General features: G+C 42.4%; 1 long non-coding RNA gene across 1 annotated transcript, besides 2 other annotated features; it reads right to left on the bottom strand.

Moving 5' to 3' along the window:
- Positions 20,705-21,239: an enhancer, noted in NCBI's record as "OCT4-NANOG hESC enhancer chr6:164202059-164202593 (GRCh37/hg19 assembly coordinates)". NCBI's record gives its function as "activates a minimal SCP1, AML or CMV promoter by ChIP-STARR-seq in naive H9 embryonic stem cells {active_cell/tissue: H9 hESC(naive)}" and the evidence as "EXISTENCE:reporter gene assay evidence [ECO:0000049][PMID:30033119]".
- LOC124901499 (uncharacterized) lies at positions 41,890-53,083 on the bottom strand. The gene is made up of 2 exons (XR_007059932.1): positions 52,992-53,083; positions 41,890-43,041 (listed from the first exon to the last, which is right to left on the bottom strand). It is a non-coding gene; the product is annotated as an uncharacterized LOC124901499 (long non-coding RNA).
- Positions 51,263-51,865: an enhancer, noted in NCBI's record as "H3K4me1 hESC enhancer chr6:164171433-164172035 (GRCh37/hg19 assembly coordinates)". NCBI's record gives its function as "activates a minimal SCP1, AML or CMV promoter by ChIP-STARR-seq in naive H9 embryonic stem cells {active_cell/tissue: H9 hESC(naive)}" and the evidence as "EXISTENCE:reporter gene assay evidence [ECO:0000049][PMID:30033119]".
- Positions 53,084-72,089: the final 19,006 nt, after the last annotated feature.

Here is a 72,089-nt window from a genome sequence, read left to right as displayed (position 1 = left end):
TCTTGGCTCACTGCACCCTCCACCTCCTGGGTTCAAGTGATTCTCCTGCCTCAGCCTCCTGAGTAGCTGGGATTACAGGTGCACACCACCATGCCTGGCTAATTTTTGTATTTTTTAGTAGAGATGGGATTTCACCGTGTTGGCCAGGCTGGTATCAAACTCCTGACCTCAGGATCTGCCCACCTCGGCCTCCCAAATGCTAGGATTGCAGGTGTGAGCCACCTCCCCTGGCCCCAGTTCATATATTTTTAAAGCTCCATTTTCAAAGCCATAAACACTTATAATTTTAAGTCCTTTTGACTAATTATTCCCTTTATCATTATAAAATTACCTTCTTTATCCTGGACAATTTTTTAAAATATTCTTGATATTAATACAGACATTGAAGCTTTCTTTTGAACAGTCTTAGCATGGGATATCTTTTTGCATACTTATGTATTTAACCTATTTGTACCTTTAAGTTTAAAGTGTGTTTCTTGTAGACAACATATAATTGGACCTTGCTTTTTTAGCCAATTTGACAATCTCTGCCTTTTAATTGAGGTATTTCAACTATTTGTAGTTAATGTGATTATTGATATGATTAGGCCTTAATTGATAATTTTTCATTTATTTCTTATTTGTTACATCTGTTCTTTATTGTCCTTTCCCTCGTTTTCTGCCTTCTTTTGAATTGAGTCTTTTTTATGATTACATTTTGTCTTCTTTCGTTGGCTCTTCAGCTATAACTCTTTGTGGTATTATTTTAGTGGTTGCTTTAGGATTTATAGTAAATATCTTTATCACCATCTACTTTCAAGTGGTATTGTACCATTTCATGTATAATATAAAAACTTACAAGTTATATATTTCTATTTCTCCCCTCCCCGACCTTTTTTTTTTTTTTTTTTTTTTTTTTTTTTTTTGAGATGGAGTCTCACTCTGTTGCCAGGCTGGAGAGTGCAGTGGCGCGATCTCAGCTCACTGCAACCTCCGCCTCCCTGGTTCAGGCGATTCCCCTGGTTCAGGCGATTCTCCTGCCTCAGCCTTCTGAGTAGCTGGGACTACAGGTGCGTGACACCACGCTCAGCTAATTTTTTTGTATTTTCAGTAGAGACAGGGGCAGGGGTTGTTTCACCATGTTGGCCAGGATGGTTTCAATCTCCTGACCTCATGATCCACCCACCTCAGCCTCCCAAAGGGCTGGGATTACAGACGTGAGCTACCACGCCCAGCCCTCTCCCTGACTTTATGCTATCGTTTTAATACATTTTACTTTTTTATGTGGTAAACCCACAATGCATTATTTGTGTTTAAACTGTTAAATATATTTTAAAGAGATACTACTAATAAAAATTCTTACACAACTATCCATGTTTTTACCATTTTCTGTGCTCTTCATGGATCCAGATTCCCATCTAGTATCATTTTCCTTCTACCTTGAAGCTCTTCGTTTAAATTTCTTGTAGTATGGGTTGGCTGGTGGTAAATTCTTTCAGGTGCTGTATGTCTGAAAATATCTGTATCTCACCTTTGTTTTTGAAAGCTCTTTCTGCTGGCTTCAGGTTTTTTTTTTCTTTTAGTACTTTAAAGTTGCTGCTCCACTGTTTTGTCACTTGCATTGTTTCCAATGAGAAATCTGCTCCCACCCTATCTTTGTTCTTCTGTAAATATCATGTCTTTTTTTTCTGGCTGCTTCTAAGGTTTTATTTTTATCATTGGATTTAAGCCATTTTTATTTATTTATTATTTTGATAGGTTTTGGGGAAGCATGGTGTTTGGTTACGTGGATAAGTTATTTAGTGGTGATTTCTGAGATTTTGGTGCACCTGTCACCCAAGCAGTGCACACTCCACCTGATGTGTAGTCTTTTATCCCTTACCCCTCCCACTCTTTCCCCCAAGTCCCCAAAGTCCACTGTATCATTCTAATGCCTTTGTCTTCATAGCTTATCCCCCACTTTTAAGTGAGAAGACATGATGTTTGCTTTCTCATTCCTGAGTTACTTCACTTAGATTAATGGTCTCCAATTCCATTCAGTTCGCTGCAACAGCCATATTTTGTTCCTTTTTATGGCTGAGTAGTATTCCATGGCTTGCGTGTGTGTGTGTGTGTGTGTGTGTGTGTGTGTACCACATTTTCTTTATCAACTCATTGACTGATGGACATTTGGGCTGGTTCCATATTTTTGTAATTGCAACTTGTGTTGCTATTAATATGCATGTGTAAGTATCTTTTTCATATAATGACTTATTTTCTTCTGGGTATATACCCAGTAGTGGGATTACTGGATCAAATGGTAGATCTATTTTTAGTTCTTAAGGAATCTCCACACTGTTTTCCATACTGGTTGTACTAGTTTACAATCCACCAACAGTGTAAAAGTGTTCCCTTTTCACCACATCCCTTTTCGGCCATTCCCTTTTCACCACAAAAAAAATAGCATCTATTATTTTATTTTTTTAATTATGGCCATTCTTGCAGGGGTAAGGTGGTATCGCATTGTGGTTTGGATTTTCATTTCCCTAGTAATTATGTTGAGCATTTTTTCATATGTTTCTTGGCCATTTGTATATCTTCTTTTGAGAACTGTGTATTCATGTCCTTAGCCCACTTTTTTGATGGGATTGCTGCTTTTTTCTTGCTGACTTGTTTGACTTCCTTGTAGATTCTGGATGGCCTTGGTGTAGTTTTCTTCATTTTTTGCTTGGGGTTGATGATTTTTGCATCTGCATGTTTATAGTTTTCATCATGATTGACTATTATTCCTTTAAATATTTTTTTCTGTTCTCCTACTCCTTTAAGGGCTACAATTAAATATCTATTATGTCACTTGAAGTTTACTCACAGCTCACTGATGCTGTTTTCATTTTAATATTTTCCTTGTGTTTTATTTTCTATAGTTGTTGTTATGTCTTCAAGCACATTAAAATGTACTTCTGCAGTATCTAAACCATTGTTATCTCAGCCAGTGTGCTTTCCTTGCAAACATTGTTTCCATCTTTATAAAAATTCAATTTGGGTTTTTTTCTATATCTTCCATGTTTCCACTTAACTTTTTGAAAATATGGAATAATGTTATAATAACTTTTTAATGTATTTTTTCTGCTAATTCTAACATCTGGGTCAGTTTTAATTATATGTGCATTCTCCCATAAGGATCATGGTTTCCTGCTTCTTTTTATGTCTGGTAATCTTTGCTTAGATGCCTGACATTGAAAAGTTTCTCCTTTTCAGTGTGGGACTTTTTTGTATTCCTCTAAACATTCTTGAATTTTGTTCTGTAATCAGTTAAATTTTTTATGAACAACTTGATTTTTTTCAGTCTTGCATTTATGATTTGTTAGGCATGTCTAGAGCAGTGCTCTGTCTAGGGCCAGTCATTCCTTGCAACAGAGATAAGACCTTCCTAAGTACTCTATCCAATACCCAGTGGGTTGAGTTCTCTAGCATGGTTTATTGAAACAGTCAAAGTCCCCAGTCCTGTATGAGCATTCAGTACCATTTCCTCTAATCTTTTCAAATGGCTCTTTTCCTAGCTCCAAGTAGTTTCCTCATACATCTGTGTTGATCTGTATATATTTTGTTGAATAATTAAGGGGACCCTTCTATAAATCTTCAGGGTTCTCTCATGTCATATCTTTATATACTCTGGTACTCTGTACTCCAGATGCTTTAGTCCTCCTTGATTCTTTGTTCAATCTCCTTAACTCAGAGAGTCTTCTGAGCTTCTCCTCCCTGTGCTACACCTGAAAATGTCCTCAAAACAATAAGCTGAGCTGTTACAGGACTCATCTTGTTTTTTCGTCATCTCTCAAGGATCTCTGTGCTTGGCTGCCTAAAAAAAAAAAAAATTGCTTTGTTCATTTGTTTTTGTTAGTTTTTTTCTTGTTTCAAGCAGAAAAGCCAATCTAGTTCTGTTATTCCTAAAGAAGAATGATCTGTTCGTATATAATTTAAGATTGATTTACACAGAAGGCAAAAATTTTGAAGCAAGATGTTTACTGAGTAAATGGTAGTTTCATGCTATTAAGTAATTTTTTTAGTCTTTCAGAAAGTTATTTGCAACTTTTATCTCCCTGGGCAAAAGTTTCCTGAAACAATAAAGCTATGTTAATGAAGACAATTTAGTAGTAAAGTTGTGTTAAGGTAGATAGTAAGCTGTGGTGTGGGTATAGAGAAGCTTCTGTTTCTCTGTGTCCCACTTGTTGTCATCCTAAACTGAAGGATAGACTATTAACAATGTCTAAGAGTATAATTGATCCATATCTTCACCACTATTTGAGGTGTTTAATTGCATATCAAGTCCTGGGCATGGTTGTATAAACTTCCATGAAATGGAAGGGATAACGTTATAATCACTTTTTTAACATATTTTTCCTGCTAATTCTAACATCTGGTTTTCCTGATCTTTTTGCTGGATGATTATTTGTTGGATTATTTTAAGGGCAGTGGCTACACAACAACATTTAAGTCTCTGGAGATCACACATCTGCACTCCGCAGGACAGACCAACACTAAGAGAAGGGTTGTGATGAGATTTGTAGTCTGCTTCTCAGCAAGGAGCTAAGAGTGACTTAAGTAAAGGAAGAGAGGAGATCCCATTCTCCATCTGAAGAGCTGGCAAAACCAAATACAGGGTTATTAACAAAATTAAGTAATGTTATGATTGATGTGTTTATTTTCCACACATGTTCTTAATATTAAAGATTCCAGCAAGGTCTTCACCATATAAGTACAACATTCTTATTCTCTGACCTATTTCATTAACTTCCTCATAAAGCCTTTCTAGATCCTCGAGGGACTATGACCAATATCTTAAGTAACAGGGAATTCCATTTTACTGGGAATGGTTGCTAGTCTCTAAACCATGGCATGAAAGACTTTCCTTAATTTCTGGGTCTCTTGTAAAACATAAAGTTAAGACGAAAAGAGAAAATTTATTAGTTTTTATTCTTAAATCAAGGTCCAGTTTTTCTCCTTATCAAATGATCTACTCTCCCAGAAGAGAAATGAATGGATCAAAATGAATATTCAGTTCTCATCAACTATTCTGATGACAAGCACCAGTTTACCAAAGTAGCAAGTTCCAATCCAGTTTCTGTTTAATAGTCAGCATGTTTTGTGCCATAAATCCAATACCAGTCAATGGGGGGAATGATATATTTTTGGCAAAAACATTCTACAGGATTGTTAAATAGTGTTGGGATGTTTTAGTGCCGCTTAATAACAGTTCACTGCTAGGCAATAAATTTTTTAGTATCTAAATGAGTAGGTAATTCTAAAGCAAACTAAAAGTGATGTGTCTTACTTGTAAGATTCGTAAAAGGGATACCCACCTTGTACTCCTTAATTCTCTTCTGTATTATATTTCTGTGAGAATTCGGTTACCAAAGCTAGCTCCCATGAAAGATCCCCAAGTATTGTTCTGGTGGTGACATGAACTTCCTTTTCCAGTACGAGAAGATAAGGTTTGTTTAGATTTCTAGTTTTTGTTGTGTTTGACAACTAAAATAAAATCTCCTAATGGTTGAGTCCAGTTATTTCATTAATTAGTGAGACCCATAAGATCAACTGATTAATTACAAGAAGCTGGAACTAAGGGAAACTGAATAGCTCCAAAGAAAAATGCATAAAAATCCAACAGTCAGTTTAGTTGTACGCTTTAGCCAGCTCACAAGTAAATTGTAGCCAGATGTGGTACCCATACAAAGGAGTAAATAAGAATGCAAGGAACAATGTTAAGAACTGGGTCTTATGTGTAACATAGGTTACACATAACTAACAAAAGAAGACCATAGCTACAAGAATAAAGAATGAAAGAATGCAAATTGAAGCATGAATATCTGTAGTCCCATTCTGTGGACCTCAGGTACAAGCTGTCCACATCTCATGTAGTCATTAACTTAGTTCAAAGTTCTTAGGTAGAAGCTGTCTCTTTCTGAAGATTATCTGCTTCTGGGGGGTTCTAAGAAGCTTCGACTTGAGATCTTTAATAAAGAAAGTCTTCTAGTGAGTTGAAGACAGTTTTTTGCTCTATAATTGAAAAACATGAATCCAATAATTGACCTCTTGGAATTTTACTACTGTGATAGTTGTTAATAGCCTTTGATAATATCCTTTCCATTGGGACTTGGAAGCTGTCTTTCTCTGGTGTCTCTTTCAGAAGAGCAGGTATTTAAGTTCTAAGTAACATAAAGATTGTTTAGAAGGACGTTGAGAAAATGCTGTTTGCACTTATTGATACAATGGGACATACTGCAAAAGTTCCAGCAATATTTGACCATGTCTATCTGCAATTGTGTGGTGTCTAGGATTGGAAGTGGTATCACAGATATATGAGCCTACCTGTCACGAATCCATGTAGAATCAATGAGTCCTAGAAACAGTTGACCTTGTCACTAAAGCCAATGGTAATACCTTGGGTCCTACAATTTCTAGAATCCCTGAAAATTTTGTACTTTGAGTTTTAGAATTTTTCTTGTTCTTTCTTCCTTTCCTGGAGATTGGAAATGATGTAGACAGTAAAGTTTCTGAGTAAGGGCCTTGGCTTTGAGAAGCTCTTTGGTACCAGTCCCAATAAAGTGGAGTCCCTTGTTACTTAAGAGATTGGTCATAATCTCCAAGATTAGGAACACAAAATCAAGTAATTTTTTGCTATTATGAGAGTTGTAGCATTTCAGCAAAGAAAGGCATCAGTCCATCTTAAAAATATGCAGACAATTTTCAAGACATATCCAAAACCCAATGAAGAGGGTAGTTAAATGAAATCCACTTGGAGATAAGCAAACGGGTGCTGAGGGTTGGGCTCTTGCCCATGTTCCACCTTCACCCACTTTTACCATTTTAACAGTGTTCTGCTGGTCAGATGGAGACATGCAGCACAGACCCCCATGCACACACAACCTTAACAATTTTAGCAAAATTTCCCCATTGATGTTGACTGTGTTGGCCATTTTTCCTTCCTGCAGTGAGTAATTTTTTGCAAAAAATTTTCTAAGCATCCATTTGAGGTTTTTTGTTTTTTGTTTGTACTTTGGAGCTAATCTCTTGCATTCTATAATAATGTCTTTGAACCTTTCCAAAGATTTAGTCTCTTGGTGTACTATGAAGGTTAGGATCTCAATGGGGGGCTGCTTGTCTGCCATAATATAGTCAGCCCTTTGTATCCATGGGTTCTTTCTCTGGAGATTCAGCCAACTGGGGATGAATATATCAAGGAAAAGACACAAATGGTTGCATCTGTACTGAACATGTACAGACTTTTTTTCCTGTGATTATTCCCTAAACAATACAGCATAACACCTATTTATATGGCATTGACATTATATTAGGGTATTATAAGTAATCTAAAGATGACTTAAAGGATATGACAGGGTGAGCAGAGGTTATATTCATGTTACACCATTTTATTTAAGGGACTTGAGTAGCTATGGATGTGGGTACTCATGGGGGTTCTGGAACCAATCCCCCACCATCAGCCTTGAGCCTCCAGACTATTCCATTTTGTATGAACTTGATCTTCGTTTATAGTAGCCTTAGAGCACTCAAACATTCTGTTTGTTTGTTTTAGACAAAGTCTCGCTCTGTCCCAGGCTGCAGTGCAGTGGCAGGATCTCGGCTCACTGCAACCTTGGCCTCCCGGATTCAAGCTATTCTCCTACCTCAGCCTCCTGAGTAGCTGGGATTACAGGCGGGCGCCACCAAGCCTGGCTAATTTTTGTATTTTTAGTAGAGACCGGGTTTCACCATGTTGGCCAGGCTGGTCTCGAACTGCTGACCTCGTGATCTGCCCACCTCAGCCTCCCAAAGTGCTGGGATTATAGGCGTGAGCCACCAGGCCCAGCCTCAAACATTCTTTAATTTGCTGAACATTCTTAATTGGGGCTCCTACTGAAGTCAAAAGCTCTCTTTGTTTCCAAAGCATTCCAAGACCAAGGACTTCCCTAAAAGCATAACTACTACTAGTGTACATATTAACTGTTTTTTATCTCTTCCTCCAGTCTGGGTAGATTTTGGCTCTGGTAAGGCATTTTTTTGCCCGGGATGAAATGAGATTTGTTTCAGTTTAACTTACCTAATATTGTCCTGTTTCAGTCTTAATCCATGACCCATCAACAATCAGTTTGCATTTTTTAAAGGGGCTTCTAGTAAATTTATTAGGAATATGGATAGTTCACAAGCAGAGGTTGGGGTTTCCCCTTTTTCGAGGAAATGGAAGAAGAGTAGTAGAATTTAACAGATTCGTGAATATTAAGTATATGAGGGGTAAAGTCATAGGATGTCATGGGAGGTAAGCCTACTTGCTAAGAAATGTTGTGAGTTTTTAATGAGCAACAAAGATTCTGCAACATGATTGACCAAAAAAATCACAGGACACCCCAACATCAAGTCAGCAAAGCCTCCACTAGCTTAGCTACTGCGGCTGTTGCTCATTGACTATATGCACAGGTTTTTGCCACTGAGTCATAACAGCTCTTGGTCTTGATGATTTCCCAGGCTGAGTCAGAGCACAAAGGGCTTGTCTCTTACATAAAAAATATGCAGAGAGGATTAGGTGAGCAGGGTGGGAGTTGTTAAACGGCTAACTTGAACTCACAGAAAGAAAACTTGTTCATGTCTAGGCTTCTGGGAAGGATGTCTGGTCACCAAGAATTTGGTTAAGTCATAGAGTGGTGTGACAATTGCAGAAAAGTTAGGAACCCACTGTCTGCAGTAACAAGTGAGACCCAGAAACTTCTTCATTGTCTCTTAGTTACTAGCCTGGGCAAATTTTGAAGGCTCTGTAGTCTGTGCTAAGTAAGAGATTTATCTGCTTCGGATAAAGCATGCCCTAGATAATGAAGTTTGCTGTGACAAAATTGTAGCTTCTCTTTGGAAACCTGCTGCTCCTTCTGAACTAAAACAGTAAGTAGAGATGCAATCTGTCTTAAAGCTTACCTCATCTTTTGAACACAACAAAAGGTCACCTACATATTGGATAACAATAGAATCACAGGGAAATTTAGAGTCCTTGAGGTCACAGTGAAGGAAAAGTAAGCAATGCCTTAGTAATCCTTGGAGCATAACAAACTAAAGATTCCACTAATTTTCCCAGGAGAAAGCAAATATTTGCTATGTTGATATAAAGGAACATGAAAGAAAGCAAAACATAATACACAAATATAAAATATGCATTCTCAGGAGGCACCAAAGACAGAATTAGCATTTGAGTTTTGTTCTACAGGGAAGGAGGGACCGACTATTCTATTTATGGTCCTGAGGTCCTAAACAAATCTGCATCCCTGCCCAGTATTGTTATGTCTTGGTTTGTTTGTATTTGGTTTTGTTTCTGTTTGTTGTTGCTTGTATTGTTTTACTAGGAAGATAGGGGTGTTATGAGAATTGGTACAAGGTATAATGAGTTTTTTTTCTATTAGACCTTGACGATTAGCCTTGATCCTTCTTCAACTTCTGGTTTAAATGGGAATTGTACACGTTTGAGTAGAGAATCATTTCGCTTTTTTCCTTTAGTTTCTTAGCTCTTACACGGCACTTTTTCTTTCAGTGCTCTGTTTACAGCACCCACAAGTGTCTTTAACAAGAGTCTTATCAACTCAACCTTTTTTAAAAATTGAGATATAATTCATATAACTATTTAAGTGTACAAATTGTCATTTTTAATATATTCACTATGCTGTGTGACCACACTACTATCTAATTCTACATTTCCATCACTCCAGAAAGAAACCCCTGACTTATTTGCAGTTCGTTCCAATTCCCGTTTTCACCCCCATCCCCTGGCAACCATTAATCTATTTCTGTCTCTATGGATTTCCATGTTCTGGATATATCCTATACAGTCACGCATTGCTTAACAATGGGAATATGTTATGAGGAACATGTTGTTAGGCAGTTTTGTTGCTGTGCAAACATCATAGAGTGCACTTACACAACCCAGATAGTGCAGCCTACTATACACCTAGGCTACATGGTACAGCCTATTGCTCCTAGGCTACAAACCTGTGCAGCATGTTACTGTACTGAATACTGTAAACCATTGTAACACAGTGGTATCTATATATCTAACCACAGTAAATGTAAAGAAAAATACAGTGTCATAATCTTATGGGACCACCGTTATACACTCAGCCTGTTGTTGACCAAAATGTCGTTATGCAGCGCATGACTGTAAATGGATTCATAAAATACGTGGTCATTTGTGCCTGGCTTTGTTCATGCACCTTAATGTTTTCAGGGTTCAAGCACGTCTCAGCATGCATCAGAACTCCATTTCTTTTTATGGCTGGATAATATTCCATTGTAGGGATAAATGGATAAACCACATTTTGTTTATCCATTCATCAGCTGATGGGCCTTCGGGCTGTTACTGCATTTTTGCTATTTTGAATAATGCTGCTATAAACATTTGTGTACAAGTTTTTGTGTGGACATGTTTTTAAATCTCTTGGATATATCTAGGAGTGAAATTTCTGGGTCATATGGTAATTCTGTTTAACTTTTTGAGGAACTGACAAACTTTTCCACAATGGCTGAACTGTTTTACGTTCCCACATAAATGGAAGAAGGTTTCCATTTCTCTACATGCTTACCAGCACTTGTTATTATCTGATTATTATTATTATTACTATTGTTATTGGCAACTAAGTAGGTGTGACATGGTGTGTCACTGCAATTTTCATGAGCTCTTTTCATGAGCTTTTTGGCCATTTATATATCATGTTTGGAGAAATATCTACTCAAATCTTTTGCCCACTTTTAATTGGGTTATGTCTTTTTATACTTTAAATGTAAGGATTCTTTGTAAGTTCTGTATACTAGATCCTGAATACTGAATAATATAACTACAATAATTTTCTTAGTCTGTGAGTTGTCTTTTCACCTTCTTTTTCATCAAATTCACCAAAAAAAGACACCCATGATCTATAAGTCTTTTCCCCATGATGCAAGTTTGCTTCAGTCTTCAGAAATTCTAGAAGCTAAGTTCTTTTAAAAAGTAGTATTATAATATTTATTAGTCAAAGCAACAATAAGTTTTCATGTGAAATGTCTATTGTCTCCTAAGCACTGGAGTTAAATGGAGGGTGAAAAGCGGTGAGGACTTATAATAAATAATAATTTTGCATACTGAACAAATAGAAGGCATATTATTAGCCAATATAACTATAACAAACATAACAGACTCTTATAGTTCAGTTCATTAAATAGCCCTATGAGAGACTGAAGGAGTCTATTAACTTCCCCTAATGCTAAATGAAAATTTCAAGATACATTTATTTTTGTGTCTAATGAACAACAACATGAAACCAGCCAAGCCCTACATGAGGCACTAAATTTTGTCCCATAGTTGGTCTGAAATAAGGACAACCAAAGCCTACAAATTAGGTTTAAAGGCCCAACTCAGAGATCAGAAATGTAGGGCCCTTGGGCATTGGCAGAATGATGTGGACATTTGCCCCTGACAGAGTAAGTGCACCTCATTTTACATAGTAGCTTTGTTCCCCAAAAGTCATATGTAAATCATGCTGTTCTCAATCAAACCTGCTTCACATGTGCCAGAAATTTTGCTATTTAAAGATATATTACAGTAAATCTTTTTAAAGACAAAGAACCCTTTGTGAATAATAATTGCTCTCCAGTTAATCTGTATTGTAAATGTGGATTTTTCAAGTAACCCATTTTCTTAAAATAGGGCGCAGCCTGCAATGAAATGACAGCTGAACAATACAGATTATTCTGCAAAGATGAAAAACAAGGGATCAGCATGTACTAGGGTGTAGCTTCGGTTTCTTCATTTTGAGGAATGTGTTGTGTCTGGAAAGGATCCAGAGATGCGCAGCTACAACGGCTAAGTGAGTGGAAACTAAGACCCTTGAGAAAATGCTGGAGGATTTAAGCTTATTTAACTTGGAACAGAGAAAGCTAAGACCCAAGCTGCTCGCTGTCTTCAGAAATACACAATGAAGGGAGAATATCTTACAGTGAAATAGGAAGTAAACAAAGAGAATATAAATCATGATTATGGCTACATAAGAACAAGCATAAATATGAGCAAAGAATGCAAAGAAAATGCAATGATGAAAACAGTAGATACATTGGTGAAATTGTGGATAAAATTGTTTCTGCTTAAAACTTTCTTTAACGTTATTATAATACTATAATGGCAGCTATAAATTATAATGATATGTTATCATATAATAAGATTTTTATATATATATATAATGTTACATATAATGTATAAAATTTAGAGGGAAGTCAGCTTAAGTAAATACTCATAGGCAGCCATGGACAAGGTAATTAGCAGGAAAGGAGAAAGACCTTCTCCACTCCTTCCCAAATCATCTCCCTTCCCGACCCTTCTACTCCACCGCTTCCACCAATGTTGGCGTCAAGGATCCCAACATTTTCATTACTTCCCTGGTCTAGCTGGGGACATTTTGCACTTTCATTTACTGATTAATTCAGCAAAGATCAGTGGACCCCCTGCTCTATGCCAGACTCTGCTAACAACTAGAAATGCAATCAGACCAAAACGCACATTGTATCACCCCTGCCCTCACTGAACCTATGATATTTAAAGAGATGATTACAACAAAGGATGACAAGTGTGGAGACAGCAGCAGAAGAGGATGCAGACAGAGAAATGAGAAGGGGAACTGAGCCCATGTATGTGGGATTCAGCAAGGCCTTCTAAGGGAAACAACATGAAGGCCGGGTAAGAGGACGTGCTGAGAGCCCCCAGGACCTGTGGGAGAACTGTAGGAATCTTCAAGGAACTGAGACTGAAATAGTGACAACCAGTGATGAGCTTGGGCAGGTGAGAAACTGCCAGACTGTGCAGGAAACGCAAAGTCATCCTAATGAGTCTGACATTTATCCTAATCCTCTTGGAGGGTTTTAACCAGGAGAATGACATGCTGAGGGTCACCTTTCAGAAAGATGAATCCAGACGCCAAGTGGAGAATAGACTGGAGGACAGAAGTGCAGGGTGAGGAGGTAACTCCAGCCAATGCAGCAAAGATGATCTCAGCAGTGGGACTGGACAGAAAACTGGACAGAAACAGGCAGATTTCAGAGTAACCAGGAGGTAGGCAACTGCATTTGGAGCATGGTTGACTGGGGAGAAGAGGGCAGGGACTCTGGAATGCCATATATTTTTATGAAATAAGCAAAGAGAATCGGAGAGGATGGTATCGGTGGTCCTGAAGTTCAGGAAAAGCCCACAACAACAAGTTTCTGGGTGGCAGGTGAGCGCAGGAAGGAAGTACACTTTGAGATCCTGGGCCACCAAGTGTGAGTTTAGTAAGGGATAGGTATGGATGGGGCATTGTGGGAGCAAGCAGAAGAAACTGAATTCAAGCATCACCTCCACAAGGAACTCCAGACCCATACTCGGGACTACTCCAAGGGAACTCTTGCTTTTTCAGGCCGCACCAACCTCGAGAAGGAAAAACAAGGGACCCAAGAGCAAGAGCCATCGCCGTTCTGGGTTCACAGCCACCAAGGATGGACTTATAGGTAGAGTGGCTCTTCCTCTATCAAAGCCCACACATTCCCTCCAGTGATAATCAAAATGTCCCCACTGCATCCTGCAGAGCCACTTGTCATTTTATGAGCACCTGTGTAGCCAATGCCTACTCTGTGCAAGGGCCTGCAGATACAAAGATAAGTACGGCATAGTCCCTGTCCTTAAGGAGTCCCCCGTCTAGAGAGAGTCCAGGCAAGGAGAGCAACAACCATGACAATGTGCAGAGTCCTGAGGTCAACACAGCACAAAGGCCATGGGCGCATGGGGCACAGGATCAGAAGGTCCCAGGCACTAAAATGCCCAAGCTAGGTCTTCAAGGTCAGTTTTGACAGTAGCTACATAAAGAAAAGGGAGGAAGAGTTCCTGGGCAAAAGATGCAGACTGTGCATGAAAGAGAGACTGGAATGACCACGGAGCTGGGAAGTCGTCCCCTCGGCTAGAAGTTGGAGCATGAAGGAGCAGGGAGAGTTAGCAGATGAGATTGGAGACTGGAGCCAAGGGCAGGGTGTGCAGTCCTGGGATTGCACACTCCGTTGTTAGAACTCTCTTCTATGTTAAGGAGAAACTGAAGGAGTTTTCCAGAAAGAAATAATCGGTTCAGGTGTGCATCGTTCAGGTGTGCTGACACTTCGTCTACAGAGGGTCAGACACAAAGACACTGGTCACCATTATGGCATGTTTTTTAAATATGATAGAGGCTTTTTTAAATCTGGGAATGGTCAAGAGATATTATGAAATAGCTATTCCTAGACTTTTATTTTGTAACTACGGTCAGTGGGTAATGTGCGCACCTGCTTCAGAATTCTAAAAGTACAAGGTTGGAGTCAATGGAAAATAATCCTCCCTTCCCTGCCTAGACCACCCCCACCCCACAGTTTCTTCAAGTTTCTTATGAAGCACTTCAAATAGATATTCTCTCTGTCTCTGTCTCTCTCTCTCTTTCTCTCCCTCTTTCCCTACCCCCACCCCTCCAGAAACAAATATTTTCTTACACAGATGGTAACACACTAATCATACTGCTTTGTTGCCTTTTTCATATAATATTTCTTGGAGATCATTCGCCATCAGTACATACAGAGCTGCTTCATTCTTTTTAGCAGATGCTTAATTTTCTCTTCTGTGGATATATCATAATTTATTTAACCAGTTTCCTATTTTCCTATTGATGGACTTCTAGTCTAATGACACTCTTTTGCTACCATAAAAAAGTGCTGCAATAAATATCTTTGCACGTGTGTTGTTTTGCATAAGTATGAGAATGTGTGTGGGTAAATTCTTGGAACATGCAATTGTTGAACTCTCAGTTCCTAGAAAGGTATGCATAGTTTGTAATTTTGACAAAATGTTACCTACTTGTTCTCTATAAAGATTGAAAAATGTGTATTCACCAAAGCAATTAGTGCCTGTCTCTCTCTACATCATTGCAAAACTCTTGCAATACCGAACTTTTTGGGCATTGCAGTTTGTAGGTAAAAAATGTTATCTTAGATTTAATTTGACTATGTCTTACTATGAGGGAGGTTGGACATCTTTTCCTGTGGTGAAGAGCCACATGATCTTTTTCTCACTGTGATAGATCATACCTTTGGCCCATTTCCCAGTGCATCATTGGCAACTTTCTTACAGATTTATAGAAGCTCTTTATATGTTAAAGAAATTAAGCTGTTTGTGAAATAAGTTGCAATAATTTTTTCTTTTTCATTTTCCTTTAACTCCATTTGCTATACTTTTGCCATGCACCATTTTCTTTAGTTTTATGTAATTAAACTCATCAGTCCATTTTTTTCATTTCCCTGTCCCAATAATATTTTGTAAGGATTATCCTATATTTTCTTCCAATAATTCTTATAATTTTATTATTACACATTTAGTTTTTTAATTAGGAACTTGTTTGATATAAAACGGGAAATCTAATTTCTTCCAGATATTGGGACACAATTCCTTCAACATTTCCCCCTGATTTTACTGGATATCAACATTTTCCTCCTCATTTGAAATCCCACCTTTATAATGTACAAAATGTATCTGGGCTTATTTTTGTTTCATTTATCTGTTTATAATGTGGATCACATTATTTTAAATTTATGGAACATTCCAGCTCTTTATTTTCCTATTTCAAAATGTCATGGCTAAAATTTGTGCGTTTATTTTTCCACAGAAACCTTAAAATCAGCTTATCTGGCTCCAAAAGAAAATACTCATCAGTAATTTTATTGAAATCTCATTAAGTTTATAGATTGACCTAGAGAGAATTAGAGCTTTATGATAATAAGTCTTCCTATCTAAAACAGAGTAAACTTTAATTTGTACAAAACTGATTTTGTGTCTTTTCGTACAGTTTAAGGGATCCTTCACATAGGTATGCAAGTCTTTTAAAATTATACCTTTGCATTTCATCTTTGTGTTCACTATTGTGAGGCCTCTTCTTCCACTCTATCTCTATCTCTAGCTGGTTTTGTTTATAAACATAGAGACTGCTGATCCCTGCATATTTTTAGTTTTGTATTCAGCACCTCACCTGTACTTTTCCTGTTGGTTCTTGTGGATGTTTAGTAAACAATCATATCATCTGCAAATAAAAATTTTATCTCTCTTTTCCAACTTCTACATCTCTTAGCATGCTCTCTCTCTTTCTCTCTCTCCCCCTCCCTCTCTCCCTCATCATATAATCTTGGCTAGACCTTTGATACAACGCTAAATAATGGTGATGATAGGTGGATGGATATACTTTTCTATTGTGCCTTACTTTAATAGAAATATATCCGGTATTTTCCTTACAAGCATTGGGATAAGATAGATGAGTTGAGACATACGTTTATCCCTTTATTCCTCCTATAATTAGGAATGTACATGGAATATTGGCACTTTTGGAAATCATCTTACCATTTTTCTCTTTTAATCTATTAAAGTCATAAATTATATTAGTTTTCCTAATTAAACCATCCCTGAATTTCTGAAATAAACTCCATTTTATGTATCTTATTCTTTAATGGTGCCACTGAATTTTGTTGCTAATATTTTATATAAGATTATTGTATTTGTACTTTTCTGCTGGTATACTATTTTGGTCAAGGTTAGCAAAATAATGGTAAATTCATAAAAAATATTTTAGAAACCATGCCCTTTCCCCTTCTATATGTCCTAGAGAGATATATCTATATCCAGATATACATACATATCAAACACTATCAAACACTACATATATATCAAACACTGGATACATACATATATAGCGAGATATACATATATATATATATATCTCTGGAGGGAAAGAGCACGGTTTCTAAAATATTTTTTATGAATTTACCATTATTTTGCTAACCTTGACTAAAATAGCATATCAGCAGAAAACTACAGATACAATAATACATACATACACACAGACACACATATATATATATACACACACACACATATATATTATATATATTTTTCAGAGTCTCGCTCTGTCGCCCAGGCTGGAGTGCAATGGCGTGATCTCGGCACACTTATATGTTCCAGAATATTTTAATCATGTTGGAATCATGTATTCCTTAAGTGTTTGATAGAATTTCCCTATGAAATAATCAGGGCCTGATTCTTTTTCTGAAAGGTAGCTTTTGATAGCTTTCCATATTTCACCTACAATAACTCAACTCATTAAAAGTTTCCTTTTTATTTGGGGTGAATATTAGTAAATTGTTCTGTTTTAGGGTTTCGAAATATTTGTACAGAACCAAAACGAGTAATTTGTTACAATTCTTTCATTTCTTCCAACCTGTAATTATTACCTATTTATGCATTTGTATTCTCAATGTTTATCTTAACTTTGTCAACAGTTCATCTTTTTTATTTCCTTTTTTATATCAAGATCTAGCTTTTAAATGTATTACTGCTATCAGATTTTGCTTTTAATGCAGTATCTGTTCTTATCTTTACTAATTTGTCTCCTCCTTTCTTTATTTTAATAGTTTTTTTACTTCGAGTTGGATTCATCATTGACCTCTTTTCATCTCCCTTTGACATTAACGCATGTATTTAAAACTATTACTATTACTCAAGTCTGCAATCTTTTGTTCCCAAGTTTCTCTGAAGAATTTCTTATTCTTATTTTTCAGATATCCACCAGTTTCAGTTTTTATTTTCTCTTTCACTCAATAGTACCTTACAAGAGATATACTTTGTTATTATCATTATTGGTTTTATTACTGTTTTATTCTTCCTTTATGAGAGTTAGGGATTTCTTGTTTTTAATTTCTAGTTTCAGTGTGATCAAAGAATACTGCATACTATTTCTACTCTGGAAATTAGTATGATTTCTTTGGTGAATTTTTGTGACTATTTTATTGATACTTGAAAATAAATATATATTCTGTTTTAAGGGTACAGTATTGACATCTCAATTAGATATGCCTTATTAAATATGGGGTTTTCTAGTCTAGTGGATCTGTGATGCATTAAGAAAAATAATCAAAGTTTTCCTTTACTCATTAATGTGTCTATTTCTCCTTGTATTTCTGTTTACATGTATATATAAAACATTTGTTTTTGCTTTTAATATTGATGCTGTGTTACTTGGTAGACAGACCTTTTGTGATATCTTCATTGCTGATTGTATTCTTTGCTATTTTAAGTGCCCATATTTGTCTAAGTGTTCCATACTCTCTGCCTTAAAGCCTGATATAAAATGAGGACCTTTGGATTTACTTTTGTTTGCATTTGCTAGGAATTTACTTATTCTTTTGTTTTAAACCTTTCTGATTTTCCTCACGTTTGCCCTGCTCTTGAAGGCCTCCTTCTGTCTATGCAGTTACTGAGAAGCCGCCTGGAGCCATTGGGAATGTTTTATTCTTAGATCATTTTGCTTGGGTTCCCAAGGAATTATGCCTTTTTTTTAAGTCCACGGCCTCCTAAGGTATCTCCAGTATGTCAATTTGCATCAGTTTCTCCTGGAATTCCATTTGGCCCTAATTTAATTATTTCTTGAAATGTTTGTTCTATTCTAATTTTTGGTTTCCTCCTTCAGGGACATGAATCACTCATGTGTTGAAGATCATCTGTCTTCCAAGTATGTTATTCTTTTTTTTTTTTTTTTTTGAGACTGAGTCTCACTCTGTCTCCAGGCTGGAGTGCAGTGGCACAATCTCTGCTCACTGCAACTTCTGCCTCCCGGGTTCAAGCGATTCTCCTGCCTCAGCCTCCTGAGTAGCTGGGACTATAGGCGTGCACCACCACGCCCAGCTAATTTTTGTATTTTTAGTACAGACAGGATTTCACCATGTTGGCCAGGATGGTCTCGATCTCTTGACCTCCAGATCCGCCCACCTCGGCCTCCCAAAGTGCTGGGATTACAGGCCTGAGCCACCTCGCCCAGACCCAGGTATGTTATTCTTTATCTGATCTTTAGTTGAACTCTTTATTCATATCTATTTTGTTTTGCTGTCGTTTCTGATCCTACCCTTCTCTCCGATTCTGTTTCCAACACGGCAGATGGTCCTTTGTGCTGCCTCCCATTGAACACTCAACCACTGCGGCAGAGTTTCCTTTCTCTCTTCACCTCCTTCCTGAAGCCCACCCAGGCCAGGCTCCCCTCCCTTCCCACCCTGCGTCTCGCCTCACTGCTCAGGTCTCTGCTTCCTGCTCCAGTGTTGTAAAAGTTATTGCTTAGATTATTTCATTCCTGTCTTTGTTTTTATTTTTAAATCCACTTGCATTTTTTGGTCATAACTTTAATCTGCTTCATAATAATACTGTATTTTTTATCTGCCATTCATTTTGCCATTTCCTCTGATCCTTTCTTCTTACAATAGCTTTTTGTGTAGGAATGTGTCTTGTTGGAATTCATTGATTTCACCCACCTGCTGCTGCCCTGGTTCCTTGTGGAGCGTCACCAGGCAGTGTCTGTGCAGGCCTCTGAATGGTGCATCATGAGTTATTTTAGCTTAGGGTTCCCGCCACACCACTGAGATCTACTGCAAACCACTTCCTGAAAATACAGCCAGCCTCTGACTGCTCCTTCATCCCCATCCGCCTTGACTTCCCTTTAAGCAAAGGACTTTGGAGAAGCTCCCTTTTCCCTGAGACAGGACTGTTGGATTCTCCTCTCCCACTGGCACTTACCCCGCCCTGGAGCACCGTGCTGTGGGCATTCAGCACTCACAATGTCCCCGCCCACACATTCCTGAATGCAGGTTTGACTTCCCATGCACTCCTTTACTTACTGAGCTTACTTACTTACAGGTTACTCTTATCTCAGTTTCTCCAAAGCTGGGGTGCGTGGGGGGTGTTTTCCTTGATCTCCTTCTTGCTTGTATATGATTTCTTTTTATTTTTTTTCTTTTTTTGAGACAGAGTCTCGCTCTGTTGCCCAGGCTGGAGTGCAGTGGTGCTATCTTGGCTCACTGTAACCTCTGCCTCCCGGGTTCAAGTGATTCTCCTTCCTCAGCCTCCCGAGTAGCTCGGATTTCAGGCGTGCACCACCACACCCAGCTAATTTTTGTATTTTCAGTAGAGACGGGGTTTCTCCATGTTGGTCAGGCTGGTCTCAAACTCCTGACCTCAGGTGATCCACCTGCCTCAGCCTCCCAAAGTGCTGGGATTACAGGCATGAGCCACTGTGCCCGGCCACTTGTACACGATTTCTCAAAGAAGAGGAGGCAACACCTTCTTTACACCATCCCCTGAATTGGGGAAGTCACCTTATCCTCCTCATAGGTCTTTTGGAAAATCATTATCTAACATAGATAACTATTCTTTCATTCGACCAATACATGGTTAGAGCTTGCTGAATATTCACTGCTGTACTAAGTGCTATGGATATTGCCTGACGAAGTGGGAGGCTAGAAGATTTGACATTATGGATTTGTTTATTTATTTATTTATGTTTTTTTTTTTTTTTTTTTTTGAGACGGAGTCTCACTCTGTTGCCCAGACTGGAGTGCAGTGGCACGATCCCTGCTCACTGCAATTTCTGCCTCCTGGACTCAAGCAATTCTCCTGCCTCAGCCTCCTGAGTAGCTGGGACTACAGGAGTGCGCCACCACTCCTGGCTAATTTTTGTATTTTTAGTAGAGACAGGGTTTCACCATGTTGGCCAGGCTGGTCTCGAACTCCTGATCTCAGATGATCCACCTGCCTCAGCCTCCCAAAGTGCTAGGATTACAGGTGTGAGCCACCGTGCCCAACCTGGATTTATTTTAAAAGAAACAATATGAAAGCTATGCTTGTGGCACCTCAGATGGGAGTAGAGGACTATTTAGGGGGGCTGCTTTTAGCTGGTAAAGGCCCAAATGCCAAGAGACATTTAGATTGGGGTCCAGAGTTATGACCCCATAGACATCGGCAGCTGAATTTTAACAAATCCACAGATGATCAAAATTCTGTCCTGGAGCCAGCAATTTACTCTGGTTGGAAATGTAAGCCCCAGGCAGCAGCTGTTTTTGACCCTCACCCTGGCATGGAGTCTTTCTCACAAATGGCCCTCACAGCTGGGAGTTTCAAACAGTCTATTCTTTCAAAGCAGTTGTTCCCTAAAGCATTTGTCCTGTCTGCCCAGGATTTTCCAGAGCCCGGGACCAACGTTACTGGAGTCAGCCTGTTGTTCCACACCGAAGCACAGGCCAGCTGCCCACCCAGGGCTGGCAGTGAATCTGAGGCCGAGCCCAAATGGTATCAACTTACTTGCAGCTGTCCTTACCAGAAGCCCAATAGGCCCTCAGCATAATTCCCCTACGTGTTTAAAAAAAAAAAATCTTTCTATGCTGTGGTGAGAAGACTCATAGACTCTGCTTTCTTCTGCACAGCTCTGACAGCAGGGAGGTAAACTCGATGTCCAAAGAGATGATGCAAAATTGATTTCTCATTAAAGTAGAAATTTTAAACTTAAACAGGGAAATATCATCCTTTTACAAAATACTGCTTATTTAGGGATCTGGATAACTTGCATGTATCAAGAATTCTCCTACATTGGTATTTCCACAGTGGGGACAGTGGTTGAATCGCTAGAAGTTACAAATATTCCTCTTTCAAAAGCAAAGAAACAGGGTGATTGATTACCTCAGGTGGGAAAAGAGCAACACAAGGCTATTATGCAAGTGTTTTTGGTCAATCAGCTGTTTCAACACAAAGGGAGAGAGAAGTTCTTGATTAGGTGAGCCCTGATAATTAAGGGTGACCTTCACTGAGGGAAATTTATTCAATTTATCAATAGTTAATAATGAAAAGTCATCTCACCTGAAAAGGATGCATCATAAGCAAAATGGGGCTCTTCAAGGAACTTGTCTAAATAGGAAATACTATTTTCACTTAAGTTTAATTTGATGACAACCATATAATAATATACTTTTTTTGTTTAATATTCATGCATGTGGGTTTTTTGCAGACTCTTAGAAGATTATTTTCTGAGTATTAGCTTCTCAATCTCAAACTTCTTAAAGGTTAAACCAATGGTGATGAAGACTCTCTCTGTCAAATCTCTTTCTCAGTTAAAAAGAAAAAAAAAAACATCCAAGGTGTTTAAGAGAGTCACTGAACTTCATGAATGCATTTAAAGCCAAAAAAAAAAAATCCATGCATGCAACAGAAAAGATTAGAGATTCTGAAGGCACTTAAAATTGTTTATAAAATTTACAGATAATCTGAGGAAAAGTATTCTTATCGAAGTCAACTCAGCTTAGGGTCCTAGTTTCCAAGACACATAAAGCACAAGCATAGATAAATGCAATGTGTCATTCTGAATGATTTGTTTTCTCTTTTCTTTTCAAGTAAACTGAAAACTTGCTGATACCTGCAGCCCAGCTTTCTTTTATTCCCACTGCATGCCCTAACACAAAACTACACATGCTCGTCTAGCGAGTGGATAACAGAAGAAAAATATTATCTACCTGGGCACTCATTATGATGATTAACAAGTGTAACTTCTTTACTCCTCACAACAATCCTCTAAGATGCATAACTGTGTCTGCATTTAACAAAGGGGAGTCATTTTTCCGAATTTGCCCTTCTGGTAGGTGAGCAAGCAGAAACGGCAGCAAACGGCTGAGGGGCTGCCACGTCTGTGCTCTTTTCACTTGCCACACCAACCCTGCCACAAATGTGAGGATGCAATTACAGTCACGTCAGCATGTGCCCCCATGATGAAATGACAGAGGCAGCGTGGTGCAGTGGTTAGGAGCAGCACTGTGGGGGCTGCCTGCCTGGGTCCAGATCTCACCACACTTCTTCCTCAGGCAATTTCATCAACTTCCCTGGGAATGCACTCTCCTCCTAACACGGGGATGGCAGTAGTATCATACCTGGCTCTGGAGTTGTTACGGGAATTAGAGCTGACGGAGAGACAGTGCTCAGCACTTAAGAAGGGGCAGCCTTTCTTTGTTTGACTTGGTTCTACTATCCCATCTTTTCTAGCGGCAACTTTGCTGAAACACATAAATTCTGTGACTTTCCAAGGTAAATTAAAAAAAAATAGCCCAATGTTTTATTGTTTTTTATTTGTGACTTGCTAGAATGTATTTTTTCCTGCTTGATATACTCAATCTCTACAATGAAGTCAAAAGAGAACTCATACAATCTGAATTTTCCCATCCACCAAGCTGTGTGGAATGATGAACTCTTAAAAGCAAAAGGCATTTTCAAATCACAGAAAAAAAAATAGCATTTTATTCCTGTTAAGGCAAAACAAACAATGGCAGCATTTTTCAAGACAGATTATGGAGAGATGATAGATGGTAGGTAAGTGAGATAGATGATAGACAGACAGGTAGATAGATAGATAGATCCAAGGTGTTTAAGAGAGTCACTGAACTTCATGAATGTATTTAAAGCCAAAACAAAAATACCCATGCATGCAACAGAAAAGATGAGAGATTCTGAAGGCACTTAAAATTGTTTATAAAATGTACAGATAATCTGAGGAATAGATAGACAGATATGTGATAGACAATAGATTTGAGTCACCAACATTTAAATGCAGATATGATACAGAAATAAAGCAATAGCATCTTTGAATCTAGAAGCATCACTAGATGTCATCGCACCTCTTTCCCATCCCACTTACCCCAATTTTACAGAAAGCGGAGCCTGTGGGAGGTTGAGTGACTGTCCCATTCACATGAATTGTTAGCAGCGACAAATGGGACCTGAAATCTATTCCCCTCACCAGCAATGCATTTGGCCACCACAAAACATCATTCTCTCTCTCCAATAAACCAAGGTCGTAAGGTAGCTGTCTTTATACCCTCTTCATTGCAATGCTTGAGACCCTACTTACTCCTAGATCCTCTTACTTTACAAAATCATCTCATTCTTCCCTATCATCTACCCTTCCGCCCACAGAACTAACTTTTAAAAATGTATCCCCCAGATGCCTCTCAGTAGCTGGTGACCCTTTGCTGGCCACACATTACTGTCACTCCAAATGGGGGACCCAGCTCACAGGGCAGGGTTTCCAGCTCCAGCTGATGGATGTTCCACTCCCGAAGTTTCTTGGAACAGAAGAGGACTAGATACCAGTGCTGGCGAGGCCCCCTCTCCTCATGCAACGTCCTGCCCTCCCTGCCTGGCCACGAATCTTCCCTGAACCATTTCTCACTCATCCTTGCCTTCAGAGTCCCAGTATTATTCTCCACACTCGTTTGCTTCCCAATATTTTACAGCAACTAGGGGACACCATAACATCATTCTGTGAAAGACTTTGAGAATTCTTGTCATGTTTCCACAGCGTCCTCTTTCAGCTTAACATGTTCTCCTTTGCTCCTCCTTTTTCTTTCCCTATATCATCTATAGGGGGATCTGCTAATCTCCCTTTCTTGGCAGGTTATCATTCCTACCCCCCTATCTAGCTTTATTTCTGATCTGTCACCAGCATGCAGCTGTAGCATTTAGTTCCAGGGACAGCTGACAGAGTAGCCAGTGACATGATCTTTACAGTAGCTTCTATTAACTCACCCTAATGGCTTAGTGGATTTAGCCAAACTACTTGAAAACTGGGTGTCACAAAAGCTTCTAAAAATATACTGATATAAACCTTCTGATAAAATACTATGCTGAGCATGTTTAAGCTTCCACATTTCAACATGGGGAGAAAATGGTCAGTATTTCTACCATTTGACTTGAAAGTTAATGAAAGAAACTTTTTAAATTCCCAAATAAGACCTCTCCCATATGACATGTTGAATTACAGAAACACAAAGTCCTTAGGCTGTGCTACAGGATCTACAGCCTTCTGCTTTCCAAACCGAAGGTTGGTCAGCTTTATCTGTGAAGGCCCAGACAGTAAACCTTGTGGGCTTTGGGGCCCTATGGTCTCTCATGCAGCCACCCCCCTGTACTGTTATGGGAGCGGCAGCCATAGATAATGTGCAAAGTGGGCCTGCCTGGTTTCAGATAAACTTTATTTACAAAAACAGGCAGTGGGCCTGACAGATTCCAGACCCCGGCTCTAAACCAATAGGATATTTCATCAGTGGGAGCCACAGCCTGAGTAGAGAGCTACAGTTATCTGCAAAACACTTTTCAGTAGGTACAAAGAACCTCTTTACCCACATATTCGGATGGAGTTTCAGTCTCAGGGATGAGCCCCTATTCAAGCTATCAGGGATCAAATTTTAAGAAAATATCAAAAGAGCGCAGTGGAGGGAAAGCGCCGCACAAACAACGGTGTCAACATCCTGCTGACCTTGGATTAGAGAAGAGCTCATGCGGAGGCTGCTGCTAACCTCCTGAAGGGGCAATTGATAAAGAGATGAAGATGTGGACACCAGCCCTCAACAGATAAAGATCCAAATAACTGAGGAACAAGGAAGAGGTAGCTAGAGGCCTGGGAACATTTACCTTACCTCTGTGGGGCTGCGTCTCCAGGTCACAGGACTTGGGAGAACTCTCCTCCCTCCTCCTCCTCCTCATCCTCATCATCAATATTCTTTAAAGTTACTCTTTGTTAAAACATTATGCTGTACACCTTACCAGCAGTACTTAATGAATCTTGACAACACCCGTGGGAGCTGGGGATGTCTAATGCTATTCTCGTCCTGCAGATGAGAAAGCTGAGACTCAGCCAGCTCAAAAACCTGACAGCAGTCACTTAATTAGAAAGTGGCAAAGCCCAGATTCAAATCCAGACCTCCACCAAAGTCCATTCTTCTCATTTAAAAAACTAAAACGTTGCTCCTTTACTTTGCAATTAGGCATATGAATGCTGTTCAAGGATGCTCATGAGCAAACCCTATCACCATCTGGGCCCATTATGAGCATTTTATTGGTACTACAAATAGCTGTAGATGCAAAAGGACACCAGCAACTTCACCCTTGCCAATTCCCTCAGCAGAGGTGGAAGGTTAACAAGCTCACCCATTGTGCCCGGAGCTGATGCATTTAGTTAACAGCTGGGAGGACCTGCTGGCCTTACACTTTAATGCATATGTATAGCATCACCCTCACTAGCCTTGTACATTTTTTGTGTGTGGGATTTTTTTTCTCTCCACAAGGAGACTCTGGAAGAAACCAGCGGGAAGGCACACAGGCTCCAGCCTGGAACTGTCTTCTTGGAAATAGCCCTGGTACAAACCAGAATCTGTTCCTAAGGAGATCACAAAGGCTGCATTCTTCATAGACACCCAGAAATAAAATTCAATTTAAACAAAAAATGCAGAGAAGACTATCCCATCCATTACCTGGAGTTTACAATGAGCTAGGTTTCCTCAATCAAGCAAAATCAACTTAGGTGCCACTGATCTTCCTAGCAGCCATCAGCAGTTACAAATAGATAATGGTGGGAAGCAAACAAAAACACACCTTTGTTTGTCAGAAGACGCTTTTAGGCTGGGCGCGGTGGCTCAAGCCTGTAATCCCAGCACTTTGGGAGGCCAAAGCAGGCAGATTTCTTGAGGCCAGGAGTTCGAGACCAGCCTGGCCAACACGGCGAAACCCTATCTCTACAAAACAAAAAAAAATACAAAAATTAGCCGGGCGTGGTGGCATGCACCTGTAGTCCCAGCTACTTGGGAGGCTGAGGCACGAGAATCACTTGAGCCTGGGAGGCAGAGGTTGCAGTGAGCTGGGATAACGCCACTGCACTTCAGCCTGGGTGACAGAGGGAAACTCTGTCTCAAAAAAAAAAAAAAAAAAAAAAAGGAAGAAGGGGCTTTTATTCCAATGTGATGCCTCTTGGAGTTAGCAGGAGCCTGGCTACATTTCCCAGACAAATGAAGTCTCCTCCCACTTACCTGAGCACACTGGGTGTGGCTGTTTCAAACCTTGTTCTCTCAGTTTTCTCAGAGTCCAGAGTGACCCCTTCAGGACACGAGTAAGTCTGGCAGTGAGTTAAGAGAGTAAAGCTAACTAGAGATGGGAGTGTTACTTCTGGCATAAACCGTCTCTTCTCTACCTGACAGCTCAACATGCCCAAGGCACCACACCAAAAAGAGAGAAGTGCCACAAATAAGATGCTGTGGACGAGACAAGTAGAATATGTAAAACCAATTCAGTGAAACTGCAATAATGAAGCAATACAGTTGATCATTTTCATGTTCTCTCAGAAAAATGAACAGAACACACCTCACCTGTGTTGGTTATTGAGTGTAACCAACCTCACTGTATGCAAATTGGTCAACATGACCCAAATATACAATTTGCAGAGATTTGGCTATAAAAATTATTTTCAGAAAAAATTTAGATTTATAACTTGGAATATAAAGATCTGAAGGTAAAGAATTATTGAAGGTTTGGATTTACAGGCGGTAGTTTTGTAGTTTCTTAGTTTTAGAAGACTTTGCACTGAATTTCTGTTGTTAAATATCATAAAAAGAGTGTCCTGGTGGACCTAAGCTGTCATAGAGTTTTTGCATGCATTATGAATTTCAGCTTGAAATAACAAGTTCTAGACTCAATTAGATCTGTTTTTCAGTTTACCCTTTTATCGCGAGTACCTAGCACAGAGCCTGCCTCTAAGAGAAGTTTCATACATATTTCTAAAATAAGTGCATGAAAGGAAGGAAGGAAAGAAAGAGAGAGAGGAGAAGGAAAGCCTCAAGCTTGTCAGGTTGAAATTGTCATATGCTCAAACAAACATGTGTTAGTGTCTAACCGTATAGTATGTGACACATAAGGAAAACAATTCTTCTGTCAAAGCGTCACAAGAAAAGACAGGCAGGCATGTGTAGAAAGAATTCTTATATTGAAACTTCGTAACTGACGGCAGAAGTGCTCTGAGATGTCTTTCTCAGAGTATGCACCAATACCAGTACGTTTGGGAATCTGCTGCTCTTCTCCCAGGCCCAGCCTCCACCCGGCCTTCTCCACCCAATCCTCACCAACGTCCAGCTCTCCATGTAGAAGCCTCATGGCATTACAATCTGGTTCAGCCTCATTAGAAAAAGAAAAGAACATTGCAAAACAGGGTATCCACTAAAAATTCTCAAGAAAACCTACTTGAGCTTTCCTGAGTGGAGGCACTGGAGCCTTATTTTTGATCTGCCTTTCTATTATAGAAAATGTCAAACACATAAATCCCAACATACTGTGGTCAGGTTTCCGCCATGATCCATTCACAGATGAGCTTGCTTTGTCTAGAACGCCGCTCACTTTCTGTAACTTAGCATGCTGCTGTCATGAAGATGGCGCCCATTCTTCCAGTACCCACAGCGCTGCAGGGAACTTCCTGGTGCCCTTTCACTTGGACACTGGGCTCAGCCATGGGATGCACCTTGGCCAACAGGATGTTAGTAAATGTGACATTCAAGCAGAGACTTGCTTGAAAATTGCTCCCATGACCAGGCTGGCTCCTATTCAGCCATGAAAGCATGTCTGGGCTGGCCTGCTAAAGAAGAGACATGGGGTTGCCCTCGTTGTCCCTCCAAGACCATCCTAGATCAGTTGACAGCCAGCTGACACCTGTGTAAGCAATTCAGGCAGAAAGGAGAATTGCTCAGCCACATATAGCCAAGATCAATAGAGCCACCTAGCCAGACGGCCCAGAGTTGTGAACAATCAAGTCTTCCTGTCGTATGCCACTGACGTTTTATGGTTTTTATTATAGACAACCAGTGCAAGTCTGAATTTCAAAGACACTTTATCTTTTCTGATATAGCTGCAATGCCATTATCACATACTTAATAATTCCTTATTAGTGTTATATTGAAATTTGTCTTACTCATTATTTATCAAATAGTAATACATACTCAGTGTTCAAATTTCTAATTGCCTCCCAGGTGCTACAGAGTTTTTAGTAGTTCATTTGAATCAGGATGCAATGTGACCCACACATTGTGTTTGGTCAATATGTCTGTCTCCTGAGTGTCTGTGATGATAGACTCCCCTTCATGCACACACTCTTGCCCTCTATTCAACGCCTTTCTTCTGGAGACCTTTCACATGCTGGATTTTGTCTTTTGTGCTCTAATGGTAACTGCGACTTAGATAATTCTGCCCTCAGATTTTCCTATGCATGGAAGTTGGATCTAGAGGCTTAATCAAATTCCGGTTTGATTTTCTCAGGGGATGAGGGGGAAAGACTACTTCATGACTGGTGGCATTTTTCCCATCAGGAGGCATACCGTACCTGGTCGTCTCTCTTTACGCGATGCAGCAGCCATTGTTGATCAATTCCCAGGTCCGTTTATTCATTCATTCACTCAGGTTTGAAAACTGGCAAATAAACATCATTCCATGTTTATTTGTTAGATAGAATTAAAACTTCAATTAAAAAATTTTCTCCTCAACTGTAATTTGAGTACCCAGGGTTCAATTTTTTATAAAGAAGACAGAATTAAAGCTGGATTTTTTTATTTACTATTTCTTAAAATTAAATTTTAGTTTATAGCCAGTCATGGTGGCATGCCCCTGTAGTCCCAGTGACTTGGGAGGCTGAGACAGGAGGATCACTTGAGCCCAGGAGTTTGAGGCCAGCCTGGGCAACACAGTGAGATCCCATCTCAAAAAAAAAAAAATTAGGTTACTAGTTTCTTTCAGTGGTGAACAATTAATCGGTTTTTCTTTTTCTTATTTTTTTTTTTGCATCATTAGAAACTCATGGATATAAATATATTTAATGTGCAGTCTGCTGCAGATATTATTAGTACTGATACTCAAAATATCTAATCTTTAAATATAGTAGAAAGCTCCTCAAGGGAGTTCCTCAGTCCTACTGACAGCATTATAGTAGATTTTTATGATGATGGCTCATCTTGTATATTTCCTCCCCCAGACCCGGGATGAGCCTTTTTACCAAGGATCTCTGGTTCCTTTCAGAGGGAAATGGTATGTAGAGAATACAATATGAGCTCTAAAGGTGATTATTGTTCTTAGATTGGACATTGTTTCTAGGTCTTTTCAGTAAACAGATCCAGGAGGAAAGTAAGTTTTTAAAATATAAAATCCATCATGAGTTTATACTGATATTTGAAGTCCAAGATTTTTTCTTAACTTCCATTACATCTAAGTATCTTCCTTTTTTCACTACAAAATTTTTGTTCTCAGTGAATGGTAAAATATCACATAATTATTCATCAATTTTATTCCTATCATACAAAGCAGCCTCTGAATTATAATACCAACTTGGCCACTAGCAATGTGATTACTGAAAGCAGCTTATAATTTTTTAAAATGTATCCTATATGTATATATGTACATTGGAGAAGTAAAATCAAATTAATGTATTTTAAACCATTTGAAATAGTTTCTACTGTGTGGTTATGCCAGCCAATGGCTAATCTAACTTTTTTTTTAATTTAACTTGTCAGCTTGGTCGCTCCTGCCTGCAATCCCAGCACTTTAGGAAGCCAAGGCAGGTGGATCACTTGAGGTCAGGAGTTCGAGATCAGCCTGGCCAACATGGTGAAACCCCATCTCTACTAAAAATACAAAAATCTGCCAGGCATGGTGGTGCATGGCTGTAGTCCCAGCTACTAGCGAGGCTGAGGCAGGAGGATCACTTGAACCCAGGAGACAGAGGTTGCAGTGAGCAGAGATCATGCCACTGCATTCCAGCCTGGGTGACAAAGTGAGACTCCACCTCAAAAAACAAAGTTTAAGTTAACTTTTTTTTTTTATTTCCAGAGGTTGTTCGTTTCATTTTTGTCTGAATTATGTAAAACTATTTACATTTCCAGAGTCAACTTTATTTAATAAGATATATTCAAAAAGTCTAATAAAGATGCTTTTTGTAAAACATTAAGCACCTGAATTCCTGAAAATGAAGATGATTTAATGCAGTTACAGCTTTTTATAGTTTTGTCACACAGGTATATCTCTAAGAAATGTGTTAATGTACTGTTTATCAAGTTTTTATACCTTTTCTTGTTTACATATTCATTCATTCATTCTAACAGGAAGCATGAGGTTTCTGGATCAGATGTAGACTTTTAATGACTCACAGAGTATCTTGCATTGGTTCCTAACACCTCAGACACCCATGGACTGAAGCAATGAGAGCCAGATAGACACTGTACCTACAATTGTGGGTTGTACACCACAGGAGAGGAACCCCAGAATTATGAGTCTCAGAGCTTATATAGGATGATTGGCAAAAGTGCTCCTCCTCCTCTCTAGAGACAGAGGGAAAGAGGCCTTTGTTCTCTATCACGATGTCAAATTCTCTCTTGGGAAAGAAAGGTAATAATATCAGGCTTTTATGGCCCTTTGAAATGTAAACAAATGCCTCAAGGGAGAGGCAAGATTTTCTATCTTTCTGGAGTGATCATCCCTTAACCCACGTGCCAACAATCTTTACTCAGAAAGCCCTGACCACGCAGAAACATGAAAACAGTCGTGTAGCACTGTTTCCCAAAATTATTTAATTTGTCTTGGTTTTGAACTTTATAAAAGTGGTAACATACAGCAAATCATTTTTTGTAACTACTTCTTCTGCTCAATGTTATGTTTCTAAAATGGCATAATAGAATTATAAATCCTTTAAAATGTGGATATACTCACTTGTAAAATCATCTCACCTGATATTCTTTTGGGAAATACGTTAAATTATTGACTCAGTGTCTGTAATACCTATAGGATTGTTTTGCCTCTCTTTTCTCTTTTTTTTTTTTTTTTTGAGATATGCTGGAGTGCAGTGGCACAATTATAGCTTACTGCGGCCTCAATCTCCCAGGCTCAAGCAATCCTCCCACCTCAGCCTCCTGAGTGGCAGGGACTACAGGTGCATCACCACATCTGGCTGATTTTTTTTTTATTTTATTTTTAATAGAGACAGGGGTCTTGGTATGTTGCCCAGGCTGGTCTCAAACTCCTGAGCTCAAGCAATCCTAGCCCCCTCAGACTCCCAAAGTGTTGGGACTACAGGCGTGAGCCACCACGCCCAGCCTGCTTTGTCTTTCAGTTGTCTCTTTAGTCATTTTGGATCAGTTATATTTTTCTAAAAATACCTCAATTTTATTGAGGTTTCCAAATGCTTAATATAAAATTGTTTACATAATTTATTATTTATTATATTATTTATTCTGCTCCTTTATTGTATTCTCTGTGCCTATTTCCTCCCTCCCATCCTCTCTCCCCTTCTCACCAGATGTTTTTCTACTTTGTTCATCTTTCAAAGCCAATGTTTGGCTTCGATGATTATTTCTATTGCATCTTAGTTATTTCACTGGTTCTAATCTTATTATTTATTTCATTATATTCTCTTTGGGTTTATGTCATTGTTCTCTGTCTAACTCCTCAGAGATGACTAGTTCTCTAAATGTTAGCCTCTCTTCTTTTATGACATACACATTTAAGACTATAAATATTTCTTAAAATGCTGCTGTTTTATAGCACACCTTAATATGTAGTAGTTCATCATTTGCTTGTAGATATTTAAGAACTTCCACTTTATTTCCTCTTCGATTCATAAATTAGTAGTGTTTCCAAATTTCTAAATGTGGAGCTATCTTCTATCTTTTGTCATTGATGTGAATATAATTGTACACAATCCATTTTTATAAATATTCCAGGTATGCTTTAAGAATGTATAGTCTCTAATATTCAGATGCAAGGTTTTATATATATTGCCATTAAATCAAGCTTGTTGATTATGTTGCTTAAATCTTCTCTAATTTCACTAATTTCAGTCTGCACACAGCAATAATTGAGAGAGATGTACCGCATGTTCACACAGTGATGGTAATTTTGTCAACTGCTTTTTGTAGATTTGTCATATGTGGCTTGTATATGTTTATGTTTGTTTTATTAAAACTATGCAAGTTTAAAATTGTTTGATCTTCTTGCTAAATTAGAAATTTTATCATTATGTAATGATCTTCATTTTTTATTACGTGTTTTTGTCTGATAGCAATGTTATGATGACTTTCTTTAGAATTTGCTTGGAATATCTTTTACAACTTTTATTTCTGTATTTTTTATGTGCTTATATTTTGTAGTGATCTTTCATAAATAATATAGTTAGCAGTTGGAATTTCGCTTTTCTTAATCATATCTACCATATAACTGGTGGGGTTAATCGTCTTAAGTTGTGTTTATTGATAAATCGGAACTGATTTATACCACCTAGTTTCAGGATTTCTATCTGCCTTATATTTTTGTACTTCTTTTTCTCCTTTTTTGCTTTTTATTAATTGAATTTTTAACTATTTTTTGCTGTATTTAAATCTATTTGTTTTTAGTGTTCTATAGCACTGTCTATGTGTTTCTTTTCCTTTATTCTTCTTGGTATACAGTTTGCCACAAATATCTGTGGATTTCTGTCTTTCATCAGTTCTGAGAAATTATCAGTCATTATCCTTTCAATACTGCCCTTCCTCAGTTTCCTCTATTTTCTCCTTCAAACTAATTAGACATTAGCTCTTCAAACTAATTAGAATTAGCTCTTCTCATTCTATTCTCCATGTTTCCTTACCTCTCTTTCAAAATGTTCATATTCTTGATATATAGACTACATCCCAGATTATTTCTTCAGATCTATTTTCTATGTCATGAATCCTTTCATCATCTATGTCTAATCTGCTTAAATTAATTCATTGAGTTTTTTAATTTTAAGTTTTTCCATTCCTAGAATTTCCATATGGTTATTTTGTTTTTTAGATATGCCTGGTCAGTTTTGTAACCTTTTATTTTATTCTCATTTTTATTACATCTTTTTTTTTTTTTTACCTTAAACATTTCATTTGTATCTATTTTATATTCCACCAGCTGGTCATTTTGATATTTTAAAATGAGGTTTTACATACAGTGCTTGTTCTTTTGGCTTATTTTCCTTTATAGTGGCTGATATTTTTCCTTTGAGTAATTTTTTGTGAAATCAGATTTTGTTTACCTTAATCTGTAATGATCCTGGCAACTAAATTTGTAAAGCTCCTGTTTACAGGGGATTGTGTTTGCTTCTCTCAAGAGCCAGTGGCACTATTTATTTGTAATCACTCTAGTCTTTGTTAAGAGAACTGGGTTAATATGGAAGTTTTAAGTTTTATCTCTCCACCTTTTATAGTCTCAAAGCTTCCTGCATAGTGGTACTGACCTAGGCATTTAATTTCAAGACCACTTTCCAAGTGTTTGTCTACTCTTTACTGCTCTATGATCTTAGACCCCTGTTCTTGTTTTTGTTTTTAATCTTTCTTCAGACATTCTCCTTACTTTCTAGTGAGCCCAGGGACGCATTAAAAGTTATTGTTGTTGTTATATATCTGAGACTTTTTTTTTTTAGTCAATGTCCTTTCAGGTTGCTCAGTCTGAGATATTACCAGAAATAAAAGTCCCAATCTACAAAATGAGATTTTTTAACATGAAAATTAAATTATTGGAAAGGCATCAAAAACTCAGATTATCCCACTTTGGTTTATATAAAATTATACAAATAATTGAAGCAATAAATAGATGACATCTTTATAGTTAGTTAAAAAATAAGAATGGCATTTCTTCCATAGTGTATTCTATTTATTTAAATGTTCAGAGCTCATATGGAATAGGAAACACCAAAAAATAGAGCTGTTTCCTACCCAAGAACATGGTGTTATACACCATGGTGCATGAGCAAAAGGCTAGAAATAAATGTTATCCTTATAATACCCTTAAGTTTAGAAACCATTTTAAATAAAAACCTGTATTAATATTCCTGGGATTTAAATGGCTTAATAATAGTTATTGACATTGGGGTTTACAAAGTAATTGACTTTATATCCATTATTTCATTTGATCATCACAACTTTGGAAGGAGTGAGACACAGGTTTTTATTTCTAGCTTATAGTTGGGAAAAATTAAGTGTCAAAGAGATCAAGTGATTCGCTGACTGTTATATAATAAAGAGGTGGGACACAAAGGCAAGAAAACAGACTCCACTTCCTGGGGTCTTTCCACCACATTGCCTTGAAGAAGGTTTAAAAATATTAATTAAATTAACCTAGATAGAAAATATTCTCCTGGATTCTAGAAACTCAAAATAAAAGAAGTGGCAATCCAAAAAAAAATTAAGAAAATGGTAAAGGAAGATGAAACTGTCTAACAACAATAACAAACTGCAAACCAAATTTGACAAGAACAGAATCATAACAAGAGGTTGCTATCACTCTCCATTAAAACTCTAGCTAAAAGCAAAGCTAGGAAATTGGGTGGAATGAGGTTTATTCAAGATTGACATTAAGATATTTGTAAGTCAGCAAAATGGGCACCATCCTTACTTAGCCTTTTTAGCCCACTTAATAGCCTACAGTACTAACTATGACGAGAAGCTAACAGACAACACATCTGTAAGAAGGCTTTCTCAGTCAGTATGACTAAGGTGAGAGGGTCCTCAATCCTGCATTGTATGTCTGTTCCAGAGATTCTATTTGATTCCGTGATATTTGTTTTCCCCTACAATCTCAAATCCTGGAGGAGTCAGAGTCCCCTGCCATAGATGGCAATGGGTTTTTTTCTCCCTGGAAAAATGTTTCTAGTCCCCTTTGAATAAGTAATACCTAGCTGGGTTCAGAGTTGACTCTACCTTCTCAATGTTCTACACATCATCAAGAGCTAGGTAAGATTTCTCAGGGACGCATCCCCTGGTACTATCTGGGACCTTTAAATAACTCTATGGCTCAGTAAACTAATCTATGTCCAAATAAACCAAATGATGGCTATCCAACCAAGTTCTTCATCGACTTTGGCCTGTATACAGCAGACAAGGACTACCATTTTATCATTTTCCAGGGAGAAAAAAAACTAATGGAGGATTAGTTCCACTGGGGGAGACTAGTGTGGCCAGTGTCAAAACACAATACAGTGTAAGTACTCTACTGCTCAGCTTGCCTCTTTAGAGAGAGTCCTACTGGTCCAGGGGAACCAGCATTTATCTTAGTGAAAGCCCCTACCTTACATATTAAGTTCAGAGGTCTCCAGGCCCTAGGAGAACTGTCTAACACTAGCTACCCAACAACTTCCACTTGAAGATTAGCAGCCTCAGGTAGTAGAAAGTAGTAGAAAACAAAGACTTCCCCGAAGCTACAGTGTGAGTCACAGGAAGCACCAGAACAATGTCTGATGCACAGTGGGGCCTATTTCAGAGTAGCTTAGAAGTAAGAAGAGAACATTTATAATCTGTTTGGCCATGGTGTAACCATTCTGAACTATTTTCTTTTTTTTTCCCTTTTTTTTTTTTTTTTTTTTTTTGAGACAGAGTCTCGCTCTGTCACCGAGGCTGGAGTGCTATGGTGCAATCTCGGCTCAATGCAACCACTGCCTCCTGGGTTCAAACGATTCTCCTGCCTCAACCTCCCAAGTAGCTGGGACTACAGGCATGCGTCGCCATGCCCGGCTAATTTTTGTATTTTTAGTAGAGATGATGTTTTGTTGTGTTGGCTAGGCTGGTCTTGAACTCCTGACCTCAGGTGATCTGCCCACCTCGGCCTCCCAAAGTGCTGGGACTACAAGTGCAAGCCACCATACCAGGCCTCATTCTGAGCTATTTTCTAAACAATTTTTTAGATCCCTGGGTCTCATGGATGTTAAAGACATTCTCACTATAAACTCAGGCAAACCCATTGCCAGACATTACTGCACAGCAATAGGTACACCACATTAAAGCCATACTACAAATCTACACCAAAACTTTGAAAAAGTAGAAAAGTACATTTGTATGTGTCTATGATCCACTTTGTGTTTGGAAATTTACTATTGAAAGAGAAAGGTTCAAAGCTGAAACATTAGCTGCCCAAGGACTCATGCATGGCTAGGAATTGCATCTGTCCAGTGAGCTTCAGCTTGGGTGCATTTGTGCAAAGGCAGAACTGCAGTGATGCAAACACTCCCAACCACACACATGTAAAATCTGTGTTTGTTCCAATAATCATCCTCAAGGTCACATATTTTTCATGTGTAAATTAGGAACTCAATTTTGAAAATTTGGCCCAGCGTCTCTGCAAATTGTTCCTTCTTTGTCATTGAGAATGTCACAGCTGTTCTTGTCAGAAAGAAGACAAAGAACAGAAAGACAGTCTATTTAATCTTCATTCACTGACCTTCCATGTAAAAAGGAAAGAAACATAGAAAGGAAAGAGGAAAAAGAGAACTGTTTTTCCTTGCAGGTTTATTCCTGTACTCTCATCCATGATATGATATGCTCTCATATCAGCCCAGTTCTTGACAGCCACAAAGCCCTACTTAATGATCTAAACCAAGGGTCTGCCCCACCTGAGAAAAAGGCTTGGCCATTTTCTCTTGAAGTGATACCACCTACGGAAGTCTGGCAAAGTGACTTTTAACAATTTTGCTAGACTGAGCTAAACACAGAAACGTGGATAACAGGCTGTTTTGAGCACGCTTGTGCTACTAATTTTAATGGCTGTACAAGAACAAACCTGTTAGAAAAGAAACACAACGGCTTTTGCTAAACCTTTCCAGATCTACCCTTTGCTCCTATCTTCTTTCATCTTTGCTTCTGTCTTCATTCTGCTCCTTGTCTCGTGCCCTCTGGAGTGCCTGTTCTTTCTGGCCCTGGTTCTTTCAGGAGCTGCTGACTGATGAGACTTCTGTACTCCTTGAACAACTAAACAGTTTCATCCCACCCTTCCTGCAGCCAGTGAGGATGTTTGCAAAAACCCAAACAGCCTGGGGAGGTGTCAGGAAGTGAACCGAAGAAGGCATGCTGTTTATAGGCCAGAAACATTGCTGAGATTTTATTCTGGGTTGGTTGTTTGGATTGTAAAGAGAATACAGCCCCTCCCAGGGAAACGCTGACTGTCTACAGGCTATCATTCGGAGAAACCACCTCTGTAATGTCTGGCCACAAGCCTCAGGGGGCCCACGAAAGGAGACGAATGATGAAAGGATAGCAAAAATAATTGCTTACCTAGTATAGGGTAAAAGAGAAACAAGGAAAAATTTAGAACACACTTTACAAACTCTCTTAAATACTGGGACTTGCCAAATGCTTTGCTTACTGAGATATTGGAGACTTACATAGTTTGAAAATGTTGTAGAACTTTCATTGCCTTAAAACTAAAGAAAACAAAGATACGTGCTATAGAAAACCATCCTGGGAGCATTTGGCGGCACATAAGAGATAAAGAAGCCCAAAAAACAGTCAAAGAACACTGATACTACTTTGAGTGATGAGTGGATGGAAGGTTTATATTGCCCTTATGGGATAAAATAGAGAAGCGCCTTATGAAGATGAGAAAACGGATTATAGATATTTTAGAGCTAAATAATGCCTTAGACATCACCTAGATGAACTCTCAGGCTTTCTATATTAATTATATTGGGGAAAGATCATCCAAGATCATCCAGGATAAGCCATCCTTTGCTTCAAGGATTAGGCTGAATGAGACTGAGGAACTGAGAATAAGTCAGGAGAGAGAGGCAGTGTTTCCCATGACAGACAGTAAGTAAAGTCATAAACAGAGGAAGATCCATCATGTATCAGGTGGAGAGAAGGAAGAGCTTGGGGCCAGGTCTAGAGTCATGGAGGATGCCATCCAGGATACGTCATAAAAAAATTCATTCAATTTGAGTATTCTTTTCAGAGTCCTTTACCTTTATTTAAACTATTTATTGTAAAGTCATTACAGAAGACTCAAAATAACTTTAGAACTCTCACAATTGGACTAACCTGGCTATTATTTTTAAAGGAAAAGGCTTCATCCACTAGCACCAAAAATGACTTTTAATACAACTAAATGCCAACAAGAATTTCATCTGGGAGAAATCATCTTCTTAAGTAGCCAAGAGTCCAAACAGTGGGGCCAAGAAGAACCAGAGACAGGTGGTCATCTCTACCTTGGTGTAGGTTGCTGCTTCAGGGAAGAATGGAACTTGCCCCTTAAACTCATGCCTCCTATCCTCAATAGAAGCAGCACTCCTCTAATTCATCTTTGCTCCAACCCACTTTCACCACATGACCGGAGAGTGCTGAACTCCAAGATTAAAGAGCTTCCCATGAAAGTGAGATGATGAGACAAGCAGACACAACTGCATGGCTATCCACACCTTGGTCTTCCTTCTGGTCCAAACCTGCTGACAGAGGAACACAGGAGGCCACGTGCACCCCTGGCCCTCACACTTGGGACTCTCTGCCTTTCAGAACAATTTGAGCTCCGAGGCTTCTAGTTTTTGCTTTCAAAGAGAAAACTAGAAGCAGAAAATATCCAACCTCAAACAGCTTATGTCACTGTGAAATAGTACTCTACGGAAATAAAATAGCTTGAGGACTTTGAAAAAATATCCAAAGGTTCTTACAAAGATGGTGTCAAACAATTCTTGAACATGTTAAGGCCAAAGCACTTGTAAACATTCTGGCCTTAGAATATGCTGTGGATTCAAGATAATTCTGCCTTAAACACTGGGCTACTTCCCTTTCTTTAAATTGGATTCAGAAAATAGCATTTATTCTCTTTTAAACATTGTTGGTTTCCCTCTCAAGTCATGCTTACAAGATTCAAACTCAGAAAAAAATCACCCCAAGTTCAACTTTCTGAGTTGACTTTATGAGCTAGTAATCCATCACCGGTTCATTATTAAATCATAACCAAAATGAACATTAGTGAGTCTCCCTTTCCACAATGCCCTAAGAGGCATACAACAAAGGTGATTGCAATTCTCTGGGATGTGACTTGGGTTCACACTGGTGTTACTGACCTTCCGCAGGGTCTGTTGCATTAAAAACATTGAGCTTCTTTTTTATTTTTTATTTTATTTTATTTTATTTTTGAGATGGAGTCTCACTCTGTTGCCCAGGCTGGAGTGCAGTGGCGCGATCTCGGCTCACTGCAACCTCTGCCTCCGGGGTTCATGCCATTCTCCTGCCTCAGCCTCCCGAGTAGCTGGGACTACAGGCGCCTGCCAACAGCCTGGCTAACTTTTTTGTATTTTTAGTAGAGACGGGGTTTCACCATGTTAGCCAGGATGGTCTCCATCTCCTGACCTTGTGATCGGCCTGCCTTGGTCTCCCAAAGTGTGAGCTTCTTTACATATCAAAAATGTTCACACATTAATAGGCTAACAAAATAGATTTTGGCCCTATAGTTGTTATAGGCTAAGCTATATTTCTCCTTCCCGCAAATTCATATTTTGAGGCCCTAACCCCCAGTACCTCAGAAGGTGAGCGTATTTGGAGACAGGGTATTAAAGAGGTAATTATGTTAAAATGAGGTCCTACGTGAGGTCCCTAGTCCAATCCAACTGGAATCCTTATAGGAAGAGGAGGTTAGGACACAGACAGAGAGACAGCAGATCCTTGTGCACAGAAGGGTGACTGTGTGAAGAGGCAGGAAGAATGCAGTCATTTAAAAACCTAGGAGAGGCCAGGCGTGGTGGTTCACGCCTGTTATCTCAACACTCTGGGAAGCCGAGGTGGGCGAATCACCTGAGATCAGGAGTTCAAGACCAGCATGGCCAACATGATGAAACCCCGTCTCTACAAAAATACAAAAATTAGCCAGGCATGATGGCAGGTGCCTGTAATCCTAGCTATTCGGGAGCCTGAGGCAGGCGAATAGCAAGATTCCAAAAAAAAAAAGACCTAGGAGAGCATCCGCAAAGGAAACCGATTCTTCCAGCATCTTGGTCTTGGGCTGTCTGCATCCAAAACTGAAAAATAAAGTACTGTTGTTTAAGCCACCCAGTTTACAGTATTTAGTCATGGCAGTCCTAGGAAACTAATTCACTTAGTCATCTCCCACATGTAAGAAGGTTTGGGAGATCTCATTCCATCAACCAAATTCCCCAATTCCATTAATCATATTCAATGGTATGGTTGGACCCCATTAATCTATATTCTATTTGCCAGCTTGTTTCATGTTAATCCTTCAGGATCAAGACTCATCTAACTTGGTGCATACTCTGAGCCTGAAAATATAGAAGAGGGTTGTTCATTGGAATTTTCAAGGAAAGTGGAGGCAGAAAGTGAGCTGACCCTCTCAACTCAAAGAAAAAAATGAAATGAGGAAAACTGATCACAGGAGCACTTCATTCCTCTTGTCTCTTTGTCTCTTTTCCTCGTTTTCCTTTCTTCCTCCATGTCTTCAACTGCAAAATGAATATTATAAGCCCTAGTTCAAAGTTGATGGAAGAATGGGTGAACTAATACGCTTGACTGCCTCTGCAATGACAGAGGAGAAGAAAATGCAGTGGGTGAGGGGGTGTAAAAAGGACGAGGGACAGAGGAGACAGACAGCTCACGTTTATGGGCTCTCACTGTGAGTCAAAAACCATCCTAAACACTCTACATGAACCCTCTCACTCAAAGCTCATGATAACTGGGTGGGGTAGAAGCACTGCTCCTTGCATGCATCTTTCTTCCAACCCACTTTCACCACGTGACCAGAGAGTGCTAATTTCCAAGATTAAAGATCTCCCTGGGAAAGTGAGATGATGAGATAAGGAGAAACAGAACTGCATGGCTATCCCTACCTTGGCCTTCATCACTAACTTCATTTCACAAGTGAATCTGCTAACATTTCAAGAGAGGGTAATTTGCTACCTAGTTCACATTGCTAGTAAGCAACAGATCTGAGAGAAAAAACTTCAAAACCCAACTGGTAAACTACGATGGTTGTTTCCAAGTTTGAACTTTCCTATTCTAGCTATAAATTCATGCTAATTCTGCATAGTGGTTTGATGCTGCTGTTCATAGGCAATGGAGACAGGAGTTTTTAATGTACATGAGTACACATCACCTTCTTCTTGATCTATGGAAAAGGCAAAGAATAATTGACGGGAAAAAAGAAAAACAGGACGGCAGAGAGATGGAGACCCATCCCCCTGAGCAAAGTGCTGCACTGCCAAGTACCAGGTGGTGTGCAGTTTTGAGGCACTGGAAAGGAAAAATGCAGAGAGAGTGAGAGTTTCAGGGAGCAGCTGCTCTCCCTGTGGAGGATACCGAGAGGGGCAGAAATGGGGAGAAAGAAGTGTAAAAGATTCCTGCTGTGCATCAAGAATGTACTCCCAACCACCCTCCTGATATTTCCTTGACAGATGAAGTGAAATATTTGAATTGCTTTACATGACTTTTTTATTCTAAGTTGTGTTTATTTGAGCTGATAATGAGAAAATATTGGAGCCATGGTGCCCAGTTATACTTGGGTAACATTTTCTGTGTTGTTTTCCACAGAAATGAAACATGGATATAACCTCAAATATCTAACTTTCTTGCAATTAAAGTATTTTAGTGGATATTTATAGAACACATTGGAAAAGAAGAAAATTTATAGGATAACATCTTTTCAATACATAAAAGGCTAGGAAACCAGTGTGTGGCTCTATATAGGAGGTTGGATTGGAGGGTAATTGACATTTCCTAATCTGCCAAGGTTATGGAAGTACAAGTCTTCAACTTCGGAAAAAAGATGTCTTCTACTTCCAGCTCCTGTTATCAGTGGCCCTATCGCCACCCTCTGTGCCCTTTTCTGTTTATTTGCGGGAGTCACTGAACCTCTAGATTATACTTTTAGAAGTATGCAAAAGTAAAGTAAAGGTTTACCATGGAGGATGGTGGTTTTTTCCTCCAATCAATCATTTAACGAATATTTATTCAGCACCTACCGTGTGCCAGGCACTCTGCTATATCCTTGGGATGCAGTGGTGAGTAAAACAAGTAAGGGCCCTGCATTCCTGTGAGCTGACAGTCAAGGAAGAAGGAAGACAGTGAGCAACCAGAGTGACTGGCTGTGTACTCGTAAGTGCTGGGGAAGAAAACTAGTCAACTATTGGAAACAACCGGCAACCGCAGGGAGAGACTATTAGCTTCAGCAATCAGAGAAGTGTTCCCTAAAGAATCAGCAACTTCACTGACCCAAAGGAAGGATGACCAGGGAGTAAGTAGGTGAAGAAAGGAAAAGAGAGCAATTTGGGAGGGGAAAAAAATCAGAATCAGTCTCAGAATGTTCACATAGAAAGAGCCTGGGGTGGCCAAAGGCCCCTGCACCCCACTCCCCAACTCACTCAGCTTCACTTCCTTGCCTCGCGTTCTCTCCTTAACTCACTCCAAATGTTTTCCACCTCTCACTTTTTGGCCATCTCAGCATCATCTCCAACTTGAAGCACTTCCCACTAGCTTCAGTTTCCTTCTCTTTCTTGATTTTCCTCATATCTTCCTGGAATTGCCTGTTCCTGGGACTTCCCACTCTTCAGACCTTCAATCTTCCACCTGTTAAAAGAAAAATGTCAGCTGAATTAAATTTAAAGGAGTTTAACTGAGCAATGAACAATTTGTGAATGGGCAGCCCCCAGAATCACAGTAGATTTAGAGACTCCAGAGCAGCCACGTGGTCAAAAAAGATTTACAGACAAAAAAAAAAAAAAAAGGAAATGATGTACAGAAATTGGAAGTGAGGTATAAAAACAGCTGGATTGGTTACAGGTTGCCGTTAGCCTTATTTGAACTTGGTTCAAACAGTTGGCTACATTTGGCCAAAACTCAGTAACTGGCACAGGTGTGGGCTATTGTTGGTTTACACCTCCACTTGTTATAGTTCACGATGTACAGAAAAACCTTCAGGCTGAACTTAAATATGTAAGGAGGCAGCTTTAAGATAAACTTGATTAACACACCCCTTCTGCTCTCCCCTTGTTCCCAGCCCCTGGGGCCACATCACTGCTCTTTGAGAACCTAGGGAAGCCCGTACATACACGATTGTAAACAGTGGGTCAAGATAATCCAGAGTATATTTTAAAGAGATTGCTCTATGTGGAGCATAAAAAATAAAAGCACGCATATGGGGAGCGGAGCTAGAAGGCAATAAGATGCACGCGGCAGTAACGAGGATGTGTTACAGGAAAGGGGTCCTGACCAAACCCCAAGAGAGGGCTCTTGGACCCCACGCAAGAAAGAATTCGGGGGCGAGTCCACAGAGTAAAGTGAAAGCAAGTTTATTAAGAAAGTAATGGAGTAAAAGAATGGCTACTCCACAGGTAAAGCAGCCCCAAGGGCTGCTGGATGCCCATTTTTATGGTTATTTCTTGATGATACTCTAAACAACGGGTGGATTATTCATGCCTCCCTTTTTAGACCATATAGGGTAACTTCCTAATGTTGCCATGGCATTTGTAAATGATCATGGCGCTGGTGGGAGTGTAGCAGTGAGGACGACCAGAGGTCACTATCATTGCCATCTTGGTTTTGATGGGATTTGGCCAGCTCATTTACTGCAATCTATTTTATCAGTAAGGTCTCCATGACCTGTATCTTGTGCTGACCCCTTATTTCATCCTATGATTAAGAATGCCTTAACCATCTGGGAATGCAGCCCAGTAGGTCTCAGCCTTATTTTACCCAGCCCCTATTCAAGACGGAGTAGCTCTGGTTCAAACGCCTCTGACAGACGGACAGGAGTTGATAAAAGTGGATGTATGTAAGAGATATTCCATATATTTAAGAGTTGAAATCCTCAGGACATGGAAACGAAAGGAGGAAGAGAAAGAGGTCATAGTCTGAGGGTCCTGGTGACCAGGCAGGTAACAGTGCCTTTTACTGATGTGTGAAATCAAGGAGGAGCAGCTTTCAGAGACAGACCAAAGGTTTAGGTTTGAACATGAAGAGTGTCCTTAAGAAGTGCAAGTGGGAATGTTAATGGGCAATGAGATCATTTGCATCTGGAATTCAGAGAAGCAAGCTGATCTACAAATTTAAAGTTTGGAGTCATTGGAATGCAAATGGCACTTGTAGCTGGCAACAGCCATGAGCAAGGGTGAGATCTCCAGGCAAGAGCAGAGTGTGAAGGAGACCTGAGAGCAAACTGTGAAGGAGAACAGGATGGAGAAGTCTGCTGAAGAGGACAAGCAGGAAGAGCAGCCTGAAAAGAAGGCAGGGCCATGAGGGGAAGTCAGCTGCCATCAATGAAGCCAGTGTGGAGAAGGAAAGGAGAGATCAGCCAGGTCAAATGCTGAGAGTATGAAATGAAGGCTGAAAATGCCCATCACACATGATGATGTGGAGATACCTACTATTTTGTTAATATGATATTAGCAGGATACAAAGTTGAATGCATTGAGGAGTGAAGAGGAAATGAAAAAATTGGGCTAGTTACGCTCAACAAAATAGAACAAAAGACCCTATTAAAAAATGAACAAAGAATAGATATTTCTGCAAAGAAGATATACAAATAGCTAACAAGCACATGAAAAGATGCTCAATACCACTAATCATTAGGGAACTGCAAATCAAAACCACAGTGAGATACCACTTTATCCCATTAGAATGGCCACTACTGGAAAAAGAGAGAAATACAAAATAATAACTGTTAGCAAGGATGTAGAGAAATTAGAATCTTTAAGTGCTGTTTGTGGGAATGTAAAATTGTATAGCTACTATGAAAACAGTACGGAACTTCCTAAAACATTAAAAATAGAATTACCACATAATCCAGTAATCCCACTTCTGGGTGTGTACCCAAATGAATTAAAAGCAGGGCCCTGAAGAGATATGTGTACATCCATGTTCACAGCAGCACTATTTACAATAGCAAAAAGACAGAAGCAACCCAAGTGTCCATCACTGATGAGCGAATGGATACACAAAATGTAGAAATGTAGTGTATATACAGCCGGGCACGGTGGTTCATGCTGTAATCCCAGCACTTTAGGAGGCTGAGGCGGAAGGATCACAAAGTTAGGAGATCAAGACCATCCTGGCTAAGACGGTGAAACCCCATCTCTACTAAAAATACAAAAAATTAGCCGGGCGTGGTGGTGAGCGCCTGTAGTCCCAGCTACTCAGGAGGCTGAGGCAGGAGAATGGTGTGAACCTGGGAGGTGGAGCTTGCAGTGAGCCTTGGCACTTCACTCCAGCCTGGGCGACAGAGTGAGACTCCATCTCAAAAAAAAAGAAAAAAAAAGAAAAGAAAAGAAATATACGTGTGTGTGTGTGTGTGTGTGTGTGTGTGTGTGTGTGTACACTACTATGGAATATTAGCTCCAAAAAAGAAAACTTTGACACATGCCACAACACGGATGAGCCTTGAGGACATTAAGCTAAGTGAAATAAGCCAATCACAAAAAGACAAATACTGTAAGAGTCCATTTACATGAAGTATCCAGAGCAGTCAAATCAGAGAGAGAAAGCAGAATGGTGGCTGCCAGCGGCTGGAGAAATGGGGAAGGGAAACTTGTTGCTTCATGGGTATAGAGTTTCAGTTCTGCAAGATGAAAAGAATTCCGGAGATCAGTTGCACAGTAATGTGAATACACTTAATACGGCTGAACTGTTTACTCAAAAATAGTTATGATGGTAAAATTTTTTGTTATGTGTATTTCACCACAATTTTTTAAAACTCAGCTATGAAAATGTAACCCTTATATGTGGGTAGAATAAATCACATGTTTTAGTAGCTAAAAAGAAATACTCGGCTAATTATTGTATACACTTCTTTCAAGGAATTTGGTGTAGAAGAAAAAAGAGATCAGGTGGTAACTGAAAGACAAATGTGAGATTAAGAGAAATTCATTTCTTCTATAAATACGGTAGAAGCTCAAGCATATAGAAATGATGATAGGAATGAACTGGGAGGGGGGAAATTTAGAGCAGGAAAGAATAATCAATATTGAGACATCTCTCAGAAGTGGGAGGAGATGCAATCCAGAACACAGATAGAAAGATGAGGCTTGGCCAAGAACACAAACACCTCCTCTAAGTGCAAAGAGAGGGAATGAGGCTGGGAGGAAGGAATGAGGTATTCAGTCAGGTATATTGATTTGGGAGCAGAACGTTGAAGGGTTCTAGTCTAAATGCTTTAATTTTCTTAGAAAAGAATCAGGGTTCTCTTCTGAAAAGACAGGTATTGATGAGGCTTTAGAATTTCCAAAATAGTAAAGAAAGTTCAAAATAGTCATTAAGAGCACAGGAGAACATCCTGGCCAGGGAAATACGGTAGGATTGCTCGGCAGGATGGAGCCCCCATTCAAGGCTGGTATCTTATGAGTTTATCAGGATTCTTATCTGCCCTATTGTGTGGTTTTCTCTGACCTCCTGGGATACCTGGGTACAGGTACAGAGAAAATGTATTGTTGAGTTCGTCCAGAGTTGGGGTTTTGACAAATTTGCCGAGGGACGGGGAGATGATTTGGTAAGACCTAATGTTGAGGAACCAAGGAATCTAAGGTACATATGGAGAGAAATAAGGAGAGACCAATGGATGAGGAAAAGGTTAAAGAATGAATGAACAGGGGGTTCCGAGGGCCAGAGATGGTTTTAGTGGAAGTAGCTGATCAGGCAGCTGGAATGGTTAAAAAAAAACGTGTAGCAAGAGAGAGGAACATGCATATTAAGAATCTTGGCAATGACACTGCATCAAGTTGGTGGGGCGGGGTGGGGGACACATGACAAAGTGGGGGAGTGGCCACATGTGGGGCACCAAGAGGACAGGCCATCAAGCGCATGCTGAAGGCACCCAGGAAGACGGCAGAACCAGGGTGGAGAGAAGACAGAAAACCAAGTGACAAAGCCTTCATTTGTTAGGGAAAAAGGAGGGGTGCTTTTTACAGTTTTATTCACAACATTTGCTATTATGGGTTGCATCGTATCCCCCGAAAATTCCTATGTTGAAGTCCTAACCCCCAGCAACTCAGAGTATGTCCTTATATGGAAATACAGTCATTGCAGATACAATTAATTAATTATGATTATTACAATTAATATAGTTAAGGTGAGGTCCTTAAAGTGGACCTTAATCCAATATTACTGGTTTCCCTATAAAAATGGGAACTTTGGGCCAAGTGCGGTGGCTCACGCCTGTAATCCCAGCACTTTGGGAGACCGAGGTGGGCAGATCACGAGGTCAGGAGATCAAGACCATCCTGGCTAATACAGTGAAACCCCGTCTCTACTAAAAATACAAAACAATTAGCCGGGTGTGGTGGCGGGCGCCTGTAGTCCCAGCTACTCTGGAGGCTGAGACAGGAGAATGGTGTGAACCCAAGGCAGGGCTTGTAGTGAGCCAAGATCGTGCCACTGCACTCCAGCCTGGGTGACAGAGCAAGACTCTGTCTCAAAAAGAAAAGGTACTTTGGGCTGGGCGTGGTGGCTCACGCCTGTAATCCCAGCACTTTGGGAGGCGAGTTAGGTGGATCATGAGGTCAGGAGATCAAGACCATCCTGGCGAATATGGTGAAACCCCATTTCTACTAAAAAAAAAAATACAAAAAATTAGCCAGGCGTGGTGGCGGGCACCTGCAGTCCCAGCTACTAGGGAGGCTGAGGCAGAAGAATGGCATGAACCCAGGAGGTGGAGCTTGCAGTGAGCCGAGATCGTGCCACTGCACTCCAGTCTGGGTGACAGAGTGAGACTCCGTCTCAAAGAAAAGGTACTTTGGACACAAGCACTCACAGGGAGAACACCAAGTGAAGATGAAGGCTGAGATGAGGGCAATGGGCACGGGCACACAAGCCAAGGATCACCCAAGGCTACCACCAGAAGCCAGAGGAGAGGCCTGGAACAGATTCCGCCTCACAGCCTTGCAAGGAACCAGCCCTGCTGACACCTTGATCCTGGACTTCAGCCTCCTGAATGGGGACAGTAAACTGCTGTTAATTCAACCACCCAGTCTGTGGTTCTTCATGACAGCTGACCTAGCAGACACATTTGCCTTAATGCATTTCTATCCCACTCTGTAAAGACAAGTTTTTGGAAGTATTCCTTGGGCCTCAATTTCCTGTCTGGTCAGGCATCTTCACTGAATTCAAGGAACAGAAGTTTTCTTGTCTTCTAGGTACTAGAAGGTCTACTGCAGGTCTGCTATGACTCACACCATGGCAGCCATTGTAGGCAACGGCTCCAATCTATTCATTTCTCACCACTGCTGTCAAGGCCTTGTTCGTAGAACTGCTTTCACAAAATTTACACAACCATCATACATGGTTAGTATCATTTTTCTCATTTTGCAAATGAGAATACCAAGGCTCTGAGAAGTTAAGGATTTTTCCCAAGATCAGACAAGTATGACAGCTGCCATTGAAACCCAGGCTGTCTGATTCCAGAGCTGGCATTTCTCCCACTTCCAGTCCTAACTGCAGACTAACTCCACTCAGAGGCAGGTCTCCCCTCAGCCCTCTAGAGGGGCTGCCTGTTCCACCCCTGGATGCTGAAAAGGTGTCTTTCCAGCCTGGTGCCATGGCTCATGCCTGTAATCCCAGCACTTCGGGAGGCCAAGGCAGGGAGATCGCCTGAGGTCAGGAGTTCAAGACTAGCCTGGCCAACATGAAGAAACTCCATCTCTACCAAAAAATACGAAAAAGTTAGCCAGGCATGGTGGTGTGCGCCTGTAGTCCCAGCTACTCGGGAGCCTGAGGTGGGAGAATCGCTTGAACCTGGGAGGTGGAGGTTGCAGTGAGCTGAGATCGCGCCACTGCACTCTAGCCTGGGTGACAGAGTGAGACTCCATCTCAAAAAAAAAAAAAAAAAAAAGAAAGAAAGAAATGAAAAGATGTCTTTCTTCTCTGTTCCGTCCTGGCTCTGGAGGTTATTTCTCTCCTGCTGTGCCTCCTCGGCTTCTCACTGTTACCCGTCACCTTCCCAGGGACCCATTCCAAACCCCCTAAAATAACTGAGGCGTCCTCCACGATCCTGCTCCTGCCTAAGTTTTCGGTCTCTCTCTCTCTTCACTGGCAGCCCCGTTCCTCTACCTCTGATCCCTCCAACCATTCTGCAAACCATGCAATTCCCCGCATAGCCCATGCTCTCCAACCTCTCTGCCCTTGCTCCTGCTGTGCCGGGCCACGCCTTCTCATTCTGACCTCAGCTGGAAAAATTCCTCCCGTCTTCTGATTCTGATTTAGACGTCCACCTGAAGAGAAGAGACCCTTCGTATTCTCTGTTGTATTCTCATTTACTTGACATTTCAGACAAGCGTGGCCCTCTCCGCGCCCAGTCTCTGGTGGTGTGGCAACAGTTGAGACCAAGCCCCTGCCCCACAGAACCAGCATCCTGGTGAGGGAGAGAGAGGCCGGAGCCACACTAGCACCTGCTATGGAATGTTTCTGTTGAATGCTGCTCTTGGTGGGATATTTGACTTTATGAAGGAAACCCAGACTCCCTCCTAAAGCCTGCCTTCTTATATTAGGGGAAGTATGCAAAGGCTACATACGTAACCCAAGCATGCAATGAAATGGGCCTGGATCAAGTAGTCTGAGTGTGCAGGCCTTTCCTCTAGCTTCTGTGCAAAGGGAGCATGCAGGTGGCAGCACGCGGCTTGACTGGCAAAAGTTGAAAAGCTCAGGTCCGCAACAGAGCTAAGGCTGCGAGGAGGGCGGCGCGTTGGGAGTGCAGGCCCAGCAAAGGCCACAAGGAAACGCAGGCCTGAGCTGGCAGATCCGTCTTTACAGAGAAGCTAGAAATCTGAATTTTGTTGCCCAGGCTGGAGTGCAGTGGCACAATCTTGGCTCACTGCAACCTCCGCCTCCCGGGCTCAGACAATTCTAGTGCTTCAGCCTCCCAAGTAGCTGGCATAACAGGCATATGCCACCAGCCTGGCTAATTTTTGTACTTTTAGTAGAGACATGGTTTTGCCATGTTGGCCAGGCTGGTCTCAAAGTCCTGGCCTCCAGTGATCCACCTGCCTCAGCCTCCCAAAGTGCTGGGATTACGAGCGTGAGCCACCACACCCAGCCAACAGTAGTTGTATTTTTAAATATGTCTCCAGACATCACAACCGAATATTACTCTAGCCCTAACTTGGCCCGAGGACAATCAGTCGCCCTTCATTTGGGGATCATCGCCTCCTCCTTTCCTTTGTTCAGTGTTCCATCTGGCCTTTCTCTCCTGCCTTCCAGGGACTGCTCCACCACAGGGATACGTTGTTTAGGTTCATTTTATTGTGAGGCATTTCCGACACCTGGGTCCCGTGGAAACGCCCTGGAGAACAGAGACCAGGGCTGGACATCCCTGGCTGCCACGGTGGGCAGGGCCGCGCAGGCCCGAATTCCTGCCTGGATTAGGGCTGCGGGGAGGGAGGAGGAGGGAGGAGGAGGAGGTGGGAGGAAGAGAGGAGTCTGAAGGGCAGGAAGAAAAGCTGCTGCTGTTTGGGTGTGCCGTTCCCGCGGAGGTGACCGCAGCCGAGTAGCAACATGTTAAATGAGGTTGACAATGTGTGAAGTGGAAAATGTCACCAGCAGAAGAGAGACACCGTGAACTTTAGTTTTGATTTAAATTAATGGGAACTCAAGGAGAGAAAATCCTTCCAGTGTTCCAAGAAAAGCCACAAGGTTACAAGTGTGGGCCCGCCTGAGTAGGCGGCTGCCTGGGTGTGAAAGATTCACCCACACGCACCTCGTGTTTACTTGCCGACGACAGTGAAATATTTAGACACATAAATACTTCAATTATGGGGATGTCATCCGACTACCAAGCTTTGGGTTCCACTGTGACAAACTCGAATCTTTTTTCTCCCTTTCCCTTTTTGCAGCCATGGCCTGGAGGAGCACCGGCTGCTGTGGCACTCACAGCAAGGAAGGCGCAGCCGGGGGAAGCCTGGGGCACCTGGCGCATGCCGCGTTGAGGCTTGTGGTGCGGCGAAAAATCAGCAGAACATTCAGAGGGAGGAAACCCCAGACAGCAATGAGAATGAATTGCTTCCAGAGGAAACTACCCACGGCCTCTTCGCAGCATGTGCTGGGCCAGGCATTTGCGAGTGGGGACTCTGGCCTCTGTGGGATGAAGGGGTGCCAGGCCGTGGGAGGGAGGCTGTGATGATGTCCCAGCTTGCCCACATGCCCTCCTGCCTCACACACGGCGCTGTCAAGCGACCCAACTACAACACAACAAAGCAGGCCTGCTCGGTTCCTTCCCTCATTCATTCTCCAGAGCACCCAGCACGAATGGCTTGGCGCGAAGTCTTGGCAAGCAGTTGAACAGGGGAATCTGGACTCCAGGCAGTTAGCCCACGAGAAGTCCTGGTTGAAGAGAAGCCGAATGGATGGGAGGACAGGGAGGGAGGCAGACTTGAGGGATTGCCGTGGTGCAGGAAAGTCCCCACCGTCACCGTGAGGGGTGGGAGACAGCTGTGGAGCGAGAACTGATTAGCATCGCCTTAAGAATCCAGAGGAGTACAGAGGCAGATGAGGAGTTGCGAGAATTAGCATCCTTAACTAAGAGACATAAGTGTAATGGGAGCCAAGATGGTCCTAAGTGGCTCATCCCAGGCTGCTTTGCAATAACGTGAGTGTTAAATATGCACCAAAAAGGAGGGGGCAGAAAAAGGAAACCTAGAAATAAAGCGAGTGTGGGTATTAGAAATAGACGACGCGTGTGCATTTATATACAGCTAACTCTCAGGTTTGTTTTCAAACAGACGCATGACCATTTTTTAAAAATTGATATGTTAAGCCTCATTGCAATGCATTAGAATTCCAGGGAAACTGCCTTCTGTGCTCAGGGTAATGGCAAACCCATCTCTTCCTCTTATCAGGGGAGGTTTGTGATGGTGGCATCGCCCTTCTCTGATAAGGGTGCTAGGGCTCCATGGAACCATCCATCTCTGAATTTCAAAGCAAATATTAATTGCTTTTTGCCTGTGTAGGGTTTATTTTCCCAACCAGATTGTAAGTCCTTTAAGACAGAGAAGAATCCTGCACCTCCTAACATCCTCCCCGCTCCTAGCTAATGAAACTTCTGAAGCATTTGCTAGTAGACTGCTCTATGGACCAACCGTGGCAATGTGCCCACCCTATGCGCTTTGCAGCCCTGACAGTGAAGAAAAAGCCATTTTGATGTCTGTGAGCTATCAAGAAGGCAGGCACTGTCAATGGGTGACAAGAATGCATACGCACAGCTTTTTGAAAGGGGAAAGTATTTTGAGAACTAGATATTAATAACAAGTAACTCACAATGCATGCTCCCCAAGGCTATTCCAAGCAGATTCTACAAGGAGGGTCACTATTAAGAGAAATGGATGCTGTTTATTTTGTCTTGCCCTAACCCTCCCCTGAACCTGCAGGGCTTCCACCCTCCCCCAAATTCTTTGGTGTCCCAGCGGGGACATATTTATAAAACTGCTCTGCGGGTGCCCACAGGGCCCCTCTGTCTGCCTCCTCTGCCTTCCTGGCCTCCACTGGGGCGATCTGCAGCAGTGACATCCCCCGGCCCCTCACCCCATCTGTTCCCCTCGTACCTGCGAGATCTCTGGTTCTACCTCCTCTGGAGGACACTACTTCTCGATGCTTCCAGAGCAGCCAGTCCCATCCCCCAGTGCGGCCCAGCTCCCACCACGCTTGGTGTGGGAGCCACTTTGGGCACGGGCTGTGCTCCAGGACAGGCTGCCAGCCCTGCTGGAGCCCCCGCCCTCAGCCAGCTGAGAGGAGGCCTCTCTGCCACTTAGCACCGTGGCTGTCGGAGGGGTCCCTGCGAGGCCGCCCAGCCCCCCTGCCCCACCAAGGTCTCAGGAGGCCGTTCTTTGCCTTTGGTTTTGCTGCGGCCTCCCCGGTTTGTGTGCTGAGAGTGAGGAGTGGCTGGGCCACCAGGAGAGACGCTGCAAGCCCACACTCAGAGCCCCTGCCTCCTCTCCTCCACTCGCATGTCCTGATGTTTCTCAAGCTTCCCACCTTTTTACTTTGTTAGGCTTGTTTTCAGGGTGCTCTGCGTGTCCTTAGGCCCAGAGAGCCACAGGGAAGCATGCTCAGGTCCCCCAGGTGGGTCTGAACCTTTCAGTAAACACCACTTGGGTTCAAACATAGACCCACCCATGCTGGCGGCATTCCTAGGACAAGAGCAGCTTGGGACATGCTGCACACCCATGACCTCACTCTGTTCTCACCACCATCCAGGGAAGCCAGCGGTGCTCTTATTCTCCTTTCACAGGTGAGCAAACTGAAAACCAGAGGAGCCCAGAAGCCAGCCCACGGTGGCACAGCTCGAAGAGCAAATGAAGACTTAAGTCCAGACCTCTGCTTACTTAATTTTGTTCTCTAATGGAGAGAGGTGAAAAGGGTGCACGCGTCTCCACAGCCAGGACCAAACAAGCCATGCAGTGTGGTCATCGTGGCTCCTTTCTGCTTGTTGGTGGCAATGGGACCATAATCCTGATTGATGCTCCCCAGACAGAATGGACCCATGAGAACCAGAGGTTTGCAGCCCCCGACCCGCTCCAAGCTAAGGCACAGGAAGAGCATCCCAGTGAACGGTGACCACTTTGAAGAAACCCAGGGGACAAAGCTGAGCAGGAGTTTATGGTCCAGAAAAGTACAGGTTCTGTTCAGGAACATGAAGATTGGACCCCACGTCCCCCGTGTTCCTCCCTGGTTTCCTCTCCCAGGTGAACACACCTAAGGTGGTCAGGGTCACCGAGTCAGACCCGCATGCTGCCAGCCAAGCCTTGGTCTCTGGGAGCAACCCTAAGGCACTCCCTCGTGGACAACATCTCTATCCCTCTGCATTTTAGCTTCAAAGCTCACCACACATACAAATGGGATACATAGCTCTTCAAACCTTTAAAATAATAACCATCACAGAGCAACTTTTCTTCCTTGAACTCTGAATATGAAACCTTCATGCTTTGTTTCTTCAGAGGTATTAAGATGGAGGGATAAGAGCATGCACTGTTTTGTTTTGGCTTTTTTCTACGCTTGCTGGAAAAATCACACAACTTACTTGTTTTACCTAGAAATTTTCTGAGTTTTTAAAGAGAATATTCCCAATTGCAAAACCATCTCTATGAAGACAGCAGTGTTGAGTTTTCCCTCCCATAAGCTGGGGAAGCCCCTCCTGTTCCTGGACCTGATGCCCTCGATCTGGGTGGGGCTCACCTGAGAAAGGGCACAAGTGTCCAGACACCAAGTCCTGAGGCAAAACTGAAGCACAGGACTCGGGGGGTTCCCAGGCAGAACTTTCTAGACTGTTCTTAACACTCCTGGCCAAGATGGATAGCATCTGATTTATTATCCAACAGTAAGTAAATGCTCAGTCATGAGGGAAACAATTTTCAAAATGTAATATGAATACTCTGCAGGGCTCATGTCAACATTTAGAACAGGATGACACCGTAGAGGGGACCTTGTCTGCACCTGATATGGTTTGGCTGTGTCCCCACCCAAATCTCATCTTGAATTGTAGCTTCCATAACTCCCACGTGTCACAGGGGAGAGCCAGTGAGGGCAGACCTTTCCCATGCTGTTCTCGTGATAGTGACTAAGTCTCACGAGATCTGGTGGTTTTATAAAGGGGAGTCCCTACCCAAACTCTCTGGCCTGCTGCCATGTAAGACGTGACTTTGCTGCTCATTTACCTTCCACCATGATTGTGAGGCCTCCCCAGCCATGTGGAACTGTGAGTCAATTAAACCTCTTTCCTTTATAAATTACCCAGTCTTGGGTATGTCTTTAATAGCAGTGTGAGAACAGACTAATACAGCACCCCACTTTCAGGGATTTTCAAATATCCTATCCAGAACTCTGCAGCCAGCACAGGGGCAAGAACGCAGTTCCTAACTCACTCCCAGTGTGGGGGCTTCCAACCCTGTCAGGCAAACTGTCTCTGCAAGGAGGATGACCATCCCTCAGAATACTGGAAAATGGGAAATAGAAAAAGACAAAAAATAGAGATAGATCCAAATTAAACAGACCATGATGATGATAGTTATGTACTGAACACCAACCATGTGTCAGGCACTGGAATAGGGATTTATACACATTAAATAATGGAATCATGCCAGGAGCGGTGGCTCACACCTGTAATCTCAGCACTTTGGGACACTGAGACAGGAGGATCCCCTGAGGCCAGGAGTTCAAAACCAGCCTGAGCAACATAGCAAAACCCCATCTCTACAAGGAAATAAAAACGATCAGCCAGGCATGGTGATGTGTGCCTGTAGTCCCAGCTACTCAGAAGGCTGAGATGAGAGGATCCCTGGAGCCCAGGAGTTCGAGGCTGCAGTGAGCTATGATTGCACCACTGCACTCTAGCCTGGGTGACAGAACAGGACGCTGTCTCAAAAAAAAAAAAAAAAAAACAAGAAAAGAAATCTTCATTCTGACCTTATTAGCTATTTGTTCCATGTTTTATAAATGACAAAACCAAGGTGCAAAGAGGTGAAACCAAATGGCCCAAAGTCATCCGTTTACTGGAGGACAGAGCTAAGGTTCTAGCCCAGGTCTTTCCATTACGTCATTTAGTCTTCTCAGGCCAAAAGCCCTGAGCCCGCCGAGTGACAGCGTTGCTTGTATATAGCTTCTCTCCTATCGTCACCTTCTGGCCCATACACAATTTAATCAGAAAAGACAACATTCCTGCCTGATGAGAGCATACCAGCATGAAAACAAGAGACAGACACGGCAGATCTAGCACATGCCCCTGTGGCTGCTGACAGCTCCTGCATAGCTCTGCACATAGATCACCCACGTAGGTCATCACAAGTCACTCTCAGAGGCTTCTCAAAGCCTGGGTCATGCCCATCACCAAAGCAGTCCTGCACTCCCAGGAGGCCCAGGCTCCCTGCAAGCCTGCTCTATCCAGAAGCCATTTATTTTGCAGCCAACAAAAGGAAACATGCTCCAGAGTTTAAGCTCCAGATCCTAGGGTCCCACTGGAGAAGCCTCACTTTAAAATTAAGTGTAGCTGAAATGCCTGTACAATGTAGCCCATTCAAAAGATCAGTTTTAGCCACACCACTTTTAAATGAATCTTCTTATGTCCAGTGTGGTAGAGGTCAAACACAGCTGACTTAAATACTGCCTGTGGCCAAGATTAGTAAAACCTTATTAACGCATGCTCTATTCATTTGGAAGTTGTTTATGTATGCAGACACATAACCTGGGCAGAACCAGATTGACATCTGCCTTTGAACTATCTTTGAAAAAGGAATTTACTAAGCATGCAGTATAATTAATATTGCACAGAAAATGCCCAATTTAAACGCTCCCATTCAATCACTCTCATTTATTCATTAAATAGTTGCCTAAAGACATCTGTCTCTTACTGTTTTGTTACTCTAGTATCAGAATACTATGCATTCTTTAAAGCAATACAAAATGTAATTCCTTTGTAAAATTTCAACTATGATTTTTCACTGGCTGTTTTTGTTCTCTAAATCTAATAGAGAGTTTCCAGGGGAAGTTCAAACGACGACAAGACAAGGCTCACAGCATAAGGCAGCCAGGAAGGAGGCACAGTGGAGGCCCTGACGCCCTCGGGTCGGGGAAGGTGGAGAGAGGCATCTGAGCTGGGACTCTAACCAGGAGACCCCACCATGAAGCCACAGGGATGGGGCTGAGCTGTTCCTAGCACACGCAAGGATAGAGTCTCTGTTCTAGATGGCTGGGAAATACCCACCGAGCCTCCACCAACTGCTCAGAGCTCCTTTCCAAGCTGCCGGCTGGATGACATTTTGTCCAACTTTCTAACAAACATGGGGGTGGGTACCACAGTTTGCCTGAAAAACTACATTTCACTAAAAAAAAAAAAAAAAAAAAGTGGGGGGAATTATTTTTTGGAGGCTTCAGCAAATGACACTAATCACCACCATCCCAAAGCACAACAAATACAAATTAGAACTGGAAGTTGTAAGTCTGGGGAGACTTGGTGGCTTTGCTGACTGACTCTCTGCCCGCCTGTCATACGCCCCGCTGTGCAGGAGGACGGCTGCTGAGACACATGTCTGCATGCCCGACGTGGCTACTCTCCACACCCATCCCAGCTGCGCCCCTGGCAGAGTGGGGCCATGCAGCTCACCTGGCAGGACCCCTTCAGTGCAAGGAAAGGAGGTCTTCTTGGGTTTCTTCAAGGAAATGGAAACCATCTGGAACCACCCCTGAAAAGTTGGGAGTGTGCCTGCCCGCCCGCCTCCCTGGGGCCCCACACGGTGCAAGCTGCCCCCTCTGCACTCCGCCTGCTGGGCTCCATGTTCCTTCCTTACACACCGGGCATCCTCAGGACCTGCAGCACCCAGGATGGTGCCCTAAGCCGGACCTCCCAAAACCCACGTGCTTAAGTTCCAGCCCAGTAAGGCCCTCAGAATGGGGCTGCATGTGGGGACAGGCAGATTTACTGATGTCACCGAGGGAGGATGAGGCCACTAGGGTGGCGGGCCCTAATCCAACCTCAGTAGTGTCCTTACAAAAGGGGACATGTGGACACAGAGATGGGCACGCACGGAGGGAAAACGATGTGAAGAGATGCAGGGGAGAGGCAAGGAGGGAGGCCTCAGGAGAAACCCACCCTGACAACTCCTTGATCTGGGACTTCCAGCCTCCAGAACTGTGGGAAAATAATTTCCTGTTGTTTAAGGTGCCCAGTCTGTGGTATTTGCTATGGAAGCCCCACGCCGAAGACACCTTCCTTCCAGGATGTTTGCCTCAGAGCCTCAGCAACTGGGTCTCAGTTTCCAGCTTCTTGAAAGAAGTAGCTGATGGCCCCTTACAGAGGTGTCCTGGCCCCACAGAGGAGGATCAGAGCTGGCTGGGCCATGGCTGGCCTGGCTTTGGGTCAGGGGCTCCCCAACCCTCAGTCAGCTCAGGGTCGAGGAGGGCAGGGTCATGATGCCTAGAACCCAGGTGCCCAGGCTCACCTCAGTGCAGGGTTTGGGGACCCAAGTCCCCTGAGGACAGGCAAGACTGAGCAGGCCTGGGACAGACGTCCCTAGGTGGATGCCACTAGCCACTAAACACAACTGCCCGCTTCCTGAGGATGACGTAGCCAGATTCAGATGGGCACACTGCTACTAGGGCCATATTATGTGAGACAGGATTCAACTTCAAGCATTTATACGAACATTGAAGAAAGCACTGCCTGAAAGGAGAAGGGCGGTTAACCTGAGACTGCGGCATTGTGGACACGGAGTCAGTGTTTAATGGGGACAGATGTCAGTTTGGGAAGATGAGTATGTTCTGGAGATGGGGGTAGGGACAATTGCCCAAGGATTTGAATGTACTTAATGCCACCAAACTGTACACCTACAAACAGCCAACATCATTAAGTTTTATGCTATGGATATTTTACCACAATAAAAAATAAAATAAATTTCGAGGGGTATGCAACATGATGAAGACGAAGCTTTCCCCCCAAGTCCTATTTAACTGGTTTTACTGGGGACATCCCCTTCATACTACTCGTCAGAGTCTCTTAAGCTCACAGAGGGCTACTCTTCCAGTCTTAAGTACCATCTGCCGAATGACGAGCTCTGAGCCAATTATGAAAACTCCAGGCAATCAAGAGATACTAGAGACAACATGCCCAAGGGGCTCCTGAGATGAACTAAAGAAAAATCCAACGAGTGGCTGCAAGTGACCCCGCAGTCCAGCCCAACATCTTGTGATCTGAATCCAGCAGGGTTAGTGCCAGGACACAGGTGAAGACAGACCAAATGCCTTCACTCACCCCTTGAGCTCAGGATACCAAGATAATAATTTTCATTTATATGGAGGTTACATATTTCTCAGTGATAGTATCCTCCTAAGCTATTTTTCTGGTTTAGAATCCTAGAAATTTTACCCCCATGGGGCAATTGGAATGGGACGGTTAAAAGAGAAAGGTTGCCAAATGCATAATTCATTTGCAGTCACAAAGATAAAACAGCCTGGTTCTCTCCTCCATCCTCCAACCCCTTAGGAAGCAGAGGTTGGGAAAAGGTGTCAAATGTGTTCTGCGCAGAGATACTCAGAAACAAGAGAGAAAAATCAATACATCTTTCCTCTCACCACCCAATCCCCAGCAATGGAGACAAGAGAAGGGGATGAGAGGAAGGGTGGGATGTGGGTGAATTTGGAGTCTGCGGGGGAGGCAGCACTGGCCCAGATGCATAGAGAAGGAGGACTGCTACAAGGTCAGAACATGGGGAACAGGACCCCTCAGATGGAGTGAGGGGGCGGAGGGCCCACCCCACCCAGTGTGCAGGGTGGTGGGAGGCATGCAGGTCAAGGGGAAACACAGCCGTGCCAGGGGGAGGAGGATGCAGAGCTTTCAAAGGAGGCCTTTGGACACCGGTGGAAGAAGAGGAGAGTTTTCCATCACAGGCTTTGCTGGGTCCCATGGACTGTGTCAGTGTGTGTCACCGTATTCTGCATCATTTTCCACCTAATGTGTAGATGTATATTTGTATTATTCCGTTGAGTTGGTCTGGCTTCCTGAAGTTGGTGCTGCTCTTATTTTGGAAAGAATTTCTCATTTACAATGAAAAAGGAAAAGCTCTCCTCCTAGCAGACCTTCCTGCGGGAGGACGTGCAAAGTGAACGTGAGTGCAGGCCCTGCGGGTCCTCTGCTCCCAGGTGCCATCGCTGCTGGCATGCTGCCAGGACTCGGGCGCGGAGTGGCTGGGCCTCTCCAACTTGCCTATGGCCCTGATTTGCAGGCTAGGGTGAGGGTGCCTCAGAAGGATGCTGACGGGGCATCTGTAGGAGCAGCCACAGCTCAGCCGCACTCTCCTATGCCTCCGAACTCCAATTTGAATAAAGTCTCCCAAACCAGCACGCTCATGCAGAAGGGAAGCCCGGCACTGCAAAGGATCTGATAAGCAAACAAATTCTGAGCTAGGAGTAGGCTCGGCCACTGGAGATGTCCCTGGGGCCTTTCAGCAGGGACTCAGGGGCAGAATGTGTGGTGAGCAGCTGCGGGAAGGCAGGGGTGTGGGCTGGAGCCCACACCATGGCTGAGGGCAGAAAGAGACCTGGTCATGCTCCCAGGAGGGGATGGGCACCTCGAAGGAGTACCCAGAGGAAGAGTGACAAGCTCCAGAGGGAGCTTGGTGGGTACTCGGGCCCCCGCAGCTGGCTGTGTCTTCAGGAGCATCCGTCTGGTCTCACAAACTCAGCATCCTTAACAACAGAATTTAAATTGCATCAAAAGTAAGGGAGAGGACTTAAAAATAATAATACAAGTGGCACACGCCTGTACTCCCAGCTACTTGGGAGCTGATGTGGGAGGATCGCCTGGGCCCAGGAGATAAAGTCCAGCCTGAGCTACACAGTGAGACCCTGTCTCTAAAAATCATCATCATCTACAACAGTGATATACTGTGCTATCAAAGTGCAGAGAAATGGACATTCTCACATAAAATGGTGAAAATATCTCAAGTTTTTTTGATGTAGAATAGCAATATATACTTGGTGGGAAAAAAGCTTAAAAGTGTTCTACCACTTGACCCCGTAATTTCATCTCTAGGAATTTATCCTAAAGAAAAGTCAGAGACTCACAGTCAGCACATACAGGGAGAGTAATTAAGTCATAATTACCATGCTGCAAATTTGGAAACAAGAAAGAAATACTAGCCTGCCATTAAAAAATGGGTCGTTGAGAAATATTTAAAGGCATGGAAAAGGGCTTATGATATAAAAAGTTAACTGCAAAATAGAAAACTGTTTACGCAGTGTGGCCTTAGGTTTATGTAAATGTACACTACTCCTTCTATGATAAAAACACAACTAGAAAACAGACTGGAAGGAAATAAAGAAATTAAATGTTAATGGCATCTCTGGAGAGGTGAATTGCAGACTGATCTTTATTTTTTCCTCTATTTCATGTTTCAGCATTTCCTAAAATTCCCACAGTGTGTTTTGTATCCCTTTAATCATGGAGATAGAATGCTATATTAAAAAAGGGAAAATGAGTCCCATTCCCCTCTGCGTTGAGTTGAAACCTAGGCTGTGGAAAGTGAAGACAGAGAGCTCTCTCCGGCCGCACCTGGGAGCTGCAAATCTCCTGCAACCCTCCTTTTAAACGTGCCAATGCGAGTTTAGCCCAGTACCTGGCGTGGAAGATGCTGAACACAAATGAATTCCTCCTCCTCCCAGCCTCTTCCCTGCCCGCCCTTCCCATCTCTTCCTCAAGCACTCAGATGCAAGTCCCCACCAGCTTCCCCTGAAGTGGATCAGAGGGTAGAGTCTACAGTCATGAACCTTCTGTCTCTGATCCTCACATTCTCCAGCTTGGAAGAGAAGCTCCTCAGTCTGAGCCAGCCCCAAGTGGTGAGATGGGAAGAGTGACCAGCGCAAAGCCAGAAGAGGCAGGCGTGGACTCCAAGGCAGCTGGCAGCACCCACATGGCCTGCCCTAAAGAACCCGGTGGGATGCTGGCACGCACTCCTCTCTCCATGAGAGAGAATGGACTTCTCTTGACTTCCCAGAGGGGAGCAGTACTGAGATCAAACCTTCTGGCTCCTTTCTCCCCTAGAATTCTCTCGTCCCCTCAGGAAGAAGAGAGGAGAGATGATTAACAAAAATGACCAGTTAAAGCCAAAACAGAATGCAGCCTCCTCAGCTGGGCCCACATGAACAGGGTCTGCAGGCCTGGCTGGGCCCGAGCTCTTGCCAGCCCTGCATTTCACAGTGTGCACCAGACAAGCAAGGCTGGCACCCACCCACGGAGAGTCAAGGAGCAGCAAGCTCTCCACAGGCCCCAGGTCTGAGCTGCATTCTCCTACCCACCTTCCTATTAGTAAAGTTTCTAATCTAATCTGTATCTAGTGCATATCTTTTCGTTTAAACCTTGTAAGTCAGAACTACTAAGAGAAAGAAGGATAAGTTGCAGGAATCAATCACAAATATATTTAAAATATTCCTGCTGAATAGCAGGAATGACAGTATGTACAGCATATAAGAAGCATAACAAGAAGTTTAAAAGGATAGGAGTTTGACAAAATGATTCTTAAATACACTCAGATGTCTCTTATGCACCCAGCTAGTAAAGATTCTGAAGAACGGAATCTGGGCAGCGTCTTTGCAGTGGGCCCAGCAGGTTTCCAAAACATCTGATTGCTGCTAACAAATAGCCTTTTAGCAAATTAAGTGTCAGTGAATCAGAAGCTTATGGATCATGTGCTAGCTGAAACAAACAAAGGCTGCAAAATTTATAAGAAAAGGTGCTTGGCAAACTCATTTTAGTTTGTTGAACCCAAGCATTAGAAAAATAGTTCATTACTTTTGCCAACTCAAAACCCTGCCAATTTTCTCATGTCCCTAAGTATTGACTAGCATTTTTCCAAACTGAATTTCCTATCCATATTTCTAAATGTTCTTGGCCATTCTGCTGGTAATTATTTGGAGTGCTTTATATGCACAGCAATAATACTCCTCATTGTTTGAGAATTAATCCAATGTCATACTAACTTTTGCACAGTTTTACAGTTCGCAAAATTCTTTCAAGAATATCACTTCGCTTCAAACTCGTGGCATTACCCTGGGAGACATATATCATCTTCCCTTCCAGGGATAAAGAAACAAAGGCTCAGAGAGGTTAAATGACTTCCTCAAAGCTACATAACCAGAAAAATGCAAGAACACAAATTAAAGTCCAGGTCTCCTAATCCCAAATCTACACCATGGAATCAAGTGTGTGTTGAGTTTAATACTGCTCTCAGCAAGCCCTTCCAAAGAGGTAAATCTGTGAGGCACTTCACTTGCTAGAAGAACAGAAGCAGTCTGAGAAAACAGAACAGACCCCACAGGAGTCAGGATAGAAGACTTGGGTCTCCAAGCAATTGACTTAGCTGACCTCAACTACTGCATGTTACTCTCTGTTCCTGCTTCTGTTTATTCCACCTCATTCTTCCAAAAATATTTTCATTCTACTTGAGTCCTTAATATACAAATAGGATGACTCATCATTCTGAAACTAACTTAAATAGAAAGGCACAAGAGTAAGAATATGCACATAAAGAAACTCAACCAAAATGCCAGCTACACACTGAGCCAATAGTGTTGTCAACAAAGATATGCCCCACTTTTGACCAGTAAATACACCAAATTATACAAGTTCTGCACGCTGAGTAAATGATAAAATGATTAGTCCATCTTTTGCAACACCTCCCAATTTAGTATTCAGCCATTTAATTAATGTTCTGTTTACACCCCATTTCCAGATCATTAATAAAGATGTTTAATAGAGCTGAAGTTAACACTGATCTGTATGCATGACACCCTACTGAGTCCCTTCCCGAGCTGTGGCCCTGCCCCCATCGTCACCACATACCACAAGCACCATGCAAGGATAGAAGATCCTAAGTGTTACCATCTATTTAAAATCCCGAGAATAGCAACCTCACACTAGAACTGTGATGGGCCAGGGACATCTGGGTGCTGGAGAACCTGGCCTGCTGTGAGGAGTTATTTTGCCAGAGGGAGCAAGGAAACCCCTGGAAGGGACCTGGTAGCAGGCCCTTTGATGGAGGGAAGGGGCACTTTGAAGCCTCATCTGGGAGATCTGGACCCCAACAGCAAGAACTCCTGTCCAAGTCTAAGGTCATGAGGAGGGAGCAGCAAAAACAGAAAAACTCTAAAGACGGTAGTGCCCAAGACAGTGTTATTTCTGAGCCTTATTTCTGATATAAATTGCATAAATTTATATTCAAGATATAAACTGAGTAGTGAATTAATGAAGCTCTCACAGATAAAGGCATGTGCCTTGTTTTCATAAGGTTTATTGCTTGCAGCTCACAATTAACTAAATAAATAATTACTGAGCATCAGTTAAGTATTAGATATGAGACTAAGAAATGGGGATCGAAAGGAAGACAATTCTTGCCATCAAAGAGTTTGCTGTGTGGTTGGGGGAAAGAAGTATGTATAAATTGCTGTACCCCAAGATACACAAATAATCCCCCCACCTGCTGCCCACAGTTACCTCCACACCTAGCCTCAAACCAAGAGGAGTCCTCTCGCTGAAAGGTACTCACAGGGTTCTATAACTGATGAGTCCAGATTGCAGAAGATTTTATGATTCCTAGAAGAGGTTTAAACAGAATCCTTCAGAGGTCTGGAAAGCTACAGACTACAAGGAAGCCTTACTGCCCTTGCCTGCTGCCACTGATATTGGACTTACTGACCACACCGATTTGTTTTCAAGGAAAAATGGACAGGGCAATGAGGGAACTGGAGTGCCTAAGGGAGGAAGAGAGACAAGCTCCCTAATTCATGTTTCTGAATCATAGAATACAAATTAAAACTCATGCATGGATGGTAGGTCCCCACTAAGATCACCACTGGTGAACTGCAAGGCTGGTAGGAGCCTCTCCTTCCAAGACAAAGGCCTCGGAGCTCTGGCCGTGCTCCAGAAGGGTCTTCCTGAAAAACAGCAGCAAGAGGGGGTGGGTATCAGCATCCTGAGAACCAGCACAGCCAGCGCCCTGAGATGCACTCTGGGACGTTCTAGACCATTTTCCACTTCTGCCCTTACCTGGTCCACATAAAGCCCCTCCCACTCTTTGTACCAATTCCCAATGAAGCGAGGCTGTTTCTGTTGGCGAGGCCTCATCCCGGTGTGATAGATGCTGGTGTGGAAACCTCACTTTTCTAACCGTTGCCTTCAGCAGGGCTTTCACTCATCCTTATCTCCCTAAAGTAGTCCTTGGGCACTGTCTGGGGGTCTGCCCTTGACCCTTCCCAGCAGACTCTTTTTGCGGAGATGAAGGCACCGCTTTCCAGATACCCTTGACTCTCCCCAGCTCTGGAGCAAACTGCCCTGATTTGTGAGCTCCAAATGCCCTCAAATGTCTTCCCCGAGCCTGGCCCACAGCCCTCTGGGTGTTGTAAATGTCAGCCCCACACCTCCATGCCATCCTTCCAGTCAGTCTTGTCTGACCTTAGCATTTTAAATGTGCATATATTCACGCAGATGAGGCCATCATTCCATCCACTCTTGATGACTTTTGCCATCATTCAGTCAAAAATGATGGAGAGATGGGCAGTGTCTCCCACTGCTCGAGGTCTAAAATGCCAGGTTCCCCAGTCACACATCCACGGCAGACTCACAGGCAGCTCCCAGAGAGAGCATGCCTGAAGAAACTCATTGAAATATGGATTTCAATTGTATAAGAAATTGCTTCTGCGATTCAGCCAGCGAGAGTGCATACAACTGTGTTTTTTAATCAGGGTGTGACAAAATCAGAAAATTCATAGTTTTGCAGCAGCAACATATGAACGCACAAGTTACAAGAAGCCCTGTTTAGAGAATTTGAATGTCTCAATGCAACCTGCATATTTGCAGGGCTCGTCTGAGAATCCGGGATTCTCAGGTCACTGCAAGGTGACTTATTAAATTCCATTAATTTTCCTGCCTAAACGAAGAGACAGCAAGATTCCTCCCTAGACTACACAGCCCCATTTCCCAGGGCTCCCAGGAGAGACCTCTGCTTTGGTTCCATTCTTTCAAAGTTCTGAGGCCCCAAGTCTCTGAGAGGGACCTCCCAGGCCAAAGCCTAGAAGGAAGGATTTCCTCCAATAGCTTTGTAGAAAGCGTGCACAGGCCCTCTCAAAGTCTCTGCCATTCCATTAGGACTCAGTGTCACCCAGGAGCCTAGAGGGAAGGCAGGACCGACTTCTCCAGCTTCTAAGTCATCACACCCCTCCCTGAGTGCTGCCCCCAGAGACTCACGCTTTCAGCCACACGGGCTGAATGTCCGAGGGCATCTTGTGGTTGTAGGGATTTACAGCCAACTTAACAGGTAAAGGGCAAAGCAAAATGATAGGTAACATTTACTGAGCATTTCGCACACATCAGGCACCACTCCATGCTCTTTACCTGTATTAATTCAGGCAACCCTTTGCAATAGGTAATGTTACCACTATTTTACAGGTGTGGAAACTGAGATTGAGGAGGGAGGGGGCTGCTTGCAGTCACGCAGCTGGCCAGAAAAGGAGGCCAGACAGGGAGAGGAGCCCGCTGTCTCCACTTGCATCCCACACCCTGGACAGCTGAAGGCACTGCTCACCCAGGATGCTTAGCTTCCTGCTCTTTCCCTTCGGTTCCTTTCTGTTTCCTGTTTGCTAGTCAGAGACAACTTCTGAGTGATGGATCATCTCCCACCCTTGAGACGCTTCCAGTGGAACACATAAGCCAAGTTATAATTAATCCATGTTGCCAGGGACTTTTGTTCTTCTGACCAAAAAAAAAAAAAAATCTGTAATAGAATCTTGAAGTATTTTACCCATATTTGTCCCCTTTCTCTTCAAAGTAGGCATGGCCATGTGACCTGGTTTGGCCAGTAAAGCATAAGCAAAAGTGACTGTGACCACTGAAGCCAGAGCATGGAACTGTCAACCCCAAGCTCACCAGCAACCTGTTCTTCTGCCACAGAGAACACGAAAGCACACATGGCCCTCACAAGCCTCGCAGCTGGGGACCGAGGGCAGCAACCTCACCCTGGAAAGGTGCGCAACCTCACAAAGAACTGTGCAAGAGAGAGGACTGGACCTCCACTGAGTAGGCACAGGGACCTCGGGGGGGTTCTTATGGCAGCAGGACCTCTCCTGGCCATCTGATAGAGGACCTGTGCTGACAAATACTGCAAAGGGAAAGAGATGTCCAGTGACCCAGCTCAGCAACTGGGTATCTCAGAATTGTGTCCCACTGCCCAGGCTGGACCACACTCCACACAGATACCAAAAGTTTCCAAGTAAAAGTTTACAAATGTTTCCATGTCCCTCCGTCTGAAACTCTGCTCTTGCATTTTCATGCAAATGAGATCTTTCATGTGGTCTTGGAGTTGGTAAGAAATCAAGTAGAAGATTATTTTTTCTTCCATGGTTCAAAGCATGAAAATTAAACAAACTCTGAGCTGATAAACTCAAATAACAAGACGAAAATGTTTAAGGAGGGGAAGTCAGGTTTAAAATGTTAAAGGATGTCACAGTTTCTAGAGTTATAATGTCTTTAAAGTTGGAAGGGATGATAAAAGGTTGTTAATCCAGCTTCTTCATTTGGCAGATCAAGATATCAAGGTTCAATATAGGAAGTGAATCCTCTCTGCTGGAAAGTAGCAAAATCAATCCTTGAACTCAGGTCTTCTGCTTCAAGTCAAAGGTTATTTCTCCTCTACCACAGGCCTCTCAAAAGAAATGTAACTTTCGAGGTTGGGGCTCATGTTTTATGAGTCATTGTTGTTTTCTCCAAGGAATAACATTTATTGTCATGTGTTTTATGGAATATTTACTAAGGAATTACAATGTACCAGCACCCCTAGACATCAGGAGGAGGACATAATATGAAAAGTGTAAAAATATTACATTTATTTTTATCATATATGTAGGTAGATTTCCGTGATCACTACCATAGTCAAGACACAGAAGAGTTCATACAAGAATCCCTCATGCTTCCTGAAATGGTTAGGCTCTGTATCCCAACCCAAATCTTATCTTGAATTGTAATCTCAATAATCCCATAATCCAACTGAGGGAACAGTTTCCCCCATGCTGTTCTCCTGATAGTGAGTGAGTTTTCACGAGATCTGATGGTTTTATAAGGGGCTCTTCCCTCTTCGCTCGACAATTCTCCTTTCTGCCGCCTTGTGAGGAAAGTGCCTTGCTTCTGCTTCACCTTCTGCCATGACTGTAAGTTTCCTGAGGCCTCCCCAGCCATGCTGAACTGTGAGTTCATTAAACCTTTCCTTTATAAAGTACCCAGTCTCAGGCAGTTCTTTATAGCACTATGAAAATGGACTAATACACTACCTTTTTATGGAATATATACACACACACACACACGTGCGTGCGCTCGCAGCCACATCCCCGTGTACATGTAAAACTGGTGAAATCTGAATATGGTGGATGCACTGTATCAATATCAATTTCTTGATTGGAATATGGTTTTGTAAGATTATATAACTATAGAATATTGAGGGAAACTGTGTTATTTCCTACACGTGCATGACAAACCACAGTATCCCAAAATAAAAAGTTGTTTAAAACACATTATGTAAGCATCGGGATTATAATTTTCTGAAGTAACTGCATGTCAACCATCTCAACTGATAAGAAGAGCTTCTGCAGGGCTTGAGGGACGGGAAATGCTGGATTCTGAGGAAAGGAGTTCAGTAAGTGGCTGACAAGTGGGAGGCTACTCCAGAAGCAGAGGGGCTGTGCTGAGCAACAGCCAGGTAAGTGGCGGGGAGAAAAGAGGTGAATGAGGGAATGAACAGGAGTTGGGGATTCTACCTCAATTCCAGCAGAAACGGACAAGAGGAACCACCAACGTGTGGTGCGATTGGCTTCACACTGTTAAAAGCAAAACTCTCTTTTCACAGGAGATCTTCCAAGGCACCCCATATATAAAGCAGGTCATGCTGAGGTGGTCCAGAGGCACCCCCTGCATAACCTGGGCCTGCTTAGAGTCTTGCAAAGTACCAAAGGCAAGAAAGAACCAAGGTCTGCATCAGGCTCAAGGGCTCCTTTCTTTAGTTCCTAAGTTAGTGGCTTGGAAAGTTATTTAAACCTCAGCTTCCTCATGTCTAAAATGAGGAATAGTCATATTCCTCTTAGAGCACAGCCAGTGCAGACCTTCAGAGCATGGAGGTACATAGGGGTCCTGAACGGTGCCGGCAGAATTCCACTGATCAAACTGGGGGAAGGAATTACAGGAAGAATGAATGTAACCTGCAGCTTATGGAAATAAATCACCCAACTATAAAAAGAACTCAAAATCTTGGTCTGTAGATTTTAAACTGAAGAGAACTTAGGAATTGTTCAGTTCCATTCTTCCATTTTACAGAAGGGAGAACCAACATCAAAATGAGGTCAATAGTAGTTGACAGAAAGAGATAAATTAATTGAAAAGAATCTGGACAGTTCCAATCCACTCAATAAACTAAAAGCTCGGGTCACTGTCCTCATTGATTTAATCTCTTCTTGCTTAAAATTAAACATGTGCCAGATAAAAGTTTTTCACTGGGATCAAAACAAGAGAACAAAAATCAGCAAATATTTCCACTGTTTTCTTCGTCCTGACATTATATCTGTCTCAACGATGAGACAGAAAACTGATCTGTTAAATCTATATTTAGCTTTATTATATTTATCTTCTTCCTACTTCTAAAAATGGATTTGAGACAGCAGTACAAACTCAGATGCTTACATTGAAGTAACTAGGGCAAGGCAAAACGAGAAACAAAGAAAAAAGTGTAGGAAACAATAGCATACAAGAACTGTGGTGACATACAAGAATTGTGGTGAAGACAACTTCAGCTTCTGATTGCAGATTTTAATGCTGAGCATCCTACCAGCCTAGGCAAACAGGGAAACACAGCATAAATATCATCTAGCTCTGGTAGTGGGAAGAGACTTCTTTTTTTGTTGTTTGTTTGTTTTTTGTTTGTTTTTGTGACAGAGTCTCACTCTGTCACCCAGACTGGAGTGCAGTGGCGTGATCTTGGCTCACTGCTACCTCCAACTCCCGGATTCAAGCGACTATCCTGCCTCAGCGACTCTCCTGCCTCAGCCTCCCAAGTAGCTCGGAATACAGGCACCCACCACCATGCCCAGCTAATTTTTGTATTTTCAGTAGAGATAGGGTTTGACCATGTTGGTCAGGCTGGTCTCGAACTCCTGACTTCAGGTGATCTGCCCACCTCGGCCTCCCAAAGTGCTGGGCTGACAGGCATGAGCCACCGCACCCGGCTAAGACTTGTTTTTATACTAACATAAAAGAGGCTTCTCAAATTAACTCAGCAACTGTTTAGAGGCAAAGAAAGAGAAGGCAACTAGCAAACTGAGCACTTACAGTGTGCCAGGCCTTGTGCTGATAACATGATTATCACATGAATATTTAATTTAATCCTGACAATAACATTATGCAATCACAATGTGAGGGCCCACGGCCAGTGGTGGACACAGCCTGAAGACTGGGTTGTCTGAGAGAGGCTTGACAGACACTCCACTGTCTACTTTATGGGGTAGGAAGGAAATTAATTTGTTTATGTATCCTCATGTATCAATAAATAAATTCATAAATAAAGAATATGAAAGAAAGCCCTTGCTCTGGAGCGCATGCCATTTGGTTATACTTAGAAACTGATATACATCCTGGCTCAGGGCCAGGAGCTGAGGCCTAGTGTCAGGGGTCTCCCATGCCCTCATCTCATTGATAAGCGGATCCCGCCAGTGCCTTGGTTAATGACTCACCCCCTATCTGCTGCGACTGCCTGAACTCAGGCCTTCACTGTCCTGCAGCATCCTTCAGGAGGGGGCCTGGCTGGTGGATGGCAGCTGACCTCTGGGGTCGCACTGTCTGGGCCCAACCCTTGACCTGTAAGTTACTGGTGAGTGACCCTGTACAGAGGCCTGAATTCTCTGTGCCTCAATTTCCTTGTCTGTTAGATGAGGATGACGATAATGGTGTTTATTTATCTCACAGGACAGCTGCAGCCTCTTAGATGCCTGCACCTAACACGTGCTCCATGCATTTCTGCGGTGGCCGTGCCTGAGGCCTGCAGCCATGTGTCCTTTTGAGTTCATATACCAGATGCTTCCAGGGTAAATGAGGAAAGTGCAAATACAAGCAGTGCCTTCCCCTGCCAGATGACCTGTAAGAGGTCTCCATGGCCTACCAAACAGAGCCCAAACCTTAGAGGGCTTCTGGGCCTCACGAAATGGCCTCCCTCAGACCCTCCATCCTGGCCCTCACCATCCCCTCCAGCCCAGGGCAGCCCTCGCCCTTCCCCAGCAGCCGGCTCTGTCAGGGTCCTCAGCCTCCCTCCTGCTTCCTGCTGTGCCTGGGATGTTTCCACTCCAGGGACTCCAAGGTCACCTACAGGACTCGGCCAAGTCTCTGCCTACTCTATGGAGACGTCCCCATGCCCAGAACCCAGCCACATGAGCATCTGTCCCTTCGTGGCCCAGGAAGTGGCTGCTCCCTGCACAGCACCCAGGAGCAACTCACAGCTCAAGCCTATCCATGCATCTCTCTCCCCGTCAGAGCACAAGCCCCTTGTTGCCGGGTCAGTGACACGAGCACCTCTGACCCCCCAATGCCGAGCACAAGCCCCAGCCGGCAGTCTGCTCAGCAGGTGACAGAGGAATGTGACAGGGAAAAACAGCCGCAGCAGGAATCCCTTCCACTCCAGGCACCACCGTGGACCAGGCACTGCGTTAGAAGATTCCACAACACAGACAGGACAGAGATCCCAGGGGGCTTGGCTCTGGTGGAGGACGCAGAGTCACAAGAGCTTCAGAAACACCCCCAGGCTATCTGGGGGGGAGTGGTAAGGGGTGGTAAGGGGCAAAGCCATGTTGGGTTCGTGGCTGCTGTGGCTAGGCTCAGGGCTTCCGAGGCCTCGAGCTCTTGATCTGGTGATTCTGGGGTCAGAGCCCACCAGGCTCCCACAGGGCTGAAGCCACGGTAAGCAAGGCTGGTCCTTCCGCGGCTCTAAGAGAAGCCCCTTCCTCACCTCACCCTGCAGCAGACAAGACAAGACCCCAGAGCAGAATGAACACATTTGCCTTCTTCAACTTACTTCCAGCAGGCGCAGGCCCTGCCTCCCTGCAACAGGGAGGGCCAGCTGCTCGCCGGGGACCATTCTGAA

The sequence above is a fragment of the Homo sapiens genome, chromosome 6 (genome assembly GCF_000001405.40).
Source record: "Homo sapiens chromosome 6, GRCh38.p14 Primary Assembly".
NCBI classification, from domain to species: Eukaryota; Metazoa; Chordata; class Mammalia; order Primates; family Hominidae; genus Homo; species Homo sapiens.
Note: the sequence above shows the minus strand (reverse complement) of the source record. Positions and strands in the feature narration are given on the sequence as shown.